At 34.0% G+C, this 60,948-nt stretch overlaps 2 protein-coding genes and 1 long non-coding RNA gene across 5 annotated transcripts; 1 reads left to right on the top strand and 2 right to left on the bottom strand.

The window, feature by feature from the left end:
• Positions 1–418: 418 nt before the first annotated feature.
• Positions 419–47,453, bottom strand: LOC125423703 (probable L-gulonolactone oxidase 6). Of its 3 annotated transcripts, none has more exons than XM_060818668.1 (4): positions 46,636–47,453; positions 1,755–2,010; positions 1,502–1,603; positions 419–1,383 (listed from the first exon to the last, which is right to left on the bottom strand). In XM_060818668.1, exons 1-4 carry the CDS (start codon positions 47,323–47,325, stop codon positions 614–616), a joined length of 1,818 nt encoding a protein of 605 aa, XP_060674651.1. In that variant the 5' UTR covers positions 47,326–47,453; the 3' UTR covers positions 419–613. The 3 variants fall into 3 exon arrangements, with proteins under 3 accessions (XP_060674651.1, XP_060674652.1, XP_060674650.1); XM_060818669.1 differs by lacking the exon at positions 46,636–47,453 and adding an exon at positions 4,121–4,896; XM_060818667.1 differs by lacking the exons at positions 419–1,383; positions 1,502–1,603; positions 1,755–2,010 and adding exons at positions 42,908–43,892; positions 44,013–44,114; positions 44,246–44,501 and having other exon boundaries at positions 46,636–47,433.
• LOC107423858 (probable L-gulonolactone oxidase 6) lies at positions 30,141–34,253 on the bottom strand. The gene is made up of 4 exons (XM_048478579.2): positions 33,567–34,253; positions 31,491–31,746; positions 31,237–31,338; positions 30,141–31,109 (listed from the first exon to the last, which is right to left on the bottom strand). Exons 1-4 carry the CDS (start codon positions 34,251–34,253, stop codon positions 30,337–30,339), a joined length of 1,818 nt encoding a protein of 605 aa, XP_048334536.1. The 3' UTR covers positions 30,141–30,336.
• LOC125423897 (uncharacterized) lies at positions 39,549–42,128 on the top strand. Its single transcript, XR_007242655.2, has 2 exons — positions 39,549–40,045; positions 41,825–42,128. It is a non-coding gene; the product is annotated as an uncharacterized LOC125423897 (long non-coding RNA).
• Positions 47,454–60,948: the final 13,495 nt, after the last annotated feature.

Raw genomic sequence — 60,948 nt, 5'->3', positions numbered from 1 at the left:
TAGTTTGTAGTTCTTATACCAGTTTGGAGGACAGTACATGCATTTAGAACGGTGCATTAGAATTTCATGGATCGTAGAAGAGTACAAAATGTTATAAAGACGAAGAGTTTGCTCAGTTGTTTTGAATGCTCCACATAACTTAACTTGCAAACTTCGTTGAACTTTATTTAACCCAATCGACACTTGTTTCTTTGTTTAACGTAATCGATACTTGTTTTTGTCTTTTTTATTGTTGTATTATATTTCTAGCTAGGATCTCATGAAAATTTATAAAAAGCTTCCCCTTGTGTTTGTCTCCTCTTCTTGTTTGTTTTCAACAATTACAGCTTATTCTAGTTTATCAAAATCTTGAAGCTAAATCAAAAGAGAAAACACACACATTAAATTAAGAAAAAGAAAAAGGAAAAAAGAAAAAAAGTGTTATCAAACAGGTTCTTTATTAAGTAGCAGTAGGAATAAGATCCTTCGTAATTTATTTATTATAAGAGCCAAGATACGCCAGAGAGAGCCTCCAGCCTTTAGCTTGATCTCTGACATATTTACTTTATTTATAGAACAAAGGATCGAGCCATCGAGGGCTACTACTCGACATAAACATGGCTTCTACAATCACTTACTTGATGTCGACGAGGACATCACCTACTTGATTTCGAAGAGAACATACCCTTGCATCCTTGAAAACTTTACCATGAGTACAGAAATAGCCCTTGCCTGGGGCACAGTGAATATCCTCTTGGCATATGCACAAACCTTCCAGTGCACAACCTTCCTTGAAAATGGTTATCCCATCCTGCAGTCCAAGAACTTGGTCGGTCCATTCACTAGAGAAGAGCCCCATTGGATCATACGATTTCTTTACAGCTAAGAACTTGTCAGCATTTTTATACTTTTTAATCACCCCATCAAATGCTATGTTGCGATTCTTTCCCCAGTGCGGCAATGCCCCGTATTTGATCAATGCCATTTGCTCTATTTCTTCAATGACATCCTCGTAAAGCCTAGGAGTCATTGCATTGTGGCTTCGATAATATGTCAAATCGAAGTTCACTGCATCTTCTTCTTTGCCCAGGTAAGCACTGGAGGCTGTAACATAGCGCATGAGAATCCCATTGTAGAGTTCAAGGCCACACAAAGCCTTGGGTTGTAGCTTAACAAGCTTTTGCACATCTTCAATGAAGTTCTTAACAGAGGACAACCCGATACTGAATGTGTTTTCGAAAAAGAATTCGCCTTTCACTCTTGGGTCCCATGGGCAAGAACTCCATATGAAGTTCTCTGCATCATCATCTTCCTCTTCCACTTCCCCTTCCGCTTTTCCATCCAGGCACGACCCAGATGCTTGAAGCCGGTTTTGATATCCGACCATGGGATAGCCCGTTTTACCTTCCAAGACCACATATTTTTCAATCCAGAGAAACAAATGCAATATTATGCACCCAATCAAGACTTTTTCAGGCAAGGAAGAATAAAACAGAATATATATATATATATATATATATACCATGATTGGTCAAACCGTATTTGTTATTTGAGAGATAGGAAGTGACCCATTTTGCAACTACGCATTTCCCTTGAACATCATGAAAAAATTCCTGACCCTCCTCTGTAAGAAGAACAAGAACCAGACAAAAAAAAAAAATAAATAAATAATAAAAATAAAAACCATGAATTTATTAATGTGAAAAAACCATAAAAAAAGCTAGCAAATATGAAATATATTATTCTTCTAGGTAGCGAGCTAATTATTAATTAACCTATGGCTCTAATAATTCCAAGGATTGGGAAGGGTGTGGAGCGGAAAGGGATGAAGTCATATAAAGCATCGCCAGAAGTGCTAGTGGGGACTCGGTCATCGACTCTATACACGGCCTTTTGCTGACTTGGGTACCAAATTATGTCTGCAAACTCGTGTTTTCTGCCAAAGCTTGCTATTTCATCTCCCAAGTCGGAATCGTTCTTGGTCTTGTAAGTAATGGATCGCTTGAACATGGGCTCCAGTCTCAGAGTCACCTACATAACGCCAAGCCCATTAAATTAAGCCAGACAGAATCCTATCATTCGATGACTACACTAATTATAAATCCTTTTATCATCTTGAATGGAGCCACTTTGACTGGTTTTATAATATTATCTCTACGGTTGCCAAGGTTGGAGAAGAATCTGGGCTTACCAAATTCTCTGGGTCAAACTTTGGGCTAGGTTCTAAGGGATTTTCAACTTATCTGTCCATCTATCTAGGTTGAGTCTACGTGAAAGTTTGGGCAATGTGCCCTATAGATACAACAAACAAACAAACAAACAACTTTATACACCCACATTTAACAGACATTGGAAAGATTAATATAATTCTTTTTTTTTTTTTAATTATTTACAACAATTTCCCCCATAGAAGTCTAAAATCTATAACCTCATAAGTGTGGATATAAAAGATATATCAACAAAGATAAACAAAGACTAAAAAATATTTTTTCCTAGATGTCTAAAATCTATAACCTCATAGTTATGGGTATAAAGGACATACCAACTAAAACAAATAAAGTTTTTTGAAAAATAATGTAAACCCTTTTAATTAAACCAATTTAAGTATTCATATATATATATATATATATATATATATTTTAAAACCTTTGAATATTTTATATTCATATTCAAACATGAGTTATTGTTTACCTAAAATATTTATTACTACTAAAATTCGGTTTCAAAATCAATCATTCTCTCTTCTATTTGATTTCTAATCTCTAATTTTAACACATAAATTTTAGTTTCTTCTTATCAAGAACCAAAAAAAGAAAAAAAAAAGAAAAAAATTATATAAATATGAAGAAGAATTTCATGGCTTTATTAATTTGTTGCACCAAAAATTATATGTTTTTTTCTTCTGGTCAAAAATAAAAATGAGTTTAATATATAAAAATAAATGTCTCATATTTTCAAATAGAAGATATTATATTTATTAAAAAATAAAATATTGTATGTGTATGTGTTTTTTGTTGATCTTGTGAAGACATTTTCAACTTCATCATTTAATTATTTAGACAGTATATTATATAGAGGTTCAAGAATACAAGTATCTATTTGGCAACACACACACACACAAAAAAAAAAAAAAAAAAAAAAAAAAAAAGAGAGAGAGAAGGAAAAAAAAATGGAAGCGTTGGAGATTGAGGAGAGAGAGATGATTGATATTAAGAGAAAAAAAAAATTTTGGAAGTCATAAATAATTTAAGTAAAAAAATAAAAAGTGTTTATATATGAGTACGAGAGATTTAAAGGTTTACAAAAGGTAAATATGAATCATAATATTAGAGAAATTAAAATATTAAATTATTTGTTAAATATTTTTGTCAAAAAAACTTTTTAAAATATAAGGTATGCCCTCTAATAGAATTATGTGCAAAAGTTCTGGGGGTGTATACTATAGATTTTTTTCTGTGTTATTTAGAACCAACGAAGCATCAGTCAAGCAGGAGGGAAGGGGCTTGAGGATCTTTTAGATTAACAAAACTAGTCATTAATATTTCAATCAAGTACATATGTTCATATTTTATCACACTACCTAGTTTTTTTTCCAAAAGTGCAGTTTGTATATGTTTGGATAACTTTTCTCGGTAAAGGAAATGTAGAGCAAAGAGAAAATTGATTCTTTAAAAATTGGAAATTAGAAGTTAATTGGTTCTCTCGAAATAAAGAAAATATCATTTTACTTGCAACTAAATCGTGAACTTTTCGTTAGTAACCCAAGATTAGGAATTGAAACCAATTTTCAAAACCAGTTTGGCGTTCTTATCTAAAACAAAACCAAATCAAGTAGGAAAAAAAAAAAACAAAAAATAATAACAAAACAAAAAAGAAACCACAAACAAAATAAACAGTTTAGGGCTCATGTTTCTTGGTTGTTTGTATATTTTTAGATAGTTTTCCAGGTTTCCACAATGAAGAGAGAAAAATAATTTTCAGAAATGGAAAAGTAATAGAGTAAATTGGTTCACTCAAAAAAAAAAAAAAAAAAAAAGGACGAAGAAGTTCTTGATTAAATAAAACAAAACCAAACCCCAAGTAGTAGAATATAAACACCAAGCTAAGGAATATATGTATATATATATATATATATATATGCCAGTGAAAGAACTCCCAAGACTCCAAGTGAAACTCTGGCTGCATCAAGTTCTTCATCACCATCCTTGAGTACCCGAACCTTGACATATCCATCTTCAGGACTTCCTGGGCTGACAATTTTAAGTTCTGTAACATAATCATGAACCGAGCTTCCTTTACCCCACAATGTGCTGCCATGGGAACCAGTACTTAACAAACCTCCAATGGTCAAGCCCAACCAGTAGGGTGTATATGGCAAGGCAAGCCCTGCATTGGCAGCTTCATTTATAAGCTCTTTCAGTGTCACACCAGCCTCCAAAGTTATCGTCTTTGCTTCTTCATTGATCTTCAGTACACGGTTTAGATTTTTGGTGCTTATGAGCAGCCCATCTTGGCCACTTGGACAAACTAGCTTGGGAATGCTGTGAGAGTAACGGGTTGCCACCTTGATTTTTGACTCTTTCTTGGTTGCAGAAGCCACCGCCGAAATGAGCTCTTCCTCGGTTGTGGGGTACACCACATTTTGAGCTCTACACACACTGTGGTCTAGGAACGTACCATAAGAGTTTGTTATGGTGCAGTCTGTGTTCTTGGACTTACACTTGATTGGCTCCTCTGGGGGAGTACAACATACCGTTAAAAACAAGAGAAATAGGCATTTTGATCGGAGAAGCCCCCCCACGACACCATTTCTCAAGCATAACAAAGACATGGTTACTAATTAGAGCGTACCTCAATGCTTTGTTGTTGATATTGTATATACAACTGCATGCCTGGAAGGACATATATGTATATATATATATATATAATACCAAGACCATACATAGGAATATGAATTCATAACGTAGTAAGCTTGGTTATGTAAATTATTTGATTGGTCCATCACTATATATGTAACACCCCATCCCAAATCGCACCGGAATTCGTGCACGTTGACCGAGGTTGACCGTTGATGGTAGTGTAGTGATAGTGGATAAGGCCTCTAGTATACTTGCTAAGTTACGCTGCCGACAAGTGGAAGCGGGAAAGCAGACATCGGCATGCAGCGTAATTCATGTGTTGTTGCTACAAAAGAACATCGAATACCTGTCAGTCGAGGAAGCGATGTGGAAACTCGAGGCACTACTTGTATGGAGCCACGTGCCAAATCTATACCGACCACAAGAGCCTCAAGTATATTTTCACACAGAAGGAGTTAAATATGAGGCAAAGGTGATGGATGGAGTTGGATGGAGCCCTCGTGTATAAAGGACGACTTTGCGTTCCGGATATCCCAGGACTCAAGAAGGAGATTTTGGAGGAGGCGCACAGCTCGATGTATGCGATGCATCCTGGGAGTACCAAGATGTACCGGACGCTTGTTAAGTATTATTGGTGGATTGGTATGAAGAGAGAAGTGGCAGACTTCGTATCAAAGTGTTTGATTTGTCAACAAGTGAAAGCAGAAAGACAGAAGCCTTCGGGACTACTCCAACCTTTACCGATTCCCGTGTGGAAGTGGGAAGAACTCAACATGGACTTCGTATTCAAGCTTCCCTCCACACCTAGAAGGTACGACGGCATTTGGGTAATCATTGATCGTCTCACCAAGTCGGCACACTTCCTACCGGTACGAGAACGTTTTTCACCCGAGAAGTTAGCCCAGTTGTTCGTGCAAGGCATACGTGGGATCAGTTCAAGATGGCCTTCTCTACTGAGTTTTGTCCTCCTGCCTACCGTGAAGCAAGAAGGAGAGAGTTCGAGGAACTACGACAGGGGAACATGACGGTGACAGAGTATGAGAGGAGATTCCGAGAACTATCAGAATTCTACATGCACCTAATTCCCGACGATCACACGAAGAAGGTGAGGTTCATAGACGGATTGAAAGAGAGCATCGGCTACACCCTTTCTGGATCAGTACATCCCACCTATCAGTCCGCCAGGGATGCAGGGCTCGAGCTAGAGAGACAGGAGGAGATACACAGACCCTCGAGGCGCAGATCATTCGAAGGTTCGTATAGCGGAGTACCTCGGCAGGGGGTAGCTAAGAAGAACCATAGCTCAGGCTCAGACAGTGATGGGTTAAGCCCACGAGGCAGATTCCAGAGGAGAGATAGTTATCGCATGCCCCAGCCAGCTCGCCATTCGATCAGTGTGGATGCAAGCTCGTATCAGCAGTCACGCATTGGTTCTCCGCGGATTTGTCCACTTTGTAGGGGGAATCATTATGGGCAGTGTCAGATGGATGGTTTATGCTTTCGGTGTGGGCAGCCAGGCCACATAAAGAGGGATTGCCCTTATGGTAGCAGCAGTGTGCTAGAAGCAGGTCGACGGACACAGCATACGGGGATATTTCCAGGACAGAGTTCCCAGGGGAGTCAGCCAGTAGGAGTTTCTTCGGGATCAGTCCAGCCGTCTGCAGGATCGAGTCGAGGTAGAGGAAGGAGACCCCAGCAGACAAGTCAAGGCCGGGTGTTTGCTATGACGCAGCAGGGAGCCAGGACTACGCCCGACGATTTCACAGATCAAGTGATGGAAGCAGACCTGATCCTGTTGGATCTATCCGGACTTGAAGTAGTGTTGGGCATGGATTGGTTGGCAAGGAACTACTTAGTCGAGGAAGCGACATGGGAGCCCGAAGCACAGGTGCGTGATCAAAACCCTTGTTTGTTCCAGTGACGCGCGGAAATTTCGAGGACGAAATTTTTGTAAGGGGGGAAGGCTGTAACACCCCGTCCCAAATCGCACCGGAATTCGTGCACGTTGACCGAGGTTGACCGTTGACCGTTGACCGAAGGGGGTCAAAAGTTGACTTTTTGACTCGGTGAGAATTTTGAGTTGACTAGGGTACCGTGGCGAAGTGCACGATGCCACGAGTTCGTAGACTGGTAGCATGTCGAAAACGGAGCTACGGTTTGAAAGTTATGGACGAAACAAGTTGCGGTCCAAACTGTCCAAGGGGTGCCGGAGTTGACTTTTTGTTTATGGGGAATTGAGCTTTGACTCATGCATGGTTGTGAAGTGCTCGTCGATATGAGTTCACAGACTAGCGGCACGCTCAAAACGGACATCCGGTTAAAAAGTTATGGACGTTTGAAGTTTACCGGATACCGTATTATTTTAATGTTTTTGGGTCGGTGAACAGTGAAATGCCACGTGTCAGCTTCTGATTGGTCCACGTGGCATGAACAGTGTCACGCAGGGTTTTTATTTGTTAAAACTCTCGGGGAAGAGAGAGAAAGAGAGAGAGGAGAGAGAGAGAGAGTCACCGGCCGCCGGTCATTTTCACGTTTTCCGGCCTAGTTACTGTACACGCGCCGGCCAGCCAGATTGCCCACCTCATTTCCGGCAAAACCTCCAAATTTCACGGCGAACGGCCGCCGGACGAGCCCGGATCGGACGTCCGAAGTTTGGCGGCGATTTTTCCCCCTCCACCGCCCGGATCGGACGTCCGAAGTTTGGAGGCAAAATACTGTTCCGGCGAGTACCCGAAATTCCGGCCAGCTCCAGTCCGCAGTGTTCGACCTCCTGAACCCAAATACGACTTCCGTTTCCGCCAATTCGCGACGGTTTGGGAGAATTGCGGAGCCAAAATCCGAAAAGCTTCCCGATAAAATTCCGACCCCGTCGGGTACGATCATCGGAAATTAAGACCGGATCTGTGATTAGCATCACTCGAGCTTCGATTCGGTATATAATTCGTAAATTTTAGTTATCGTTTGGTATTCGCTCCTCGGGTACCCATTTGGGGATTACCCGAATAAAATATTAATTTATTTGACTGTCTGTGAATTTTGTTCTAGGAGCACCGGTGAGTCGTAGAATTGATCCCGTAGTGGATCGTGGGTTAATTGCGTGCTCCAGGTGAGTGACCCACCTTCAAATTAATTTGGGGAATTTAATTGGTGAATATATAATGTGTGATTTAAATATTTGGAATTTAATTTCTATGTGCCAAATATTTATTTGAATTATTGTGGAATTATTTGTGAATTTATCGGATTTAAGAAAATGTGTATTTCACCAATTTATGCCATGTGAAATTAATTTATGGTTTTGAGGATTTTGAAATTGGTGTGGTTTTAATGTTAAATTGGGCACGATTTGAATTTCAAATATTTCAAGGAAAATATTTGGTTATGTTGGTGATTTCAATTTTTATAAAATATGCCCATGGAATATTTTGAGATTTGATTATTACATTCGAGAATTATTTATGCTTGGAAAAAATGTGGATATTTGAATTGATGGATTTGGGAGTTGGTGGATTTGAAAATCATGGAATTTATGGCATTGATTATAAAGAAATTGTGGAGAATTTCCCGGTTCAAGCGGATGGATTATGCCCGCTATGCTTATGAAAAATGTGAAATTTGTTTTATGATTTAAATTTATGGATTTTATGATTTTTAGATGCACCGTGCACGTACTGGTGTTCTGATTATGTGATATGATATATGTGATATGGATATTGTGCACACGGATATGATTAGCGCGCAGGTGGGTGTGAGTAGCGCGTAGGTGATATTATGAGGGTGTCCTGTGGATGCCATCGGAGAGGGTGGCCACCCCCCTTTGGCCGGGACACCAGGTTAGCAGCGGCGCTGTGGGACTCCACGCGACCGTATGCCGGTTTCTCTCTATAACCTCCTGTCTGGCAGTACCTCGGGACGCTGGGTACTCTGGCGCCACTGGTATATAGTGGGTGCATCAAATGATTTTCAGAACTGTGTCTTAAAAATAAAATGTTTGGAAACTGTATTGGAAAAATAAAATTAATTATTACTGCTTCCGGTATTTAATTATTTGATGTCTTGGTTTTCGGGGAATATGAATAAAGGGTTTTGTGAAAATGTTTTAAAAGGGGAACCTTTCCAACTGAGAGAATTGTAAGGGTTTTGAGAGAAATTATTATTTCCAAATAATTATTATTTATACTTATTACTGTGATATTATATGGTATAGTAGTAGGGTCGCTCACTGAGATGATTAGCATCTCACACTCTTAAATTCCGTTCCTCTAGGTACCAGGTTGTCGGTGTTCATCCAGAGCGGACTTGATCTTCATCGCTGTTTTACTTCGTGAAGTACCTTGTTCTTCTTTATTGCAGTTGTACTATTTCTTTCACTCTTGTTGTATTTATCTTGCACTGGATTACTGTATTTTTGTTTTAAAGTGCTGAAATTTGTGGAACCAATTTGTAGTTTGTGGGAGGAATAAGGGGATATTTTTGAAGTGTGTTTTCAGTGCAGGTAAATTTGTGGTAAGTAAATCCCTTAGGGGAGGCGCTGCCGGATTTTCCGTTGGAAGGTTCGGTGGTATTTCCCTGGGATCAGGGCTGTCTAGGGTTCCGGAGGAGAAATTCTGGACGGGTCCTGACAATATATCTCACATCTAAAGGGATTTTTTGGATTAAATTATTATTATAATCCTGACAAAAAAATTAAATACTTTACTTGTTTAGTTGAAAGTGAATAGAATATTATTGTTTTGATACCATAAAAAAATCAATAACCTTTATTCACATCTAAAAGAATTTATAGATTTTTTTTATATTAGAATATTATTATAATTTAAGGAAACTAAAAATAATATTACGCTGTTTATTTGATTAAAATGGTTAAAAGTAAATAGAATGTCATTTATGAAGAATTCAATAATGTTTATTTGTCTGGTTAAAAAAAGAAATTAATAACTTCAGTAACTTTATTACATAACAAGTTATAGAAGTACTGGAACATTATACATACTCTATATACATTTAAATAGTGCTATATCTCTCACATTTAAAACAAACCCTTTGAATTAAAATATTATTATAATTGTCTATGGCCGCGGCCTTGATACCAACAAAGAAATATGGGGTATTGGAAAGAGATATTTTGAGAGGACTCACTTTGTTACTGGGCACATGTGCACAAATTAAATTGTATGATACAGGTACAACAGAATATTGTAGAAAATATATGTAGAGGTATCACACAAAGAATAGAAGAGCTAATAGCTGTACAAGCAAATGTTTGTCTATACTAATTATATTATCAGCATTATCAAGCTTTCTATCACTTTTGACCCAAAAAAAAAAAATTTGCCCAGTTTGTTTGGTTGATAGGGAATGGAATATTGTTCATAAAACATGAAGAATTCAATAACCTTTATTTGTTTGATTGAAAGTGCATGCATTTTTGCTTTAAAAGAATTCAATAACTTTATAGCATTACGTGTTGTACGAGTACTAGAACAAAATTTTCAGCAAAAAAAAGAGTATCGTACATACTCAGTATACATTTAAATATTACGTACAAGGCAGAAGAGCGTTTTAACATAGTTACTGAAGAGTTATCTAGCTAGATTTATTAACTTTATTTACCAGTTAACATAGTTAACAAACAGTTTACCAAAAAATTCAGTTAATTACGTAATATAAACTAAAATATGGATAAGTGAAAATGAAATTCCTTGTAAATTTAAAATATTGGTACATTATTTATATTTTTATCAAAAACTCAATTGTAACATTTTAAAAGTTTTAACCCAATCAATAATGCATCATTTACAATAAATAAATTTTATAATAATAAATCTATAATATATAGGATAAATGCATATAATCATACCAATGATCATTATGACAAAAAACAAACTTTAACTATAAAAAACAAAATTCTATTTCTTATTGAATTTTACGAAATATTGAGAAATTTAAAGAATAAAAGAAGATATTAAAAAAATTGAGACAAAAAACATGAAAAAAGATTAACCAGTTATTTATTTTATTTGCTTATTTATTTTCGTATAATTATCATTTGTATCATATCACTATCATTAATATTATTTTCGTTGGTATTGTTATTAATAATACTATTTTGCTTCCATTTAAATGCGTTTAAATTATTTTTTATGTCTTGCAAAATAAAAAATGAGGAAGAAAAACACATTTAATTATTCATATAATTAGTTAGCCATCTAATCAGTTTTGTAAAAAACCAGTATAAAACTAAGGCTACCAATGGTTCTAGGCTGACCATATACGTGACATGCTCTACTCCCCACTTGTGCCTCCTACTTTTCTGAAAAGCCAAAAACCTACACTAAACACGTGCATTTCTTCTTCTTCCCCGAAGCCTTCGAACCTGCAACAAGAGAAAAACCAGTGGAAATATCACGTGGAATAATATTGCCCAAATTACACATATTACACGATGAAGCTGATTCCATCATCTTTTACAAAGATTCAAAAACGCAAATATACATGGAAATGCTGACAGAGGAGCCGACTGTCACGTTCCAACTTTAGCATGCAAAAATGGACCTAAGTGCTTAATTTACCAGCCCCACGTGTACAGTTGATCAACCACTATTAGTGTTCCTTGCAAACAAACAATCCAAAAGATATTAAATGATGCAAGTACAAAGCAAACAACAAAAGAATAATAAAAGTAAATACAAATCGGAACACGCATACAAAACAACAAGCTAATTGGATAAGATGCATTTGTTGTGTTAATGTCAAATATACATGGAAAGAGCTTTCAAAGGGCTATAAAACATGCTGGATAAGCTCTCACTTATGTGGGTGGTGTAGCCATCAACTCACCGACTAACCAACCCTTTCATGAGCTACATTATTCAACCATTATTCTTGCTACAAAGTATTAATAAAAAGTCATAAAAATTTACAAAAAGTTATTGAAAAAATCATGGCCTGATCTTCATTAATGAAAAACGTTTTAAATAAAAAATAAACCTATGTAGTGACTCGCATTCAACAACTAAGAGTCTTCCTTCTTATCTCCTCAAGAGTCAAATCTATCTCATCTTATTTAAAGATTGGAAAATGCCATTCATCAAAGATATTATCTCCCAGTAGTTCATATAGGAGCCATAGCCGTTTCATTCCTTTTCGTTGTTATGATCCAGCTCCGACCTTGATTTTGAGGGCTGAGTAGCACCTTTCAAGGCGAAAAAAAGAATCGACCGTGCAAGTATCCAAAATTAGATGCTAAAAATGATAGAAATAGGGGCATAGCATCCAGGATATAACAATATGATGTGTTTTTTAGATCACATTTCAACGCAAAACCCGTACTTTTTCGAATGCAGCTCAAACCGTGAGGTCCCACTGTTTTGATTTTTCCTGATCTTCATTAATGAAAAACGTTTAAATAAAAATAAAGTTATACAAATGTTTACTAATAATTAATGCAGTTATTATCTGACAAATATCAACTGGTCAGCCATGACGCTCACATTTCTTTCTCTTTATAATCAACTGGTCTGCCTTTCACACTCACATTTCCTTCTCTTTATATTACAAGTTGTTGTAATAATAACATTAAAAAAATATTTTTTGTCATGGATATATATATATATATATCTCATATGACAATTTAAATTATTACTATTAAAATTTTCATTTTCAAAATTTTAGTATAAAAATAACAAAATTAAATACATTCAATTAAAATTTATCATTTAAATTGGTAATTGTTACTAATAACAATAAATAACAAGATCCAGAGAAAAAAAAAAAAGAAAAAAAAGGTATTGACAACAAATATTAGAATTGATACAAAGACTATATACAGTTACATACTAATTAAGATTAGGACTATAATTGTGAATTGATACAAAGACCATATACGGGTAGGTATTAACTAAGACTAGGACTATAATTGAGAATCTCCTTTTAGGTGGGATTCACATAATCACATTAGTATGGAGGTTAGTCTTATGCTTTTGAATCTCATTGTCAGTCACAATCCAGTGACCACAGCACTTTGTTTCTTCAATTCAATAAACTTTTCAGATTATTATTGCCTTAGGTGAGGTGATTCATTTCATTATCTTGGTGGTCCTCTGTCGGTTTTTTCTGAATATAAACAAGTTTCCCAATCTACCAAGTGAACTGGTGGTCCTCGTCTGGTTATTTATTTATCTATATTTTGGGTTAAATTAATCATTAACCTTTGAACTTGAAAGTTGAGATCATCGTTATTTTGGAATCTGCAACCACAAAATTAACAATACAAAAAAAAAATAATAATAAAAAATAAAATAAAAATAAAAACAGAGAAAAGGGGATAATCTTAGAGAAATGCTATGAGTGCGCACACACGGCTAAATTACTAGCAATGGTTGTCTGCTATTGTCTGTCCCTAGTTAGATTCTGCCTTTTCGACGTTTATTCTACTATTTATTTTATTTTTTGGTTTTATTCTTTTTATTTTAAATTATCTAATGACAGATGGGTAAAACATTACTAGAATCGCATTGATAAATGACACAATAAATGCGTCGCAAAAAATAAACAACAACGTATTCCAATGAATCACCTAACATCCTGTCTTGAAATGCAAAGACATTTAGCGACTCATTATCAAAGTCGCCTATTCTTGAGTTCTTAGCGACTTAAATAGACATTTATCGACTCATTATGAGAGTTGCCTATACGTCAATTTTTAGCAACACATGTTACTTTTAGCGACGCATTACGTGAGTCACTGATATTAGAGTTCTTAGCGACAACCATTGACTTTTAGCGACTCATTATTAGAGTTGTCTATATTTCCATTTTTAGCAACAATATACACTTTTAGCGATGCATTATTTGAATCATTGAATTACAATTTTTAGAAACATAGATCGACTTTTAGTGACTCTTTATGAGAGTCTCCTTATTTGGGTTTTTAGCGACACTTATTTATTTTAGCGATGTATTATATAAGTCACCTATATATGAGTTTTTAGCAACGTGTATAAACTTTTAGAGACTCATTATTTTGATCCACTTATAGTGATGTATTTTCTAACGACTGTTTCGTGTAGAGTCGCTAAATAAAGATATTACAAGTGACTTATAAGTAAAGTTGCCTTTTTAGCAACCATGGAGGATTTTAGCGACGTAGTTTTCATTACTTATAGTGATTCTTTATTTATCTTTAGAAAAGCCGTTAAAAATGATATTAGTGACTCTGTTTTAAGCATCGCTAGATTTGTTAGTTGCTAAAGATAGGCAAGTAAAGGTCGTCAAATATGTTTGGCGACCTTGTTTCTTGTTGATATGTCGCCCATTCGTTTTTTAATTTTTTATTTTATGAATATTATTAAAATAGTAAAAATATAAAAATAATTAAAATACAAAAAAACTAAGACTAGCTTTATCCAGAATAATTAAATACAAAAATTTAAAATACATATTTTTTCATGACAAATTAATTATCAAATAAATTAAATATTAACTCATTAACATATTTTGACATAGTTTATAAACTAGTGTATTTTTTTTATAACAAATTTAATATTAATTAAACTTCTATGAATGTATACTCATTGAGATGGAAGTTGACGTCCTCTTGTTGACGATAGTACACCCTTATACTGCATGTGGAAAAATTAAAAAAATTATTAACACTTATGCAAAATAAATAAAATATTAATCATTATTAAATTTGTAATTTAGTAAATGAAAATTTAAAGAATATTACCATCATTCTTAAGATTTGGCGATGTGCATTTCTCCTAATTAAAAGTGGAAAACATATAATGAAGCGGATCAAAAAAATAATTAAATGAATAATAATAAATGTTATAAATATTACTTAAAATATAAGTTAATAAATATACATACCAATTTATTTAAAAGATATTGTTTATCCATATCCCCTTACAGTCATTATAAACATAGCCACTCTCACATTCATCCTCATTATCATTTTCATCGATACTTAGCAACTATATGACAAATGGATTGTATGCCATTGTAGTATCTCCAAGAACATCTTCTTCAACAAAAGTACGATGTTGTGGTGAAATTAAAACAACAGACCATCTCGAATCAAGTTGATCTTCGATATAAAATACTTGTTGAACTTAGCAAAACAATGTCAAGCAATATCACAAACAAAATTTCTACAAAAGCAAGATTAATAAAACCCAACGAACCTACCCTGCGGTTAAAATGAAAAAAAAAAAAAAAAACCAACCCACCACATGTAACATCCCACATCGGTTGGAAAGGGGAACGAAGCATGGCTTATAAGCATGTGGATACCTTTCCCTTCAAGAGGCCTTCCTGTGACCCACCGTTGAAAGGGGTCGGGAACGTAAAACCTCGAGGTATGCTTCCGCTGCCAAAGAGGACAATATCTTGGTTGGGTCTGGGAGGCCCGGGCCTGTGGGACTGGCAGGTGTAGGGGTGGGACCCCTAACCACTAAGAGGCCTTTTCGTGTGACCCACCGTGTTCCTGGGGTCGGGAAGAGCAAAACCATGTGGGCCGGGCCCAAAGCGGATAATATCTTGATGCGGGTGGTCTGGGCTGTTACAGTGGTATCAAAGCCAGACCTGGATCGGTGTGCCAGCGAGGATGCTGGGCCCTAAGGAGGGTGGATTGTAACATCCCACATCGGTTGGAAAGGGGAACGAAGCATGGCTTATAAGCATGTGGATACCTTTCCCTTCAAGAGGCCTTCCTGTGACCCACCGTTGAAAGGGGTCGGGAACGTAATACCTCGAGGTATGCTTCCGCTGCCAAAGAAGACAATATCTTGGTTGGGCCTGGGAGGTTCGGGCCAGTGGGACTGGCAGGTGTAGGGGTGGGACCCCTAACCACTAAAAGGCCTTTTCCTGTGACCCACTATGTTCTTGGGGTCGGGAAGAGCAAAACCGTGCGGGCCGAGCCCAAAGCGGACAATATCTTGATGCGGGTGGTCTGGGCTGTTACACCACATGTCTCCGCCAACCACAAAGAAAAAAGAAACTCACCTAAACGATGGAGACGAAGAAAAAGAAACCCAGAAAATCAAACACTGAGAAATCCAACTTCGCTGCCGACGACAACATAGGCAAATGAAAAATGAAACCCAAAATATCTCACTCTTCAAGTCTTTCTTAGATTGCTTCCAAATCTAATATCTATTAGATAGTGTATTTGATGTAGTTTTAAAAAAAAAAAGGGGGATTCAAAGGCACACGTAAAAATTTTAAAACGCGCCAAAAATTTTCAAAAAGTGGCAAAAACGCTCCTTTTTCCTCAATTTCATTTTTTTTCTTTGATTAATTTTTTTGTTTTCATCTACAAATAAAAACTGAAAATATTCTTAAAAAATGCGAAGCAAAATATCGAAGATTGCTGTTTATTTTTCTGTTTTTCAAGTACACTTTTATTCTTTATAAAATTTGCATGTCTTTTAAAATTTTTATTTTTTTTAATTGAGAGAACAGGCAACACATTATGGTCGAAAAGCGTCACCTGTTCCAATTTTTATATTCTTTGTAATCTTTAAATAGTTTTTTAATTGTTCATCTACGAATATATTCATGTAGCAATCCAATGAACATAAATTACATTGATCTAAAAATAGAAAATAGTTTTGTCAATACTCTTATCAATTATTCACATATATGTGTATAGACGAGACACAAAATATCTCAATACCTAATTTGAGATAGGGTATCGAATATAGAATTCTAATTCAACAAGTATTTATTGACCAATTTATCTATATAAATATGTTAAATGAGCTTAACTTTTATGTATTTATGGTCAATGATAGCTTACTTGTTTTTAAAAATTGAAAGTCTATTAAATTGGTTTTTCTTAAAAAAAAAATTGAAAGAATAGGCGATACAATTCCATTAGAACGCGTCACCTATTCCATGTTTTATTATTATTATTTTTTAATCTTTAATTAATTTTGTTGATTGCTCATCTACAAATTAAAAAAAAAAAGAAGCATATTTGCAAAATTAAAAAAATTACTAAAAACAACTTTCAAATTCAAAAAAAGTTAAAAATTGGTTGAGTGAAAAGGCGATGCAGTTGTTGCAAATGAGTCGTCTTTTCATCTATTTGGCGACCTTTGTTAAAAGAATGCGTCGCGTAAAACTATATTGAGTTAGTTCTTGTTGTATTATTACATCCAAGTCATTTGGCCTGGTGGTGTAGTGATTCCTTCAGAGTGTAAGACGTCCTGGGTTAAATTTTTTTTTTTTTTGTTCTTTTAGTCAATTTAATTTTAGTTTAACTACAAATAACCAGTGAAAATATTAGAACAACATAATCGAGGTTTTTTTTTTTTTTTTAGATTTTGGTAACAGGAGACTCACAGGCTACTTTGTGCGTCGCTTGTTATCTTTTTTTTTTTTTTTGGTTCTTTTAGTCAATCCAATTTTATTTCAACTATAAATAACCAGTGAAAATATTAGAGCAACATAACTGAGCTGTTATTTTTTTTTTAATTTTGTTAACAAGAGACACACAATGAAGATTGTGCGTCGCCTGTTCTCCTTTGTTTTTTTTGGTTCTTTAAGTCAATCTAATTTTATTTCAACTACAAATAACTAGTGAAAATATTACAGTAACATAACTGAGCTGGTTTTTTTTTTTTTTTTTTTTTTTTTTGTTAACAAACGACGCACAATCTTCATTGTGTGTCGCCTGTTCTCCTTTTTTTTTTTTGAATTCTTTTAGTCAATCTAATTTTATTTCAATTACAAATAACCAATGAAAATATTAGAGCAACATAACTGAGCTGATTTTTGTTTTTTAATTTCGTTAACAGGCAACACACAATGAAAATTGTGAGTCACCTATTCTCCTTGTTTTTTTTGTTCTTTTAGTCAATCTAATTTTGTTTCAACTACAAATAACTAGTGAAAATATTACAGTAACATAACTGAGCTGGTTTTTTATTTTTCTTTTTTTTCTAATTTTGTTAACAAGCGACGCACATTCTCCTTTTTTTTTTTTTTTGATTCTTTTAGTCAATCTAATTTTATTTCAACAACAAATAACCAGTGAAAATATTAGAGTAACATAACTTATGTGTTTTTTTTTTTTTTTTAATTTTGTTAATAGGCGACACACAATGAAGATTGTGTGTCGCCTGTTCTTCTTTTTTTTTTTAAGTTCTTTTAGTCAATTTAATTTTATTTCAACTACAAATAACTAGTGAAAATATTAAATGTCAGGACCCATCCAAAATTCCTTATCGGAACCCTAGACAAGCCCTGATCCGAGGGAAACATTACCGAACCTTCGAACGAAAAATCCGACAGCATCTCCCCTAAGGGTAGGACTTACTACAAATTTCTCTGCACAGAAAACACATTCCAATAAACAACATCTTATTAATCCCACCTTGCTACAATTTGTTTCCACAAATTTACAGCACTCCAAAATAATAACAGGAAATTAATGCAGTATTTAATAAAATGTATCCAATACAGTATACAGAGTATTATACAAATAAATATGAAATTAATACAATATCAGATAAAGAAGCAATACAAGATGGAGAGGAAAAAGGGAGGAAATGCTTCTTGGACTTTCGGCAATGAACTGAAAAGTCGGGCTCGCCCCGGACGATCAATATCTCCCAATCTGGGCCTAGGGGAACAGAATTTAAAAATATGAGATGCTAATCATCTCAGTGAGTAACCCTATCTACTATACAATTATAATATTAATAATATAATAATAAAAGAAATTTAATTAATCAATACCAAACAATTAAATAAAAAATCATAATAAATATTTGAAATAATATTTTCTCTCAAAAACCCTTACAGTTCACTCAGTTGGAAAAGTTCCTATTTTAAAACATTTTCACAAAACCCAATAATTGTATCCCAAAAATCAAGGAATAATTAATTAAATAAATTATAAATAAAATACATTAAATTAAAGATCTAGAATGTATAATAAGAAACAAGAATAATTTTAATAACAATTATTAAATTGTACACAAAATATCATAAATAAAATAAGCAAAATCACAATAAAATTTACATAAAAATAATAATAAAGGAAATATCAAATTAAACGGAATGCAATAATTTAGAATGTACATAAATACAAATATTAATTTAGAACTCAATATATACATTGAAAACATTTTTAAAAATCCAATAATTAAATTTAGAGTAAACATCACTAAATAAAATAAATAAAATCGTAAATAAACTTATATTAAAGAAATTTACCATAAAACAAAAATAAACTCAGCATATAAATTATAAAATTTATTATTTAAATCAATGAAATAATCAAGGAACATTTTTAATAAATTTTAAATCTCAATTTAAAATAGATAAAAGAATACAATAAAATTAATGTTAAAATCTCAAAATTTAAATAAATAATATCAACATGATAAAATAAAATTCTAAAACACCAATTTAAAATAATTGATAAAAACATGAGTAAATACATTTTACAAAATACTAATTGTAAATAGGTGATAAAACAAATTAAATATATTTAATTTAAATACGGCTTTAAAACTTTAGGATTTGAAATTTATATCAGAAAAATAATACTTGACGCACCACACTATATATGAGTGATGTCCTACGATACCCAGCGTCCCGAGCACCGACCGGCGGGAGGTTAAAGAGAGAAACTTGCATATGGTCGCTTCGGCGTCCCGACAGCGCCGCTGCTTAAACCGTCATCCCCGCCATGGCCAATATCAAACTTGCCTGCCCTCGGTCCGATGGCAACTCACGGGAGACATTATAACTTACGCTTTCATCCACATACACAGTACAGAACATTAGTACTGTATGAGTGCGTCTAAAACAAATAACCATATTATTTTAAAAATAATAATAATTTTTCCAAAACTCACCGTGGAAATTATATCACTTTTCAAATTCATATTCCCACATTTTTCTTTAATATCACCGACATAAATCCATCGATAATAAATTCCATCAATTTCAAATCCATCAATGAAATCAACAATAATTTAAAATAAATATTTTTCTTCAAATCCTTAAAATCAAGCTGTACCAAAAATAATATTAAAAACTATATCAAATCCGAATGCAATTAAATTCATATAAATCACCATCATAACGCCAACATTAAACTTAACAATAATTTAAATCAAACTTTAAACCATGAATCTTAAGTCCCAAATATATTTTTGCACCAAAACACATTAAAAAAATTATCATAAATTGGCAATATAATTCTATAAAGAAATTCTCTTAATATCAAATACATAAAACATATTTATCAAATATTTAATTATGAAATATTCCAACAATGAAATTTGTTAATAATTACCAAAATCTCAAATTCCTTAAAACCAAAATATTTTAGAATGCACAAATATTTAATTCCATTCAATTTTGGCATCAAAATTCCAAATATAAATTTACTAAATATTCAACACATCAAACATATTTTTCAAATAACCAATTAACACAAAATATATATATTTTAACATCCCAAAATAATTTTGAAGGTGGGTCACTCACCTTGAGCACGCAATTAACCCAATATCCTCCATGGGATCAATTCCACGACGCACACATGCTCCTAGAACAACAATATTACACAACTTAAATAAATTAATATTTTATTCGGATAAATAATACCCGGTACCCAGAGGGTTTAACACAAACGTTAACCAAAATTTGTGAGTAATATACCGAAACGAAGCTTATGGAACGAGGATCGCATTACCGGCTTCCATTGACCCCATTTCTGCCGGTGGTGGTCGGAATTTGCCCGGGAAGTACCGTCCCAACTTCACCTCCTCATAACTCGCGAACTACTTCGAATTTAAACAATTGGAGACCATATTTGAACTCAGAAGAGCCAAAATAAGGGAAAAGGGGTGGAAGATCGTACTGGGCTGGCCGGAAACGGTGAGAATCGCCGGAAAACTCAACCCCACAGCCACTGACTTCACCAGCTCGATCTGGGCGCGTCCGACGGCGTTTGGCCAGGAAAATTGGAGGTTGGTGTCAGGACCCGTCCAAGATTCCTCCCTAGAACCCTAGACAAGCCCTGATCCCAGGGAAATACCACCGAACCTTCCAACGGAAAATCCAGCAGCACCTCCCCTAAGGGTAGGACTTGCCACAAATTTCCTGCACTGAAAACACACTTCTATATTCATCCCCTTATTCCTCCCACATTACTACAATTTGATTCCACAAATTTACAGCATTCCAAATAAATAACAGTAACTCAGTACATAATTAATACATAAATGTCCGAGACAGTATACAGAGCTTCATGAATTACAATTAAACATAGAATACAACAAGAGTGAAAGAAGTATTACAACTACAATAAATGAAGGCAAAGGTACTTTTCGAACTAAGACAGCGATGAAGATCAAGTCTGCTCCGGATGAATACCGACAAAACCTGGTACCTAGAGGAACGGAATTTAAAAACGTGAGATGCTAATCATCTCAGTGAGTGACCCTATCTACTATACAATTATAATACCACGATAATTAAGTAGATAAATAATAATTAATTGAAAATAATATTTTCTCTCAAAACCCTTACAATTCTCTTGGTTGGAAAAGTTTCCCTTTTAAAACATTTTCACAAAACCCTTTACTTGTATTCCCCGAAAACCAAGACATCAATTCATTCAAATAAATATCAAACAAAATATGATAAGTCAAGCATCCAAAATTTATAATTTAAAGGAAATTAATTTATTGAATAATTATGTAAAGGGAAAATTAAATCAATTTAAAATCCCCATTCAAATAAATAATAAAAACAGTATTAATTATATTCTTAATTCCAATATAATTTCAAAATATTTGTTTTAAAAATCCCAGTTCTGAAAATCACTTGATGCACCCACTATATACCAGTGGCGCCAACAGTATCCAGCATCCCGAGGTACCACCAGACAGGAGGTTATAGAGAGAAACCGGCATACGGTCGCGTGGCGTCCCACCGTGCCACTGCAAACAGGCGTCCCGGCCATGGAGGGGCGGCTTACCCTCATCCGATGGCAAACCCAGGACAACCCCATAAAATCACCTGCGCGCTACTCACACCCACCCGCGCGCTAATCACATCTGTGTGCACACTAACCATATCACATATAAACAGAACACCAGTACGTGTATGGTGCATCTAAAAATCATAAATCAATACATCTCAAATTTTCCATAAACATACCAGGTTTATTCCATCCAATTAAACTCGAAAATTCTCCACAATTTCTTTATAATCAACGTCATAAATTCTATGATTTTCAAATCCACCAACTCCCAAATCCACCAATTTAAATATTCAAATTTTTCCAATAGCATAAATATTTTTGAAATATAATAAATTAAATCACATAATATTCCATGGGTATACTTATAAAAATTGAAGTCACCAACATAAATAAATATTTTCCTTGAAATATTTGAAAATCAAATCATGCCCAAAATAATGTTAAAACCACAAGAATTTCGTATATAATTGAATTACACAATCCTCAATACCATAAAATAATTTTCACATGGCATAAATTTATATAATGCATATTTTCTTTAATCAAAATAAATCCAGCAATAATTTCCACAATAAATCAATTAAATATTTGACATATAGAATATAAATTTCAAATATTCAATTCACACATAATATTCACAAATTTAATTCCCGAAATTAATTTGAAGGTGGGTCACTCACCTCGAGCACGCAATTAAACCACGATCCACTATAGGATCGATTCCACAATTAACACGTGCTCCTAAATTAACAATTTTACACAGTCAAATAAAATAATATTTTATTCGGATAATTAATACCCGGTACCCGGGGGCCTAACACAAAGGTTATCCAAAATACGCAAATTATATGTCTATGGAAAGCTTACGAGATGACAAACGTGAAACCAACCTTCGTCGGACCCATTTCGACCGGTGGTGGCCAAAATTTACCCGTGAATCACCGGTCGAAATTCAACTCCTCATATCTCGTAAACCGCTTCGAATTTTGGAAATTGGAGGCCATATTTGGGATCAGAAGACCCAAAATAGGGGGAGAGGGGTGGCAATTTGGACTGGGCTGGCCGGAAAACACAAGAAAAGAGGAGAGAGAAAATTTCCGGCCGGCGGCTCCTCCGGCCCGATCTGGGCGCGTCCGGCGACTGGTGGCCGTAAAATTTTGCGGCCGAGCTCGCCTCCGTCCCCCACTCATCACTGGCTGGTGCGTGTAGCAAGGTGGTGGTCGGAAATGAAGAAACGGCGATGGCCTGATAGGAAGAAGAAAAGGAAAGGATGAAGAAGGAGGAAGAAGAAGAAGAAAGAAAGGAGGCTTCAGGGTGGCTGGGCATTTTTCCCACGTGGGGGAAAATAAAAAAAAGAAAAAAGAAAGAGAAAGAAAATAAAAAGAAAATAAAATTTAATAATTAAATAATATTAAAAATAATATTATTATATAAAATAACAATAATAAAATAATTTGGTATTAAGCATGGTTGACATGTGGCATCTCAACATGATGACACATGGTCACATTTATTAAGTCACACGTGGCACATCGTTACACGTTTAAAAATAATATTAAAATAATACAGTATTTGAAAAACTCTACAGGTCCATAACTTTCAACCCACATGTCCAAATCGGACGTGCCGCTAGTCTACGGACTCGTATCGAAGAGCACTTTACAACCATGTATGAGTCAAAGCTCATTTCCCCATAAATAAAAAGTCAACTCCGACACCCTTGGACAGTTTGGATCCCAACTTGTTTTGCTCGTAACTTTCGAACCGTAGCTCCGTTTTCAACGTGCTACTAGTCTATGAACTTGTGCCAATGTGTACTTCGTAACGGTACCTTAGTCAACCTAGAATTCCATCCGAGTCAAAAGTCAACTTTCGACCCCTTCGGTCAACTATCAACGGTCAAAGTCAACGGTCAACGGTCAACCTCGGTCAAAGTTGGAAAATTTCCGTTGTACTTTGGGACCGGGTGTTACATTGGTGTCGCCGGGGAATGGGCTCCTTCCCTGGTCGGCGCGTGTGGCCGTTCGGTGACCTAAAATTGAGAAATGGCAAGGACCCGAGAGGAGAAAAAGGAAAGGAAAAGAAAGAAGAAGAAAGGTTCGGGGGGCTGGGGGGTGTTTTTCCCACGTGGGGGAAGGAAAAAAAAAGACAAGAAAAGAAAAGAAAAAGAAAGGAAAAGAAAGTAAAAGAAAATAATTAAATAATATTAAAATAATATTATTGTATAGAATAATAATAAAATATTATGGTATTTAATCATGGTTGACATGTGGCATCTCACCATTGTGACACATGGCACCCTTTATTAAGTCACACGTGATATACTATTCACATATTAAAAATAATATTAAAATAATATTGTATTTGAAAAACTCTACAGGTACATAACTTTCAAACTACATGTCCAAATCGGACGTACCGCTAGTCTATGAACTCATATCAACGAATACTTTACAACCATGCATGAGTCAAAGCTCAACTTTGCATGAAGAAAAAGTCAACTTCGGCACCCCTTGGACAGTTTGGACCTCAATTTGTTTTGCTCATAACTTTCAATCTGTAGCTCCGTTTTCAACGTGCTATTAGTCTATAAACTCGTGATAATGTGTACTTTTTAATGGTACCTCAGTCAATGTGAAATTCCATCAGGAGCAAAATGTCAACATTTGACCCCTTCTCGGTCAACGATAGTCAAACCTGGTCAACCTTGATCAAATTTTAGAAATTCCAATGTATTTCAGGACGGGGTGTTACATTAAAGTACCATAATTGAGCTATTTTTTTTTAAATTTTGTTAACAGGCGACACACAATGATGATTGTGCGTTGCCTGTTCTCTTTTTTTTTTTTTTTTTTTTTTTTTTTTTTTTTTCTTTTAGTCGAAGTAATTTTATTTCAACTACAAATAACCAGTGAAAATATTAGAGCAACATAACTGAGCTGCTTTTTTTTTTTTTTTTAATTTTGTTAACAGGCTACACACGACATTGTGCTTCGCCTGTTCTCTTTTTTTTTTTTTTTTTTGTTTGGTCAATCTAATTTTATTTCAGCTATAAATAACCAGTAAAAATATCAGAGCAACATAACTGAGCTTTTTTTTTTTTGGTAGATATTGGTAACTGGTGACGCACAATGTGTATCGCCTATTACTAACTGGAGATGCACAATGTGTGTCGCCTATTACTAGAGTCGCCTATTACTAATTGGAGACTCACAATGTGCGTCGCCTATTACCAAAATTTTAAAAAACAAATTAAAAAAAAAAAACTAGTTCAGTTATATTGCTCTAATATTTTCACTGGTTATTTGTAGTTGAAATAAAATTAGATTGATTAAAAGAAAAAAAAAAAAAAAGAGAACAGGTGACGTATAAAGGAGACTGTGGGTCGCCTGTTACTTATATTTAAAAAAAAAAAAAACAGCTCAGTTATGTTGCTCTAATATTTTCACTGGTTATTTGAAGTTGAAATAATATTAGATTGATTAAAAGAACCAAAAAAAAAAAAAAAAGAACAGGAGACACATAAAGAAGACTGTGCATTGCTTATTACCTATAATTAAAAATTAAAAAAAAAAAAACCAGTTCAATTATGTTGCTTAAATATTTTCACTGGTTATTTGAAGTTTTCAAGAAAATCAAGTTGATTTAAAAAAAAAAGGGGGGGGGGGGAAGGAAGGACAGGCGACTCAGAATGATTTTTGTGTGTTGCCTGTTACCAATATCTTTAGGAAAAAAAAAAAAAAAAGGAATACTATGTAAGAGATTTGCAAGAATAAACTATACATGAAAAATTATATAACTAAACAACAACCTCGTATAATTAAATTTTGTCATTATGCAAACATAGATAAGTTGATAGTTAATCATTTTTCATAAGTCTAGCATTTAAACAATATAATTCAAATAAAATATACGCACAGTATTAAAAGCGACTCTGTTCAGCCACATATTCAGTGACTCTTAACGGATGTGTCGCGTGTTGTTGTTTTTAGCGACCATTTGACATCGACTGTTTTGAGATGCATCGTTAATTTATTAAATTTTTACCGACGCATTAACCTTAGAGTCACGGTTTTATTTTTTCAAATGTCTTTGTTTCGTAGCGTCGATAATTGAGTGTCACCAGATATCAATTTTCGCATAGTGAAACTCCGTCTTTGATGTTTTAGACTTCTCCTATTCCCTCTTTAACACCGTACTTATTTCATAAAGAGGTCAACTTGATCTTCTTCCCCAGTTTAGCATCACAGAAACTTAATACCAAATTACCTTTAAAACACAAACATTAATGGCAAATAAGACCGTCAATTACTGGTCGAGTTTTGGATGAGAAAATATCCAGCCCTGCTTGAATCCTCCAAAAGCATCCCTAGATTCCTCATTGAATCCTCCCGATCATCCGATTTCTTTTTATGGGTTTTTCTGGACCTGAATTTAAGACTTTTGGTGGGATTGGCTTTAAAGATTTATTTGTTCAGGATCTACATATGTCAGTTTGCATGAATGCCTCTTCAAATGTCAAACAAAAAAATTAGATTTTTTTTTTCCTTTCCTTTTTTGGGTTATAAAAAAATTAGAAGATTTCATGTTAGTTCATTCTGTAACACTTTTAACGTTTCTCCAACTGTGTTATCGTTATCCAACTTTGCAGTCTATTCAACATCCACCTTTTTTCAGAAGAAAGTAACATTGACCACGTTAGTGCCATGTCATTGATTTATTTATTTATTTTTCTATTTTTAATTTTTTTTTTTTCATTATGCTTCACAATATTCCTTCTCAAAATCAAAAGAACGTTAATAAATGCACTTTACAATCCTAAATTTTACATGTTTTGGAGTAGATCTCCCCTCCCATAAAAATAAATAAATAAATAAGTTGGATTGCATCCTCAACTACTATTATTCTCTTGTCACAGTTGTCCAATTTTGCCCTTTTGTCAAATTAACTTAGCAAAATTAAGCATATAGATTGGTACAAAATGAAATAAAAACATAAGAAAACAGTTTCTTAATAGAATTATAAGTTGTATAAGGTTGATTTCATTAAATTCATCGTTACAAAATGCATAATTAGATTAAAGTGATTAAAAATAATAGTTCATTAAAAAATGTAAGGCCTTTTATAATTTTAGGATAAGATGTACAATGTATAATAACTGAGAGGGAAAATCAATGAGTTTTGCTCAATTAAGGTGGACAAATATTGTGTTCGGCATAGTTTCAAAAAAATCACTTTTTATTGATTTTGGTAGGAAGTATTTCTAGGCATTTAATAGAAATTATTTAAACAATTTTTATACATTGAAAATTACTTTTGATTTTTTAAAAGTTATATCAAATAAAGTCTAAGTTAAGATTTCACAAATATTAGAAAAATAGAAAGACTTGAAAAGCCTCCCAAGTTGTAAATGTATCATGTATAAGAGTAATAAAAAGTTAACAATGTATAAGAGTAATAAAAAGTTAACTAGAAAAATTTGATGGCTTTCCGATTGTATTACATTTCATTTTGGACCATAAGCTTCTTGACTTACTGCCAAATCCCTCAAGCAATTAAATTACCTAAAAAAAAAATATCCCTCAAACAATTCATTCACATTCCACCTTTCTCTATATTCAGGATGCTTGTGTAGTTCAAAAATTATTATTATTATTATTATTATTATTATTATTGTTGTTATTATTATTATTATTATTATTATTCTTCTTCTCACTTTGTGGACATGAAAAATGCACCAGAAGACGCTGCTAGAAACATCTCCGAAGAGTAATAGATGGTAGCCACCTCAATTTCCATGGATAATGCTGCAAATTGATATCATCACTGTATTTGCAATTGTATACAAATTATGCTGATTAAAAAAAATATATTAATAACACTGCGTATTTTTTCCCTTGTACTTCATTTCCATATGGCTAAATTGAGCAGAGCAGAAACAGATATAAACAAGAAACAGAGATGAACAGACAGTGGTATCCATTTGGGCGGTTTTGATGGGACCTTCTTTCCCATGGCTTTGCGATCATCCTGTCTAGCCATCTTAATCTCTCTTCAAGATCGTAAATTGTGGGAAAAATTAACAGGAAAGAAAGAAAGAACAGAGGAGCTTTAAAAGTACAGAGTGTAGAAGACAGAGGAGCTCATGATGGGTTTTGATAGATTTTGTTGTTCATGCATTCTCTGATGAGAAATTCATTGTGGAAACTTTCCATCAAGCCGCAGGGTTTGTGTTAATCCTGATGCCTTTTTGTTCTAATTACTTTTTTCTGGATTTGGATGTGAGCTTTTTTGTTCTTTCGGTTTTGAATTAAATAGTTAACGATTTGCTTGAGTTCGTTTATATTTTTCTATGTTAGACAAGAAAGAAATTTTTGTTCAATAATGAAATATTGGCTAGTAGGAAAAAAATCATATAAATTTCTATTCAATAATAACTACAAGGGTTAGGGTCAGGAAGGGTGTGGAGCGGAAAGGTGTGAGATCACATAAACCATCGTCGGAAGTGTTGTGGGGACTCGGTCGTCGATTCGATAGACTGCCTTGTGCTGACTTGGGTACACCATGTTATGTCAGCAAACTCGTGCTTTTTGGGAAAGGTTGAGAATGGAAAAATGATTGGCTTTGCAAATCCAAATTACACTTGCTCCGTACCATGTTATACCTTGTTATTGCTTGAATTTTTTTCCCCCTAAGTTTAATTTTTATTTTGCTTTTGACTATATTCCCCTTATCTATTGCCAAATAAATAGATAAATAAATATAAATATTACATCCTTTATTCCCAAAAATCAAAACAACAACAAAGTAATAATTTAATATTCATTTCAATAGTAATAAAATTTCAAATTATAACGGCCATTATGGTTTCGAAGATTCATTTCGATTTATGGAGAGAAAAATAATTAAAACGTTTTGTGATTCGTATAATTTTTATCTAATTAATTTTCATTTTCTTCTTTTAGAAGCAAAAAGTTGTGATATAATATTTGTCTGTATGCTTAAATAAATCCTTTTCTTGTATGTGTTGCTTTTCAAATAAACTATTCTTTGTTTTAAATATTTAACTGGTTAGTTTTAGTAATTAGAGGCCCATAGTTTCATTTCGCAACTTGCAAATACTTTATAAGGAAGTTTGCTTGACTACGGTGTACAAAGTTAAATAAACAGAGACTCCAAATAACCTCTCAAGTGGTAAATGGATAATATATGAGTAACAAGAAGTTGATTATAATTAGGAAAAGTTGATGGTTTTTGGGTACTCTTACATTTCATTTTGGACCATAAGCTTTTTAACTTACTGCCTAATCCCTCAAACGATTCCCTCACATTCCACTTGTCACCAGCTCTATTTCTTCAACTTTCATGGCTTTTTATTTTTATTTTTAGTTATTTTTTTGTGGAAACAGAAAATGTACCGGAAGACGCTACTGAGACATCTCTGAAGAATAAGGTACAACAAAACGTTCCAAGTATATTTCACAAAAAAAAAAAAAAAAAAAAAGCTCCAAGAATAATGCTTCAAATTAACAGCCTCTTTTATATTTGTATTGTATGCATGCTATGCTGCTTAAAAAAATGTTTATTTTGTCCCTTGTACTTTGGTTTCCATGGGGCTCAAATGAGCAGAGCAGAAACAGAGATATATAAACAGTGGAATCCATTTGGACGGTTCTGATGGGGTCTCTCTGCTCAGTTAACGCTCATGCCCTTCTTTACATGTCTTCGCATCCATCCGCCTGTCTAGGCCTTTTGGTTTCTTTTCAAGATCATAGAGACGAAGAGTTTGCTCTATTGTTTTGAGTGCTCGACATAATTTAGCTTGCACACTTAGTTGAACTTTATTTAACGCAACCGATACTTGTTTTTGTCTTTTTATTGTTGTATTAGATTTCTAGTTAGGATCTCATAGAAAATTGAAAAAAAGCTCGATTTAATGAAATTCCTAGCTGTTTCTCTGCCTCGTCTATTCTGAATTTTAACCATTTGAGACAAAAAAGCTTCACGTAGGATCTTATGGACAAAAAGTTTTATTATAGTTTGATTCCTTCACATGATTGCAGAATAATATATGCATCATTTTATTTTATGATCCTCTCATACCAATTTTCCAGTGCATTAACAATGAATTTCACGTGCTAACAACAATTACTTACTAAACCCCTTGTGCTTGTCTCCTCTTCTAGTTTGTTTGCAACAATTACAGCTTTTTCTAGTTTATCAAAATCTTGAAGCGAAATCGAAACAGAAAACAAACAATAAAATAAGAGAAAAAAGAAAAATAGTGTTATCAAACAGGTTCTTTATTAAGTAGTAGTAGGAATAAGATCCTTCATAGTTTATTTATTACAAGAGCCAAGATACGCCAGAGAGAGTCCTCCGGCCTTTAGCTTGATCTGTGACATATTTACTTTATTCATAGAAAAAGGGATCGAGCCATCCACGGCTACTACTCCACATAAACATGGCTTCTAAGATCACTTACTTGATGTCGACGAGAACATCACCAACTTGATTTTGACGAGAACAAACCTTTGCATCCTTGAAAACTTTACCAGAAGTACAGAAATAGCCCTTGCTTGGGGCACAGTGAATATCCTCTTGGCATATGCACAAACCTTCCAGTGCACAACCTTCTTTGAAAGTGGTTATCCCACCCTGCAGTCCAAGAACTTGGTCGGTCCATTCACTAGAGAAGAGCCCTATTGGATCATACAATTTCTTTACAGCCAAGAACTTGTCAGCATTTTTATACTTTTTAATCACCCCATCAAATGCTATGTTGCGATTCTTTCCCCAGTGCGGCAATGCCCCGTATTTGATCAATGCCATTTGCTCTATTTCTTCAATAATATCCTCGTAAAGCCTAGGAGTCATTGCATCGTGGCTACGATAATATGTGATATCGAAGTCCACTGCATCTTCCTCTTTGCCCAGGTAAGCGCTGGAGGCTGTAACATAGCGCATGAGAATCCCATTGTAGAGTTCAAGGCCACACAGAGCCTTAGGTTGTAGCTTAACAAGCTCTTGCACATCTTGAATGAAGTTTTTAACCGAGGACAACCCAATACTGAGCGTGGTTTGGAAAAAGAATTCGCCTTTCACTCTTGGGTCCCATGGGCAATAACCCTTCTCTGCATCTCCATCCTCCTCTTCCACTTCCAATTCCACTTCCCCTTCCGCTTTTTCTGCCAGGCACGACCCAGATGCTTGAAGCCGGTTTTGATATCCGACCATGGGATAGCCTCTTTTACCTTCCAAGACAACATATTTTTAATTCAGAGAAACAAATGCAATATTATGCATCCAATTAAGACTTTTTAAGGCAAGGAAGAATAAAACAGAATATATATATATATATATATATATAGTTATATATACCATCATCGGTCAAACCGTATGCACTTATATTGAGATAGGAAGTGACCAACTTTCCAAATATGCATTTCCATTCGGCATTATGCGATGATTCCAGAGCCTCCTCTGTAAGAAGAAGAAGAAGAGGAAGAGGAAGAAGAAGACAAAAAAAAAAAAAAAAAAGGAACATGAATTAATTAATGTGAAAAAACCATAAAAAAAGGTGGCAAATATGAAATATGTTATTCTTCTAAGTAGCAAGCTATCTGTTAATCAACCTGCTGATCTAATAATTTCAAGGAGTTGGGAAGATGTGGGGCGGAAAGGGATGAAGTCATATAAAGCATCGCCAGAAGTGCTGGTGGGGACTCGGTCATCGACTCGATACACAGCCTTTTGCTGACTGGGGTACCAAATTATGTCTGCAAACTCGTGTTTTCTGCCAAAGCTTACTATTTCATCTGCCAAGTCGGAATCGCTCTCGGTCTTGTAAGTAATGGATCGCTTGAACAGTGGCTCCAGTCTCAGAGTCACCTACACAACGCCAAGCCCATTAAATTAATTCTTAATTAATTTAGTTATAATTACAATGGTAAAACAGAGATACATGCATGCTATTAAGTAAACCAGACACAATCCCATCATTCAACGACTACACTAATTATAAATGCCTTTATCATCTTGAATGGACTCTATAGATACACCCAACAAACAACTTTATACACCCATATTAGCAGACATTAGCAAGATTAATATAATTCCTTTTTCTTTTCTTTTTTTTTTTATCATTTACAACAATTTCTTCTTAGATGTCTAAAATATATGACTTTATAGGTGTGGATATAAAAAATATATCAATTAAGACAAAAAAAAATTTATTTCTTCAAAGGTGTTTAAATTTTGTAACCTAGTAGATGTGGATATAAATGATATACCAACTAAAATAAACAAAACTTTTTAACAAAGAATTTAAACCCTTTTAATTAAACCAATCTAACCATTAAGTAAAACGTGACACAATCCCATCATTCAACGACTATACTAATTATAAATGCTTTTATCATTTTGAATGGACTCTACAGATACACCAAGCAAACAACTTTATACATCCATATTAGCAGACATTAGAAAGATTAACATAATTCCTTTTTTTTTTTTTTTTTTAAATCATTTACAACAATTTCATCTTAGATGTTTAAAATCTATGACTTTATAGGTATGGATATAAAGGATATATCAATTAAGACAAAAAAAATAATTTCTTTATAGGTGTCTAAATTCTGTAATTTTATAGATGTGGGTATCCAGGATATGCCAACTAAAACAAACAGAACTTTTTAACAAAGAATTTAAGCCCTTTTAATTAAACCAATCTAACCATTCATAAATATATATATATATATATATATATATTAAGCCTTTGAATATTTTATATTCATATTCAAATATGAGTTATTGTTTAGCTAAATTATTTAATACTACTAAAATTAGATTTCATAATCAATCATTCTTTCTCCTATTCGATTTCTAATCTCTTACTTTAACACATAAATTTTATTTTCTTCTTATCAAGAAAAAAAAAAATATATATATATATATATATATATATATATACATCAAGAAGAATTTCATGGCTTTATTGATTTGTTGCACCAAAAATTATATGTTTTTCTTTCTAGTCAAAAATAAAAATGAGTTTAATATATAAAAGGAATGTTTCATATTGTCAAATAGAAAATATTATATTTACTAAAAATAAATATTGTATATGTATGGTTTTTTTGTTGATCTTGTAAAGACATCTTCAACTTCGTGATTTAATTATTTAGATAGTACATTATAGAGAAGTTCAACAATACAAGTATCTATTTGACATAAAAAATGAGTAAAATATACATATATATATATATATATATATATATATATATATATATATCATTTTACTTGCAATTAAATTGTGAACTTTTCGTTAGTAACCCAAGATTAGGAACTGAAACCAATTTTCAAAATCAGTTTAGGATTCTTATATAAAACAAAACCAATTCAAGTAGGGGAAAAAAAAAAAAACAAAACAAAATAAAAAAGAAACCATAAAAAAAACAAACAGTTTAGGGTTCGTGTTTCTTGGTTGTCTGTATATTTTTAGATAATTTTCGGGATTTGGAAAATGAAGAGAGAAAACTAATTTTCAGAAATTTGGGAAAGTAAGAGCGTAAATTGGTTCACTCAAAAAAAAAAAAAAAAAACAAAAACAAAAGAGGAAAAAGGTCTTTAATTAAATAAAACAAAACCAAACCCCAAGTTGCAGAAAATAAACACCAAGCTAAAGAATATATATATTTATATATATATGCCTGTGAAAGGACTCCCAAGACTCCAAGTGAAACTTTGGCTGCATCAAGGTCTTCATCACCATCCTTGAGTACCCGAACCTTGACATATCCATCTTCAGGACTTCCTGGGCTGACAATTTTAAGTTCGGAAACATTATCATGAACCGCGCTTCCTTTGACCCACAATGTGCTGCCATGGGAACCTGTACTTAACAAACCTCCAATGGTCAAGCCCAACCAGTAGGGTGTATATGGCAAGGCAAGCCCTGCGTTGGCAGCTTCATTTATAAGCTCTTTCATTGTCACACCAGCCTCCACAGTTATCGTCTTTGCTTCCTTATCAATCTTCAATACACGGTTTAGATATTTGGTGCTTATGAGCAGCCCATCTTGGCCGCTTGGACAAACTAGCTTGGGAATGCTGTGAGAGTAACGGGTTGCCACCTTTATTTTTGACCCTTTCTTGGTTGCAGAAGCCACGGCCGAAATGAGCTCTTCCTCAGTTGTGGGGTACACCACATTGTGAGCTCTACACACACTGCGATCGGGGAACGTACCATAAGAGTTTGTTATGGTGCAGTCTGTGTTCTCGGACTTACACTGAATTGGCTCCTCTGGAGTACAGCATACCGTTAAAAACAAGAGAAATAGGCATTTTGACAGGAGAAGCCCCCCCACAACACCATTTCTTGGGTATGACAAAGACATGGTAGCTCAATGCTTTGTTCTTGATATTGTAGATGCAGTTGCATGCCTATCAGGACATATATATATATATATATATAATACCAAGAACGTGCATAGGCATATGAATTCATAATGTAGCGAACTTGGTTATGTAAAAGATTTGATTGGTCCACACTATATCTCTCACATTTGAAGGGATATTTTTATTAGAATATTATTATAGTTTCTGATAAAAAAACAATTACTTTATTTGTTTAGTTGGAAGTAAATGGAATATTATTGCTTCGATACCTAAAAAATTTAGTAACTTTTATTCACATATAAAAGAGTTCATAGATTTTTTATATTAAAATATTATTATAATCTAAAAATATAAAAAACAATATTGCGTTATTTGTTTGGTGAAAAGTGATTGGAATATCATTTATGAAGAATTTAATAATCTTTATTTGTCTGGTTAAAAGAAAAATTAATAATTAACTTCAATAATTTTACTGCGTTACAAGTTATACAAGTATAGGAACTATATATATATATACCCTAATACATTTAAATAGTGCTATATCTCACACATTTAAAGCAATCCTTTTAAATTAAGATATATTTAATATATTATAAAGTCTATAACCGCGGCTTTGGTACCAAGAAAGAAATATAAGGTATTGGATAGAGATATTTCGAGAGGACTCAAAATGGTATGGAGCACATGTGCACAATTTAAATTATATTACATACAGGTACAAAAAAAATATTTTAGAAAATATATGTACAGGTGTCACACAAAAATAGAAGAGCTCACAGCTGTACAAGCAAAGGTTTATCTATACTAATTATATTATCATCATTAACAAGCTTTTTATCACTTTTGACAAAAAAAGAAGAAGCTTTGCATCACTGATCGAAAAAAAAAAAAGAAATTTGCCCTATTTGTTTGGTTGATAGTGAATGGAATATTGTTCATAAAGAACTTTTTTATTTTTATTTTTTATCATCACATTGTTCATAAAGAATTCAATAACATTTTTCGGTTTGGTTGAATGTGCATGCATTGTTGTTTTGAAAGAATTCAATAACTTCATAGCATTACAAGTTATACGAGTACTAGAACAAAATTTTCAGTGGGAAAAAAAAAAAAAAAAAGGTACTGTACATACTGAATATACATTTAAATATCATATACAAGGCAGAAGAGCATTTTAACATAGTTACTAAATAGTTATCTTGCTAGATTTATTAACCTTATTTACCAGTTAAGATTGTTAACAAACAGTTTATCAAAAAATTTCAGTTAATTACCTAATAATACAAACTAAAATATGATAAGTGAAAGTGAAATCCTTATGAATATTGTTAAAATATTTCTACATTATTTATGATTTCAATTGAAAAATAAGTTGGTAAACAAGCTAGTGTCTGTAGCATTTTTGAATTTTTAAAACTACAAATCAATTAGAATAGTGCTATAAATACCAACTTATTTTACCAAAAGATATGACAAATATATTATATTATATTCTAATTATCGATTGGTGAACCCTTATATAGAAAAAAATAAAACTTAAAAACACACACATATATATATTGGGCCCAAAAAAAAAAAAAAAAACATATCTGACATATCAATTTATAAACAGATTTGATAACTATTTAAATTGTAAATGTTATTTGTGTGATTTGTTTGGAAAAAATTATTGATATTGACAAAAATATTAGAGTCAAATTTTATATAAATATCAATGAAAATATTGACATAGAAATAAACCCAAGACAAGCTGCCAAATCAATTTATATTTTTATCAAAAGCTTAATAAAACTTAATCGTAACATTTTAAAAGTGCTAACTCAATCAATATTGCATCATTTACAATAACTAAATTTTATAAAAATAAATCTATGATATATAGGATAAATGCATATAATCACGCCAACGTTCATTATGACAAAAAACAAACTTTAACTATAAAATACAAAATCCTATTTATTATTGAATTTTATGAAATATTAAGAAATTTAAAAAATAAAAGAAGGTATTAAAAAAATAAAGACAAAAAGCATGAAAAAAGATTAACCAGTTATTTTAAGCCCAAAAAAAAAAAAAAATTAACTGGTTATTTATTTTATTTGCTCATTTATTTTCGTATAATTATCATTTGTATTGTTGCACTATCATTAATATTATTTTAGTTGGTATTGTTATCAGTAATACTATTTTGCTTCCATTTAAATGCGTTTAAATTCTTTTTAATGTCTTACAAAATAAAAAATGAGGAAGAAAAACATATTTAATTATTTATATAATCGGTTAGCCATCTAATCAGTTTTGTAAAAAGCCATTATAAAACTTAGGCTACCACTGGTCCTAGGCTGACCATATGGGTAGCCCACTCTACTCCCCACTGGTGCCTCCTACTTTTCTGAAAAGCCAAAAACCTACTCTAAACACGTGCATTTCTTCTTCTTCCCTGAAGCCTTCGAACCTGCAACAAGAGAAAAACCAGTGGAAATATCACGTGGAATAATATTGCCCAAATTACACATATTACACGGTGAAGCTGACTCCATCATCTTTTACAAAGATTCAAAAACGCAAATATACATGGAAATGCTGACAGAGGAGCCGACTGTCACGTTCCAACTTTTGCATGCAAAAATGGACCTAAGTGCTTAATTTACCAGCCCGACGTGTGCAGTTAATCAACCACTATTCGTGTTCCTTGCAAAAAAACAATCCACAAGATATTAAATGATGCAAGTACAAAGCAAACAACAAAAGAATAATAAAAGTAGACACAAAATCGGGACTCCGCATACAAAGCAACAAAGTAATCGGATAAGATGCATTTGCTGTATTAATATCAAATATACATGGAGAGAGCTTTCAAAGGGTTATAAAGCATGCTGAATAAGCTCTCACTTATGTACGTGGTGGAGCCCATCAACTCACCGACTAACCACCGAGCTAGATTTTTGAACCATTATTCTTGCTACAAGTATTGATACAAAGTTATAAATAATTACAAGAAGTTATAGGAAAAATCATGGCATGATATTATACAAATGTTAACTAATAAGTAAGGCAATTATTAACTGAAAATTGTTTGGCGTGGTTGGCTCAACTGATCTATCATTCACATTCACACCTTTTTTTTTCATATTAGAATTGATGCAAAGACTATATACGGGTAGATATTAACTAAGATTAGGACTATAATTGAGAATTTCCTTTAAGGTGGGATTCACATAATCACATTACTATGGAGGTAGGTCTTATCCTTTTGAATCTCATTGTCTGTCAAAATCCAGTGACCACATGAGCACTTTGTTTCTCTAATGAAATAAACTTTTCTGATTATAATTGCCTTAGGTGAGGTGATTCCTTTCAATATGTTGGTGGTCCTCGTCGGTTTTTTCTGAATATAAACAAGTTTTCCAATCTACCAACTGAACTGGTGGTCCTCGTCCAGTTATTTATTTATCTATTTTTTGGGTTAAATTAATCATTAACCTTTGAACTTGCAACCACAAAATTAACAACATCAAAAAAAAAAAAAAAAAAAAAAAAAAAAAGAACAAAACAAAACAAAAAAACACCAGAGAGAAAGGGATAATCTTAGAGAAATGCTATGAGTGCGTACACACGACTAAAGTTCTAGTAATGGCTGTCTGCTATTGTCTGTCCATAGTTAGATTCTGCCTTTTCGACATTTATTCCACTATCATTTGCTTCCTTTTTTTTTTTTTTTTTTTTTTTTTAAGTTATTTAATGACGGATGGAGAAAGCTCCGTCTTTGATGTCCTAGACTTCTCCTCTTCCCTCTTTTAACACCGTACTTATTTCAAAAAGAGATCAACTTGATCTTCTTCCCCAGTTTAACATCACACAAAGTAAATAACCAAATTACTTTCAAAACACAAACATTAATGGCAAATAAGACCGTCAATTACTGACGAGTTTTGGATGAGAATATATCCAGCCCTGCTTGAATCCTCCAAAAGCATCTCTGGATTTCTCCTTGAATCCTCCCTCATCCGATATCGTTTTATGGGTTTTTCTGAATCTGAATTAAGGCTTTCGGTGGGATTGGCTTTAAAGATTTATTTGTTCAGGACCTACATGTCAGTTTGCATGAATGCCTTTTTAAATGTTATTCGGAGGCTTGGTCAAACAAAAAAATTAGAAGATTTTCTTTCTTTTTCCTTTTTTGGGTTATAAAAAAATTAGAAGATTTAATGTTGGTTATCCAACTTTGCAACTGTGTTGTCGTTATCCAACTTTGCAGTCTATTCAACATCCACGTTTTTTTCAGAAGATAGTAACATTGACCACGTTTGTGCCATGTCATTGCTTTATTTATTTATAATTTTTTTCTATTTTAATTTTTTTTATAATTGTGCTTGACCATATCCTTCTCAAAATCAAAAGAGTGTTAATACACTTTACCATCCTAAATTCTACATGTTTTGCAGTTTACCTCCCCTCCCATAAAAAAAATAAAAAAAAGCTGGATTGCATCCTCAACGACTATCATTTTCTTGTCACATTTGTCCAATTAAGCGCTTTTGTCAAATTAATTTTACAAAATTAAGCATAAAAATTGGTACAAAATGAAATAAAAACTTAGGAAAACAGTTTCTCAATAGAATTATAAGTTGTTTAAGGTTGATTTCATTAAATTTATAGTTAAAAAAATATGAGATCTTTTATAATTTTAGGATATAAAATGTATAATAGTAAAGGAGGGAAAGTGCGTTTTGAAAAGTCGTTCTTTATTGATTTTGATTAAAAAAATTTCTAAAACTATTTAAAAAATTATTTAAATATTTTCAAAAACAGCTTTGAAATCTTAAAAATTATTTCTGATTTCTAAAATTTATGTCAAATAAAATTTAAGTTAAGATTAAAATATTAAATAAATAGAACGACTTTCAAAAACTTTCCAAATGGTAGATGCATAATATATGAGAGTAATAAGAATTTAATTAGAAAAAGTTGATTGCTTTTGGATTTTATTACATTTCATTTTGGACCATAAGTTTCTTGACTTACTGTCTAATCCCTAAGCTTCTTGACTTTGTAATCCCTCAAACAATTAAATTACCAAAAGAAAAAAAAATAATAATAATAAAAAAATCCTCAAACAATTCCTTCACATTCCACTTGTCCTCGATATTCAAGATGCATGTGTAGTTAAAAAATTATCATGGTTTTTCTTTTATTTTTTATTTTTTATTTTTTTCCTCTCTCACTTTGTGGACATGGAAAATGCAACAGAAGACGCTGAACATCTCTGAAGAATAATATATGGTACCCACCTCAATTTTATAGAAGAGGATATTCTCAGAAAAAAAAAAACTTCCCAAGGATAATGCTGCAAATTGAGATCATCTCTATATTTGCAATTGAATACATATTATGCTGATTAAAAAAAATAATAATAACACGGCGTATTTTGTCCCTTGTACTTCATTTCCATATGGCTCAAGTGAGCAGAGCAGAAACAGATATAAACAAGAAACAGAGATGGACAAACCGTGGTATCCGTTTGGACGGTTTTGATGGGACCTCTCTGATCAAGTTGAACCTTTTCCCCTTCTTTCCCATGGTTTTGCAGCTATCCACCTGTCTAGCCATCTTAATCTCTCTTCAAGATCGTAAATTGTGGGAAAAATAACAGGAAAGAAGGAAAGAATAGAGGAGCTCTAAAAGTACAGAGTAGAAGACAGAGGAGCTCATGATGGGTTTTGATAGATTTTGTTGTTCATGCATTCTCTGATGAGAAATTCTTTGTGGAAACTTTCCATCGAGCCACAGGGTCTGTGTTAATCCTCATGCCTTTTTGTTTCAATTACTTTTTTCTGGATTTGGATGTGAGCTATTTTTTCTTTCGGTTTTGAATTAACTAGTTAACGATTTGCTTGAGTTCATTTCATATTTTTCTCTGCTAGACAAGAAACAAATTTTTGTTCAATAATGAAATATTTGCTAGTAGGAAAAAAAAATCTTGACAGAATGAAATTCTTGGCTGTTTTCTGCCTTCTTTAGCCTGGATTTTATCCATTTCAGAAAATAAAGCTTCATAAATGCTATTACTATCAGTACTGGTTAAACCTTAGTAACCAAGAGACTCTTAATTGTAGTTCTTATACCAATTTGAAGGTACAGTACATGCATTTGGAAAAGATAGAAGGTGGAGGGTGCATTAGAATTTTCGTGGAATAAAGAAGGGTGCAAAATGTTATAGAGACGAAGAGTTTGCTCATGTGTTTTGGATACTCAACATAATTTAATTTGCAAACTTTGTTGAACAAGTATTTAACACAATGATGTCACCGAAGCTAATATTAGATTTGACACTTCAATTTTTAAAAAATCATATAAGATAGCCATAGTCTGCTTTTGCAATCGACTAAATTGTCCCAGTATGTGCTATTGCATTTATTTCACGTCCTCGAGGTCAATACTATTTTTAAAGCCATGAAATTTCCCCCCATCATCACTCTCCGATTCTTGATTCTCCTCTGACACAGTTGATCAGAACAACAAACAAAAACCATTTAAGGAAATATAAAAATAAAAATATATATATATATATATATATATTTTTTTTTTTGTGTGTGCAACATGGTTGACATATAGCTGCCTAGCTAGCTAACCTAACTTTTGGTTCTAAAAGCTGCAAGGGTTAGGGAGGGTGTGGGGCGGAGCGTGAGATCATATAAACCATCGCCATAAGTGTTTGTGGGGACTCGGTCGTCGATTCGATAGACTGCCTTGTGCTGACTTGGGTACCATGCTATAGTTGCTCCGTAATATATATATATATATATATATATATATATATATATTTTTAATACCTAATGAAAATTGACCACGTTAGTGCTTGATTTTTTTTTTCCTACTTTTAATTTTTATTTTGCTTTTGATTATATTCCCCTTATTTATTGCCAAATAAATAGATAGATAAACAAAAATATGACATTCCTTATTCCCAAAAATCAAAACAACAAAGTAATAATTTAATATTCATATCAATAGCAATAAATTCTCAAATTATAATAGATATTATGGTTTCGAGGATTCATTTCAATATATGAAAAGAAAAATAATAAAAAAATTTTGTGGTTTGTGTAATTTTTATCTAATTAATTTTTATTTTCTTCTTTTAGAAGCAAAAAATTGTGATATGATATTTGTTTCTATTGCTTCAAATAGATTATTCTTTGTTTTTAATATTTTAACCAATTAGTTTAGTAATCAGAGGCCCATAATTTCACAACTTGCAAATAAGTTATAAGGAAGTTTGCTTAACTACGGTGTACTAAAGTTAAATAAACAGAGACTCCAAAATAATCTCTCAAGGGGTAAATGGATAATATACGAGAGTAACAAGAAGTTAATTAATTAGGAAAAGTTGATGGCTTTTGGGTTCTCTTACATTTCATTTTGGACCATAAGCTTTTTAACTTACTGCCTAATCCCTCATATTCCACTTGTCACCGGTTCTATTTTTTCAATTTTCATGGCTTTTTTTTTTTTTGGTTTTTTATTTTTATTATTATTATTATTATTATTTTTTTTTTTGTGGAAACAGAAAATGCACCAGAAGACGCTACTGGAACATCTCTGAAGAATAATAACGTCAACTTTATATTGTTAGAAGACAGTCTTCGTAGTACAACAAAACGTTCCAAGAGTATTCCACGAAAAAAAAAAAAGTTCCAAGAATAATGCTTCAAATTAACAGCCTCTTTTATATTTGTATTGTATGCATATTATGCTGCCCAAAAAACAATGTTTATTTTGTCCCTTGTACCTTGCTTTCCATGGGGCTCAAATGAGCATAGCACAAACAGAATAAACAGTGGAATCCATTTGGACGGTTCTGATGGGGTCTCTCTGATCAGTTGACGCTCTTGCCCTTCTTTCCCATGTCTTTGCATCCATCTACCTGTCTAGACATTTTGGTTTCTCTTCATGATCATAAATTGTGGGGCAAAATAAAATGAAAGAAAAAAATAAAAAAATAAAAAATAAAAAATAGGGGAGCTTTGAAAGTACAGAGCATAAAACAGAGGATTTCGTGATGAGTTTTGATCAATTTTGTTGTTCACGCATTTAATCGTCCTGAATTTTTGTTTCAATTGCTTTTTCGGGATTTGGACATGAGCTTTTTTACTCTTTCGTCTTAGAATTAAATAGTCAACGATTTGCTTGAGTTCTTTCTATATTTTTAAAATAAATTCCATATATGCTATTACTATCAATGCTCGTTAAAACTAAGAGGCCTTTAGTTTGTAGTTCGTATACCAGTTTGGAGGACAGTACATGCATTTAGAACGGTGCATTAGAATTTTCATGGATCGTAGAAGAGTACAAAATGTTATAAAGACGAAGAGTTTGCTCAGTTGTTTTGAATGCTCCACATAACTTAACTTGCAAACTTAGTTGAACTTTATTTAACCCAATCGACACTCGTTTCTTTATTTAACGTAATCGATACTTGTTTTTGTCTTTTTTATTGTTGTATTATATTTCTAGCTAGGATCTCATGAAAAATTATAAAAAGCTTCCCCTTGTGTTTGTCTCCTCTTCTAGTTTGTTTTCAACAATTACAGTTTTTTCTAGTTTATCAAAATCTTGAAGCTAAATCAAAACAGAAAACACACACATTAAATTAAGAGAAAGAAAAAAAGTGTTGTCAAACAGGTTCTTTATTAAGTAGTAGTAGGAATGAGATCCTTCGTAATTTATTTATTACAAGAGCCAAGATACGCCAGAGAGAGTCCTCCAGCCTTTAGCTTGATCTCTGACATATTTACTTTATTTATAGAACAAAGGATCGAGCCATCGAGGGCTACTACTCGACATAAACACGGCTTCTAAGATCAATTACTTGATGTCGACGAGGACATCACCTACTTGATTTCGACGAGAACAAACCCTTGCATCCTTGAAAACTTGACCAGTAGTACAGAAATAGCCCTTGCTTGGAGCACAGTGAATATCCTTTTGGCATATGCACAAACCTTCCAGTGCACAACCTTCCTTGAAAATGGTTATCCCATCCTGCAGTCCAAGAACTTGGTCGGTCCATTCACTAGAGAAGAGCCCCATTGGATCATACGATTTCTTTACAGCCAAGAACTTGTCAGCATTTTTATACTTTTTAATCACCCCATCAAATGCTATGTTGCGATTCTTTCCCCAGTGCGGCAATGCACCGTATTTGATCAATGCCATTTGCTCTATTTCTTCAATGACATCCTCGTAAAGCCTAGGAGTCATTGCATTGTGGCTTCGATAATATGTCAAATCGAAGTTCACTGCATCTTCTTCTTTGCCCAGGTAAGCACTGGAGGCTGTAACATAGCGCATGAGAATCCCATTGTAGAGTTCGAGGCCACACAGAGCCTTGGGTTGTAGCTTAACAAGCTTTTGCACATCTTGAATGAAGTTCTTAACAGAGGACAGCCCGATACTGAATGTGTTTTCGAAAAAGAATTCGCCTTTCACTCTTGGGTCCCATGGGCAAGAACTCCATATGAAGTTCTCTGCATCTTCATCTTCCTCTTCCACTTCCCCTTCCGCTTTTCCATCCAGGCACGACCCAGATGCTTGAAGCCGGTTTTGATATCCGACCATGGGATAGCCCGTTTTACCTTCCAAGACCACATATTTTTCAATCCAGAGAAACAAATGCAATATTATGCACCCAATTAAGACTTTTTCAGGCAAGGAAGAATAAAACAGAATATATATATATAAAAGTATATATATACCATGATTGGTCAAACCGTATTTGTTATTTGAGAGATAGGAAGTGACCCATTTTGCAACTACGCATTTCCCTTGAACATCATGAAAAAATTCCTGACCCTCCTCTGTAAGAAGAACAAGAACCAGACAAAAAAGAAATAATAATAATAAAAATAAAAATCATGAATTAATTAAAAAAAGCTAGCAAATATGAAATATATTATTCTTCTAGGTAGCGAGCTAATTATTAATTAACCTATGGCTCTAATAATTCCAAGGATTGGGGAGGGTGTGGAGCGGAAAGGGATGAAGTCATATAAAGCATCGCCAGAGGTGCTAGTGGGGACTCGGTCATCGACTCTATACACGGCCTTTTGCTGTCTTGGGTACCAAATTATGTCTGCAAACTCGTGTTTTCTGCCAAAGCTTGCTATTTCATCTCCCAAGTCGGAATCGTTGTTGGTCTTGTAAGTAATGGATCGCTTGAACATGGTCTCCAGTCTCAGAGTCACCTACACAACGCCAAGCCCATTAATTAATTGTTAATTAATTTCGTCCGTCTAATTATAATCACAACGGTAAAACAAAGATGCATGCATGCTATTAGGTAAAACCAGACAGAATCCTATCATTCGATGACTACACTAATTATAAATCCTTTTATCATATTGAATGGAGCCACTTTGACTGGTTTTATAATATTATCTGTCGGTTGCCAAGGTTGGAGAAGAATCTGGGCTTACCAAATTCTCTGGGTCAAACTTTGGGCTAGGTTCTAAGGGATTTTCAACTTATCTGTCCATCTATCTAGGTTGAGTCTACGTGAAAGTTTGGGCAATGTGCCCTATAGATACAACAAACAAACAAACAAACAACTTTATAACCCACATTTAGCAGACATTAGAAAGATTAATATAATTCCTTTTTTTTTTAATTATTTACAACAATTTCCCTATAACCTCGTAAGTGTGGATATAAAAGATATATCAACAAAGATAAACAAAGACTAAAAAATAATTTTTCCTAGATGTCTAAAATCTATAACCTCATAGTTATGGGTTTAAAGGACATACCAACTAAAACAAATAAAGTTTTTTGACAAATAATGTAAACCCTTTTAATTAAATCAATTTAACTATTCATATATATATATATATATATATATTTTAAAACCTTTGAATATTTTATATTTATATTCAAACATGAGTTATTGTTTACCTAAAATATTTATTACTACTAAAATTCGGTTTCAAAATCAATCATTCTCTCTTCTATTTGACTTCTAATCTCTAATTTTAACACATAAATTTTAGTTTCTTCTTATCAAGAACCCAAAAAAAAAAAAAAATTATATAAATATGAAGAAGAATTTCATGGCTTTATTATTTGTTGCACCAAAAATTATATGTTTTTTTCTTCTGGTCAAAAATAAAAATGAGTTTAATATATAAAAAGAAATGTCTCATATTTTCAAATAGAAGATATTATATTTATTAAAAAATAAAATATTCTATGTGTATGTGTTTTTTGTTGATCTTGTGAAGACATTTTCAACTTCATCATTTAATTATTTAGACAGTATATTATATAGAGGTTCAAGAATACAAGTATCTATTTGGCAACCAAAAAAAAAAAAAAAAAAAAAACAAACAAACAAAGAGAGAAGGAAAAAAAAAATGGAAGCGTTGGAGATTGAGGAGAGACAGATGATTGATATTAAGAGAAAAAAAAATTATTTTGGAAGTCATAAATAATTTAAGTAAAAAAATAAAAAGTGTTTATATATGAGTACGAGAGATTTAAAGGTTTACAAAAAGGTAAATATGAATCATAATATTAGAGAAATTAAAATATTAAATTATTTGTTAAATATTTTTGTCAAAAAAACTTTTTAAAATATAAGGTATGCCCTCTAATAGAATTATGTGCAAAAGTTCTGGGGGTGTATACTATAGATTTTTTTCTGTGTTATTTAGAACCAACGAAGCATCAGTCAAGCAGGAGGGAAGGGGCTTGAGGATCTTTTAGATTAACAAAACTAGTCATTAATATTTCAATCAAGTACATATGTTCATATTTTATCACACTACCATAGTATTTTTTTTCAAAAGTGCAGTTTGTATATGTTTGGACAACTTTTCTCGGTAAGGGAAATATAGAGAAAAGAGAAAATTGATTCTTAAAAAATTGGAAATTAGAAGTTAATTGGTTCCCTCGAAATAAAGAAAATATCTTTTACTTGCAATTAAATCGTGAACTTTTCGTTAGTAACCCAAGATTAGGAATTGAAACCAATTTTCAAAACCAGTTTGGCGTTCTTATCTAAAACAAAACCAAATCAAGCAGAAAAAAAAAAAAAAAAACAAAAAATAATAACAAAACAAAAAAGAAACAATAAACAAAATAAACAGTTTAGGGCTCATGTTTCTTGGTTGTTTGTATATTTTTAGATAGTTCTCCAGGTTTCCACAATGAAGAGATAAAACTAATTTTCAGAAATGGAAAAGTAATAGAGTAAATTGGTTCACTCAAAAAAAAAAAAAAAAAAAAGACGGAGAAGTTCTTGATTAAATAAAACAAAACCAAACCCCAAGTAGTAGAATATAAACACCAAGCTAATGAATTTATATATATATATATATATGCCTGTGAAAGAACTCCCAAGACTCCAAGTGAAACTCTGGCTGCATCAAGTTCTTCATCACCATCCTTGAGTACCCGAACCTTGACATATCCATCTTCAGGACTTCCTGGGCTGACAATTTTAAGTTCTGTAACATAATCATGAACCGAGCTTCCTTTACCCCACAATGTGCTGCCATGGGAACCAGTACTTAACAAACCTCCAATGGTCAGGCCCAACCAGTAGGGTGTATATGGCAAGGCAAGCCCTGCATTGGCAGCTTCATTTATAAGCTCTTTCAGTGTCACACCAGCCTCCAAAGTTATCGTCTTTGCTTCTTCATTGATCTTCAGAACACGGTTTAGATTTTTGGTGCTTATGAGCAGCCCATCTTGGCCACTTGGACAAACTAGCTTGGGAATGCTGTGAGAGTAACGGGTTGCCACCTTGATTTTTGACCCTTTCTTGGTTGCAGAAGCCACCGCCGAAATGAGCTCTTCCTCGGTTGTGGGGTACACCACATTTTGAGCTCTACACACACTGCGGTCTGGGAACGTACCATAAGAGTTTGTTATGGTGCAGTCTGTGTTCTTGGACTTACACTTGATTGGCTCCTCTGGGGGAGTACAACATACCGTTAAAAACAAGAGAAATAGGCATTTTGATCGGAGAAGCCCCCCCACGACACCATTTCTCAAGCATAACAAAGACATGGTTACTAATTAGAGCGTAGCTCAATGCTTTGTTGTTGATATTGTATATCCAGCTGGATACCTGGCAGGACATATATGTGTATATATATAATACCAAGACCATACATAGGGATATGAATTCATAACGTAGTAAGCTTGGTTATGTAAATTATTTGATTGGTCCATCACTATATATCTCACATCTAAAGGGATTTTTTTGATTAAATTATTATTATAATCCTGACAAAAAAATTAAATACTTTACTTGTTTAGTTGAAAGTGAATAGAATATTATTGTTTTGATACCATAAAAAAATCAATAACCTTTATTCACATCTAAAAGAATTTATAGATTTTTTTATATTAGAATATTATTATAATTTAAAGAAACAAAAAATAATATTACGCTGTTTATTTGGTTAAAATGGTTAAAAGTAAATAGAAGTCATTTATGAAGAATTCAATAATGTTTATTTGTCTGGTTAAAAAAAGAAATTAATAACTTCAGTAACTTTATTACATTACAAGTTATACAAGTACTGGAACATTATACATACTTTATATACATTTAAATAGTGCTATATCTCTCACATTTAAAACAAACCCTTTAAATTAATATTTTATTATAATTGTCTATGACCGCGGCCTTGATACCAACAAAGAAATATGGGGTATTGGAAAGAGATATTTTGAGAGGACTCACTTTGTTACTGGGCACATGTGCACAAATTAAATTGTATGATACAGGTACAACAGAATATTGTAGAAAATATATGTAGAGGTGTCACACAAAGAATAGAAGAGCTAACAGCTGTACAAGCAAATGTTTGTCTATACTAATTATATTATCAGCATTATCAAGCTTTCTATCACTTTTGACCCAAAAAAAAAAAATTTGCCCAATTTGTTTGGTTGATAGGGAATGGAATATTGTTCATAAAGATTTTTTTGTTTTTTTATCCCATCGTTCATGAAGAATTCAATAACCTTTATTTGTTTGATTGAAAGTGCATGCATTTTTGCTTTGAAAGAATTCAATAACTTTATAGCATTACGTGTTGTACGAGTACTAGAACAAAATTTTCAGCAAAAAAAGAGTATCGTACATACTCAGTATACATTTAAATATTACGTACAAGGCAGAAGAGCGTTTTAACATAGTTACTGAAGAGTTATCTAGCTATTTATTAACTTTATTTACCAGTTAACATAGTTAACAAACAGTTTACCAAAAAATTCAGTTAATTACGTAATATAAACTAAAATATGGATAAGTGAAAATGAAATTCCTTGTAAATATTAAAATATTAGTACATTATTTATATTTTTATCAAAAACTCAATTGTAACATTTTAAAAGTTTTAACCCAATCAATAATGCATCATTTACAATAAATAAATTTTATAATAATAAATCTATAATATATAGGATAAATGCATATAATCATACCAATGATCATTATGACAAAAAACAAACTTTAACTATAAAAAACAAAATTCTATTTCTTATTGAATTTTACGAAATATTGAGAAATTTAAAAAATAAAAGAAGGTATTAAAAAAATTGAAACAAAAAACATGAAAAAAGATTAACCAGTTATTTATTTTATTTGCTCATTTATTTTCGTATAATTATCATTTGTATCGTATCACTGTCATTAATATTATTTTAGTTGGTATTGTTATTAATAATACTATTTTGCTTCTATTTAAATGCGTTTAAATTATTTTTTATGTCTAGCAAAATAAAAAATGAGGAAGAAAAACACATTTAATTATTCATATAATTAGTTAGCCATCTAATCAGTTTTGTAAAAAACCAGTATAAAACTAAGGCTACCAATGGTCCTAGGCTGACCATACACGTGACATGCTCTACTCCCCACTTGTGCCTCCTACTTTTCTGAAAAGCCAAAAACCTACACTAAACACGTGCATTTCTTCTTCTTCCCCGAAGCCTTCGAACCTGCAACGAGAGAAAAACCAGTGGAAATATCACGTGGAATAATATTGCCCAAATTACACATATTACACGATGAAGCTGATTCCATCATCTTTTGCAAAGATTCAAAAACGCAAATATACATGGAAATGCTGACAGAGGAGCCGACTGTCACGTTCCAACTTTAGCATGCAAAAATGGACCTAAGTGCTTAATTTACCAGCCCCACGTGTACAGTTGATCAACCACTATTAGTGTTCCTTGCAAACAAACAATCCAAAAGATATTAAATCATGCAAGTACAAAGCAAACAACAAAAGAATAATAAAAGTAAATACAAATCGGAACACGCATACAAAACAACAAGCTACTTGGATAAGATGCATTTGTTGTGTTAATGTCAAATATACATGGAAAGAGCTTTCAAAGGGCTATAAAACATGCTGGATAAGCTCTCACTTATGTGGGTGGTGTAGCCATCAACTCACCGACTAACCAACCCTTTCATGAGCTACATTATTCAACCATTATTCTTGCTACAAAGTATTAATAAAAAGTCATAAAAATTTACAAAAAGTTATTGAAAAAATCATGGCCTGATCTTCATTAATGAAAAACGTTTTAAATAAAAAATAAACCTATGTAGTGACTCGCATTCAACAACTAAGAGTCTTCCTTCTTATCTCCTCAAGAGTCACATCTATCTCATCTTATTTAAAGATTGGAAAATGCCATTCATCAAAGATATTATCTCCCAGCAGTTCATATAGGAGCCATAGCCGTTTCATTCCTTTTCGTTGTTATGATCCAGCTCCGACCTTGATTTTGAGGGCTGAGTAGCACTTTTCAAGGCAAAAAAAAGAATCGACCGTTCAAGTATCCAAAATTAGATGCTAAAAATGATAGAAATAGAGGCATAGCATCCAGGATATAACAATATGATGTGTTTTTTAGATCACATTTCAACGCAAAACCCGTACTTTTTTGAATGCAGCTCAAACCGTGAGGTCCCACTGTTTTGATTTTTCCTGATCTTCATTAATGAAAAACGTTTAAATAAAAATAAAGTTATACAAATGTTTACTAATAATTAATGCAGTTATTATCTGACAAATATCAACTGGTCAGCCATGACGCTCACATTTCTTTCTCTTTATAATCAACTGGTCTGCCATTCACACTCACATTTCTTTCTCTTTATATTACAAGTTGATGTAATAATAACATTAAAAAAATGTTTTTTGTCATGGATATTTATATATATATATATATATATATTTTTTTTTTTTCATATGACAATTTAAATTATTAATATTAAAAATTTCATTTTCAAAATTTTAGTATAAAAATAATAAAATTAAATACATTCAATTAAAATTTGTCATATAAATTGGTAATCGTTACTAATAACAATAAATAACAAGATCCAGAGAAAAAAAAAAAAAAAAAGAGGTATTGACAACAAATATTAGAATTGATACAAAGACTATATACGGTTACATACTAATTAAGATTAGGACTATAATTGCGAATTGATACAAAGACCATATACGGGTAGATATTAACTAAGACTAGGACTATAATTGAGAATCTCCTTTTAGGTGGGATTCACATAATCACATTAGTATGGAGGTTAGTCTTATCCTTTTGAATCTCATTGTCAGTCACAATCCAGTGACCACAGCACTTTGTTTCTTCAATGCAATAAACTTTTCAGATTATTATTGCCTTAGGTGAGGTGATTCATTTCATTATCTTGGTGGTCCTCTGTCGGTTTTTTCTGAATATAAACAAGTTTCCCAATCTACCAAGTGAACTGGTGGTCCTCGTCTAGTTATTTATTTATCTATATTTTGGGTTAAATTAATCATTAACCTTTGAACTTGAAAGTTGAGATCATCCTTATTTTGGAATCTGCAACCACAAAATTACAATACAAAAAAAAAATAATAATAAAAAATAAAATAAAAATAAAAACAGAGAGAAGGGGATAATCTTAGAGAAATGCTATGAGTGCGCACACACGGCTAAATTACTAGTAATGGTTGTCTGCTATTGTCTGTCCATAGTTAGATTCTGCCTTTTCGACGTTTATTCCACTATTTATTTTATTTTTTTATTTTATTTTTTTTATTTTAAGTTATCTAATGACAGATGGGTAAAACACTACTAGAATCACATTGATAAATGATACAATAAATGCGTCGCAACAAATAAACAACAACGTATTCCAATGAATCGCCTAACATCCTGTCTTGAAATGCAAAGACATTTAGCGACTCATTATCAAAGTCGCCTATTCTTGAGTTTTTAGCGACTTAAATAGACATTTAGCGACTCATTATGAGAGTCGCCTATACGTCAATTTTTAGCGACACATGTTACTTTTAGCGACGCATTACGTGAGTCACCGATATTAGAGTTTTTAGCGACAATTATCGATTTTTAGCGACTCATTATTAGAGTTGTCTATATTTCCATTTTTAGCAACAATATACATTTTTAGCGACGCATTATTTGAATCACCGAATTGCAATTTTTAGAAACATAGATCGACTTTTAATGACTCTTTATGAGAGTCTCCTTATTTGGGTTTTTAGCGACACTTATTTATTTTAGCGATGCATTATATAAATCATCTATATATGAGTTTTTAGCGACGTATATAAACTTTTAGCGACTCATTATTTCGATCCACTTATAGCGACGTATTTTCTAACGACTGTTTCATGTAGAGTCGTTAAATAAAGATATTACAAGCGACTTAGAAGTAAAGTTGCCTTTTTAGCAACCATGGAGGATTTTAGCGACGTAGTTTTCATTACTTATCTTGATTCTTTATTTATCTTTAGAAAAGTCGTTAAAAATGATATTAGCGACTCTGTTTTAAGCATCGCTAGATTTGTTAGTTGCTAAAGATAGGCAAGTAAATGTCGCCAAATATGTTTGGCGACCTTGTTTCTTGTTGATACGTTGCCCATTCGTTTTTTAATTTTTTTATTTTATGAATATTATTAAAATAGTAAAAATATAAAAATAATTAAAATACAAAAAAACTAAAACTAGCTTCATCCAGAATAATTAAATACAAAAATTTAAAATACATATTTTTTCATGACAAATTACTTATCAAATAAATTAAATATTAACCCATTAACATATTTTGACATAATTTATAAACTAGTATATTTTTTCATAACAAATTTAATATTAATTAAACTTCTATGAATGTATACTCATTGAAATGGAAGTTGACGTCCTCTTATTGACGATAGTACACCCTCATACTGCATATGGAAAAATTAAAAAAGTTATTAACACTTACGTAAAATAAATAAAATATTAATAATTATTAAATTTGTAATTTAGTAAATGAAAATTTAAAGAATATTACCATCATTCTTAAGATTTGGCGAGGTGCATTTCTCCTAATTAAAAGTGGAAAACATATAATGAAGCGGATTAAAAAAATAATTAAATGAATAATAATAAATGTTATAAATATTACTTAAAACATAAGTTAATAAATATACGTATCAATTTATTTAGAAGATATTGTTTATCCATATCCCCTTACAGTCATTATAAACATAGCCACTCTCACATTCATCATCATTATCATTTTCATCGATACTTAGCAACTATATGACAAATGGATTGTATGCCATCGTAGTATCTCCAAGAACATCTTCTTCAACAAAAGTATGATGTTGTGGTGAAATTAAAACAACAGACCATCTCGAATCAAGTTGATCTTCGATATAAAATACTTGTTGAACTTAGCAAAACAATGTCAAGCAATATCACAAACAAAATTTCTACAAAAGCAAGATTAATAAAACCCAACGAACCTACCCTGCGGTTAAAATGAAAAAAAAAAAAAAAAAAAAAACCAACCCACCACATGTCTCCGCCAACCACAAAGAAAAAAGAAACTCACATAAACGATGGAGATAAAGAAAGAAGAAACCCAGAAAATCAAACATTGAGAAATCCAGCTTCGCCGCCGACGACAACATAGGCAAATGAAAAATAAAACCCGAAATATCTCTCTTCAAGTCTTTCTTATATTGCTTCCAAATCTAATATCTATTAGATAGTGTACTTCATGTAGTTTTAAAAAAGAAAAAGGATTCAAAGACACACGTAAAAATTTTAAAACGCAACAAAAATTTTCAAAAAGTGGCAAAAACGCTCCTTTTCTCTCAATTTTATTTTTTTTTCTTTGATTAATTTTTTAGTTTTCATCCGCAAATAAAAACTGAAAATATTTCTTAAAAAATGCGAAGCAAAATATCGAAGATTGTTGTTTATTTTTCTGTTTTTCAAGTACACTTTTATTCTTTATAAAATTTACATGTCTTTTAAAATTTTTATTTTTTTTAATTGAGAGAACAGGCGACGCATTCTTGTCAGGACCCGTCCAGAATTCCTCCTCCGGAACCCTAGACAGCCCTGATCCCAGGGAAATACCACCGAACCTTCCAACGGAAAATCCGGCAGCACCTCCCCTAAGGGATTTACTTACCACAAATTTACCTGCACTGAAAACACACTTCAAAAATATCCCCTTATTCCTCCCACAAACTACAAATTGGTTCCACAAATTGCAGTACTTAAAAAAATAAATACAGTAATCCAGTGCAAAATAAATACAACAAGAGTGAAAGAAATATTACAACTGCAATAAAAGAATAACAGGGTACTGCCGAACTAAAACAGCGAGGAAGATCAAGTCCGCTCCGAGTGAACACCGACAACCTGGTACCTAGAGGAACGGAATTTAAGAGTGTGAGATGCTAATCATCTCAGTGAGCGACCCTACTACTATACCATATAATATCACAGTAATAAGTATAAATAATAATTATTTGGAAATAATAATTTCTCTCAAAACCCTTACAATTCTCTCAGTTGGAAAGGTTCCCCTTTTAAAACATTTTCACAAAACCCTTTATTCATATTCCCCGAAAACCAAGACATCAATTAAATACCAGAAGCGGTAACAATTATATTTTTAATTCCAATTCAGTTTCCAAACATTTTATTTTTAAAACACAGTTCTGAAAATCATTTGATGCACCCACTATATACCAGTGGCGCCAACAGTACCCAGTGTCCCAAGGTACCGCCAGACAGGAGGTTATAGAAAGAAACCGGCATACGGTCGCGTGGCGTCCCACTGCGCCGCTGCTAACCTGGTGTCCCGGCCAAAGGGGGGTGGCCGCCCTCTCCGATGGCATCCACAGGACACCCTCATAATATCAACCGCGCGCTACTCACACCCACCTGCGCGCTAATCACAACCGTGTGCACACTAACCATATCACATATACCATATCACATAATCAGAACACCAGTACGTGCACGGTGCATCTAAAAATTATAAAATCCATAAATTTAAATCGTAAAACAAATTTCACATTTTTTCATAAGCATAGCGGGCATAATCCATCCGCTTGAACCGGGAAATTCTCCACAATTTCCTTATAATCCATACCATAAATTCCATGATTTTCAAATCCACCAACTTTCAAATCCATCAATTCAAATATCCACATTTTCCCAATAGCATAAATAATGCTCAAAATCTCATAATCAAATCTCATAATATTTCATGGGCATATTTTATAAAAATTGAAATCACCAACATAACCAAATATTTTCCTTGAAATATTTGAAATTCAAATCGTGCCCAATTTACCATTAAAACCACACCAATTTCAAAATCCTCAAAACCATAAAATAATTCCACACGGCATAAATTTGTAGAATTCGCATTTTCTTAAATCCAATAAATTCATAAATAATTCTACAATAAATCCAATAAATATTTGGCACATAGAAATTAAATTCCAAATATTTAATTCACACATAATATATTCATCAATTAAATTCCCCAAAATTAATTTGAAGGTGGGTCACTCACCTGGAGCACGCAATTAACCCATGATCCACTACGGGATCAATTCTACGACTCACCGGTGCTCCTAGAACAAAATTCACAGACAGTCAAATAAATTAATATTTTATTCGGGTAAATAATACCCGGTACCCGGGGGGTCAAAACACAAACGATAACTAAAATTTACGAATTATATACCGAATCGAAGCTCGAGTGATGCTAATCACAGATCCGGTCTTAATTTCCGATGATCGTACCCGACGGGGTCGGAATTTTATCGGGAAGCTTTTCGGGTTTCGGCTCCGCAATTCTCCCAAACCGTCGCGAATTGGTGGAAACGGAAGTCGGATTTGGGTTCAGGAGGTCGAACACTGCAGACTGGAGCTGGCCGGAAATTTTCGGGTACTCGCCGGAACAGTAATTTCCGGCGGGCCGCCACGTCACCGGCAACCGTCGCCGGAACAGTATTTTCCGGCGGTGGCCGTTTGTTGTGAAATTTTGCAGATTTGTAGATCGTGAGGAGAGCAATCCAACGGGACCGACGGTGAGCAAAACGGAGGTCGGACGGCGGAGAAATCACCGTTTGAAGATTTTCGACCCCTCGCCGGAAAACGCTCCGATCCCGGCGCGTCGGTGGTCCGATGGCCGTGATTTTTGGTGGGTAGGCCGGACTTGAGGAGAGGATCAAGGCTGTCAGGCGCGTGTGGCCGGAAAATGGCCGGAACAGTGCCGATTCGCGGTGGCCGGCGGTGGAGGGGAAAAATCGCCGCCAAACTTCGGACGTCCAATCCGGGCGCGTCCGGCGGCCGTTCGCCGTGAAATTTGGAGGTTTTGCCGGAAATGAGGTGGGCAATCTGGCTGGCCGGCGCGTGTACAGTAACTAGGCCGGAAAAACGTGAAAATGACCGGCGGCCGGCGGGTCCTCTCTCTCTCTTTCTCTCTCCTCTCTCTCTTTCTCTCTCTTCTCTCTCTTTCTCTCTCTTCCCCGAGAGTTTTTCAAAATTAAAACCCTGCGTGACACTGTTCATTCCACGTGGACCACTCAGAAGCTGACACGTGGCATTTCACTGTTCACGACCCAAAAACATTAAAATAATACGGTATCCGGTAAACTTCAAACGTCCATAACTTTTTAACCGGATGTCCGATTTAAGCGTGCCGCTAGTCTATGAACTCGTATCGACGAGTACTTTACAACCATACAAGAGTCAACTCACAATTACATCACAAGAAAAAGTCAACTCCCGGCACCTTTTAGACAGTTTACACTTCAACTTGTTTTGCCCATAACTTTCAAACCGTAGCTCCGTTTTCGACGTGCTACTAGTCTACGAACTCAGGGCGTCATGCACTTCGCCACGGTACCCTGGTCAACTCGAAATTCCCACCGAGTCAAAAAGTCAACTTTTGACCCCTTTGGTCAACGGTCAACGTGCACGGATTCCGGTGCGATTTGGGACGGGGTGTTACAGCCTTCCCCCCTTACAAAAATTTCGTCCTCGAAATTTCCGCACGTCACTGGAACAGATACGGGTACTGCTCACGCATCTGTGCTTCGGGTTCCCACGTTGCTTCCTCGACTAAGTAGTTCCTTGCCAACCAATCCATGCCCAACACTACTTCAAGTCCGGATAGATCCAACAGGATCAGGTCTGCTTCCATCACTTGATCTGTGAAATCGTCGGGCGTAGTCCTGGCTCCCTGCTGCGTCATAGCAAACACCCGGCCTTGACTTGTCTGCTGGGGTCTCCTTCCTCAACCTCGACTCGATCCTGCAGACGGCTGGACTGATCCCGAAGAAACTCCTACTGGCTGACTCTCCTGGGAACTCTGTCCTGGAAATATCCCCGTATGCTGTGTCCATCGACCTGCTTCTAGCACACTGCCGCTACCATAAGGGCAATCCCTCCTTATGTGACCTGGCTGCCCACACCGAAAGCATAAACCATCCATCTGACACTGCCCAGAATGATTCCCCCTACAAAGTGGACAAATCCGCGGAGAACCAATGCGTGACTGCTGATACGAGCTTGCATCCACAATGATCGAATGGCGAGCTGGCTGGGGCATGCGATAACTATCTCTCCTCTGGAATTTGCCTCGTGGGCTTAACCCATCACTGTCTGAGCCTGAGCTATGGCTCTTCTTAGCTGCCCCCTGTCGAGGTACTCCGCTATACGATCCTTCGAATGATCTGCGCCTCGAGGGTCTGTGTATCTCCTCCTGTCTCTCTAGCTCGAGCGCTGCATCCCTGGCGGACTGATAGGTGGGATGTACTGATCCAGAAAGGGTGTAGCCGATGCTCTCTTTCAATCCGTCTATGAACCTCACCTTCTTCGTGTGATCGTCGGGAATCAGGTGCATGCAGAATCCTGATAGTTCTCAGAATCTCCTCTCGTACTCGGTCACTGTCATGTTCCCCTGTCGCAGTTCCTCGAACTCTCTCCTTCTCGCCTCACGGTACGCAGGAGGACAAAACTCTATCAATGGCAGTTGTTCATCCCAGCTACCACGAAACTGCATAATGCAAGACCTTAGCAGGTCTTCTAATGTCTGAATTGTGCACTCTGCTTGTCCATCAGATTGCGGGTGAAAAGCGGTGCTGTAGTTAAGTCTTGCTCCTAGTGCATCAGCCAATTTCCGCCATAGTCGTGAAGTAAAGCGCGGATCTCGATCGGAGACGATGGCTAACGGTACTCCATGAAGACTTACAATGCGTTGCACGAACAACTAAGCTAACTTCTCGGGTGAAAAATGTTCTCGTACCGGTAGGAAGTGTGCCGACTTGGTGAGACGATCAATGAGTACCCAAATGCCGTCGTACCTTCTAGGTGTGGAAGGAAGCTTGAATAGGAAGTCCATATTGAGTTCTTCCCACTTCCACACGGGAATCGGTAAAGGTTGGAGTAGTCCCGAAGGCTTCTGTCTTTCTGCTTTCACTTGTTGACAAATCAAACACTTTGATACAAAGTCTGCCACTTCTCTCTTCATACCAATCCACCAATAATACTTAACAAGCGTCCGGTACATCTTGGTACTTCCCGGATGCATCGCATACATCGAGCTATGCGCCTCCTCTAAAATCTCCTTCTTGAGTCCTGGAATATCCGGAACACAAAGTCGTCCTTTATACACGAGGGCTCCATCCCTCCTTATGGAAAATTCCGGATCAAGACCTTCTTGTACCTTGCCCTTAATTGTCCTCAACTTAGGATCTTCCATTTGGGTCTCTACTATACGATCCACCAACACCGGTCGTACCTGGAAGCTAGCCATGAGAACTCCTGAAGGATGCATATGCATTAACACCCCCATCTTCTTCAACTCCACCATGAGAGGTAGTTGGATGACTTGGATGTGAGCAAGGGATCCAGTAGCCTTCCTACTCAAAGCATCTGCCACTACATTCGCCTAATAGTGACTTTAACTTCCCTCTTGTGCAACTTTCCTTCTCATGCCCACTAATTAAGGATAGTCAAATTGGTCCACGAGAACACGATCTACAAGTCTTGGTCATAGTCGAACGCTAACCATAAGGTGCTTCTAAAGCATGCATCCTTAAACCAACAACCAACTCTCGTAACTCGATCAGCAATTCAAAAGGTAAGATTAGAACTTAAGTCTAATTTCCTCAAATACTGGTATCACCAAGTTAAGGTTGAGATTAATTCACTTATCTTCGATTACCCTCCTAGTACTTACAATTATAAAGCCCCTGCTCCTCATTGATTAACCAATAGTCTTAACCTCGACAAACATCAATCTTTCTTTTAACTAAATTCATCAAGGTCATGAATAAAATTCTCAACATCCAAATACCATTCTTGAAAACCCTAAGTTTCCCCCATTTCAAATAGATTCCATGAATCCACACCTCAAGCAATAAGAAATTTAAATCTTAATTCTAGCATCACCACCAATACTATGAACAAATCACTAGATCCTTAACCCAATAAAGTATTCCACACTTCTTAAATTCTAACTCCGTCCCAAAAATCATACTCCTTATCATTGTAAATTATCACCAACAATATCAACCACCTTGAATCGATGAAGCACCATCAATACGAACCTTAAATCTCCAAGGAAATAAGATATCAAGATCTTAGCTTCTAGAATGAAAAATAACCATGCTTAAACATCCAAACATGCCTAAGGAATCATCCTCATCTCATTAACCTCATCAACCACCAAGTAGAACTTTAGTCGCTATCCGGATCTTGCTTGATTCTCTAAACGCTGTCGTACCTTCTCTTTGTGAATGATAGTTTAAGCACGAAATCCATATTTACATCTCCCTACTTTTACTTATCGATGACCTAAGTACCTTTATTCGGATCTTGCAACTTCCTTTATCGTGCCAAACCACCATGTCATCCAGTGAGCATTCCATACGTCTTGGTACCCTTTGGGTGTATCGCATACTTTGAATCGCGTGCTTCCTTTAAGATCTGCTTTTTGAACTCAACGATACCCTGCTTTGGATTCTCGACTGGCGATACTTAACCCTTAAGTCGCTCTTGGAAAAACCATAACATAAAATAAATAATAAAATATATTTTTCAAATATACCTAACTTGCATAGGCAATTGTTAAAACTCCACATTGAAAATCATATCTTAAAATCCATAGCATAAAATAAAATATGCACGCTTGTAATGGAGGTACGTACGACACCTTCTACATGTTACGTAATCCATGATTCCAACTGTCGCCGACACTCTGCTACCAATACAAACCAGGGTGGTTGCCTATATTGGCCGTCCAATTCCCCGGGCTCGTAGGCAACATGATCATGGGGCTAGCTCTACATGGACCACATTGGTTCGCCGCCTCCATATGGTGCAGTATAATATCAACAATATAACATACAGATACATGTACGAGCACAAACCAAAAATACTTGAATAAAACACCTTTAATTTCAAATACCACTTTGAAAAGCATTTAAATTTTGATAATCGATCGGGAAAATATTTTGACGCCTTGAAATTGATCGACACACATCCTTAGGCAATCATCCTTCTCCTCCATGAACGAAACGGATACCATTCACGATGATAAGCTAGACCTTCAAAAAGAAAAGGCATCCTCGACCATCGACTAGGCCATAGGAAGTCCCCGTTAGGCTAGATGATCCTAATTGACACCCTCGAAGATTAGAGTTATTCAAACTCGAGCAACGAATTTACTTCGAGACAAACAGAAAGAACGCTTTCACACGGGTAAAACGAGAGATTAAACACGGATAGGATGCACAACAATGCACAGTCCCCTAGGAATACTAGAACCTAGAGCTCTGATACCAACTGTCAGGACCCGTCCAGAATTCCTCCTCCGGAACCCTAGACAGCCCTGATCCCAGGGAAATACCACCGAACCTTCCAACGGAAAATCCGGCAGCACCTCCCCTAAGGGATTTACTTACCACAAATTTACCTGCACTGAAAACACACTTCAAAAATATCCCCTTATTCCTCCCACAAACTACAAATTGGTTCCACAAATTGCAGTACTTAAAAAAATAAATACAGTAATCCAGTGCAAAATAAATACAACAAGAGTGAAAGAAATATTACAACTGCAATAAAAGAATAACAGGGTACTGCCGAACTAAAACAGCAAGGAAGATCAAGTCCGCTCCGAGTGAACACCGACAACCTGGTACCTAGAGGAACGGAATTTAAGAGTGTGAGATGCTAATCATCTCAGTGAGCGACCCTACTACTATACCATATAATATCACAGTAATAAGTATAAATAATAATTATTTGGAAATAATAATTTCTCTCAAAACC

This window comes from Ziziphus jujuba, chromosome 7 (assembly GCF_031755915.1).
Source record: "Ziziphus jujuba cultivar Dongzao chromosome 7, ASM3175591v1".
NCBI lineage: Eukaryota > Viridiplantae > Streptophyta > Magnoliopsida > Rosales > Rhamnaceae > Ziziphus > Ziziphus jujuba.
Note: the sequence above shows the minus strand (reverse complement) of the source record. Positions and strands in the feature narration are given on the sequence as shown.

Coding starts and splice junctions, on each gene's coding strand:
- LOC107423858 (XM_048478579.2), bottom strand. CDS start 34,253: ATGTCTTTGTCATACCCAAGAAATGGTGTTGTGGGGGGGCTTCTCCTG. Junction 31,747..33,566: donor TCTTGGGAGTCCTTTCACAG/GCATATATATAT, acceptor GGCGTTGTGTAG/GTGACTCTGAGACTGGAGCC. Junction 31,339..31,490: donor TGAAATTATTAGATCAGCAG/GTTGATTAACAG, acceptor TTCTTCTTACAG/AGGAGGCTCTGGAATCATCG.
- LOC125423703 (XM_060818668.1), bottom strand. CDS start 47,325: ATGTCTTTGTTATGCTTGAGAAATGGTGTCGTGGGGGGGCTTCTCCGA. Junction 2,011..46,635: donor TCTTGGGAGTTCTTTCACAG/GCATATATATAT, acceptor GGCGTTATGTAG/GTGACTCTGAGACTGGAGCC. Junction 1,384..1,501: donor ATACGGTTTGACCAATCATG/GTATATATATAT, acceptor TGGTCTTGGAAG/GTAAAACGGGCTATCCCATG.